The following is a 72,089-nucleotide window of genomic DNA, read 5'->3' as shown; positions in this document are numbered from 1 at the left end:
GATTTCAGACTTGATGAGAAAATAAAAAGTTTGATCTTAAATGGGATCTTTAAAAATAAGCCTACAAGTATTACAAATCAATGAAGAGATGTGTGTACACATAAATGCCTTACACATGACCTCAAATCTACATATTGACTTTTTGGAGAATATAAGTATCATATATGGAAATAAAGATGTATCACCATTTTGCCCCACTTTTCATTCTCTAACCAATTAGCAAAAGTGAGTACTTCTATTTAAATGAAAAGAGAAAAGTCTTGGTTTTTTTTTAATTCTAGGTCTAAGTCCTTTTTATGATAGGTGTGTCTCTATCAGACTTTCCCTTTTCTCCCTCTCCTCATTCCTAGCCAAGTGGTTTTCATTTTGTCGAGTTTCTTATGTGTAGGTTAGTGCCTAGTCTGATGGAGATTCATTATACTCATTCAAAGATCAAATAAAAGCTATATCCATTTATGGCTTATCACTATTTGAAAAACTAATGCTAGTAGAGATTTAGAAATTGTCTTCTCCTCGGCGGGTTCCCCACCCATGATGATGATTTCCCACAAAGAGCTCTAAATAATGTGTGCACATCAAAAAAATTCAAGTAAAAAGGAATCTTATAGTGAATTAATGTTTCATCTGTGATTATGACTTTGAAAAATTGTTCAAATTCGTTGTGGCCCTCAAAATTGTCCTTAGTGGAAAATTGAAAACTGACTTCTCCTTAGTAGGTCTTCAACCCATGAAGTCAATTTTTTGAAAGGGTAGTTTGGAATGAAAAGGAATGTTAAGTTGTCCTCAAAAATGTCTTCACATCTCATTTAGACATTTCTAATTTCAAGAGGGTTGATTGTCCAAAAGCCTGACTAGGGAAGGAAACATTAACAGAGAAGTGGAAACTATGAGGACAATTTCCCAAATTCCAAAGAAAATCAAGTTAATGATCAAATTGGATTTGCAAGTCATGTTTAGAATTCCTCAAAATGATAATAAAGTGAACCTAACATTATGGAAATAAAATAATAATTAGGATCTAATTTGGCAGACATAGAAAGTTACTTTTGAGCTCAACAGAACAATGAAAAGACCTCTAGTTTTTTCTAAACTCTCACATTTACTATTCAATGGGTATCTCCTTAAATTCATTCGTGTGGAACAATTTTTTAAGATCAATGGATGAATTGAAGCTCTCATATATAGAAACATAAATAGTTGATCAAACTACCGCTCTTTCTTTGAACTGCTATTCTATTAACATGCATAACTTTTTGAAAAGCTAATAATTATTACAATAGCCATTCCTTTCACTTTCTCATTTCAAATCTTATTCTCAAAGTTATGGTAACTAGGTTTGTGGGTTTTGATGGATTGACTAGGATCAAATCCTAATTCTACAATTTTACGAACACCTCTCGTCATTTCTACAACATGAAGGATTTTTAAAAGAGGATAAAGTCTAGCCAGATTCACCCCATCACTAAGAAACTTTGAGGATGTGGGTTGGTCAAAGCTACTAGTTTTTTGGTTGTAGTTTAGGCCAAGGAGCTAATCTATGAGTGTATACATCATTACAACCCATAGACAAGGTAGATTGTGTTGCTTGATGACATAGTGTTGATTTCAATTGACATGCAAGTTGTGGTCAATTACCTCCATGTGCCAGAATTGGAAGAATTCTTAGACTTGACCTTTGGGGAACTTGAGTTGTCTCTGAGTTCTCCACAAAGAAGATGATCTAGAGGAAAGAAATCATGCAAACATGGTTCTCAAAACCATGGAGTGCTAAGAGTAGAGTCCCTAAAACTTTGTTTGGGACCAATCTCAAACTGGAGATTATTGATATTTTGGTTCTCCTACATAGGTTGAAAGGTGAGGTAGAAGCTTTGAATTTTGTTGAGTAGTATTTCTTTTTAGTACAAGTCATTTGCTTTGACACTCAATACATTAATTGGGCTCATGAGGTAAGAAAAATTCTATCCAATGCTCTCCATGCAGCCAAATTTTATAATACATTCGATATGGCCTCTTTCCTCATGTATATGTTTGCTTCATTACAATTATGGCTAGGCCTCTCAAGAATAAAGAATTTTCTTGATGATGCAAAATATTATGAGTTTTATCCACGCTTATAGTTATAGAATAGTTATGTAGAATATGTGAAAGTAAATGATGCATTCAATATGAGGGTTTGCACGAAGCTATAGTGATGTCCAGATAGGAGATTCAATCCTAAAGCCATGCCCACCATCAATGAGTTTGGGAGTTATTTCATTCAATTATCATCTTTTTTTTAATTTTCATCTTGCAACTTTCTATGGATTCCCCTTGAAGCTACCAAGATATTTGAGTGACATGCTTGTGCTGATTGAGATTGTGTTGCAAGCCATTCAAGTGAACATATTGACTGGGAGCTTGAAATAGAAGGAATATGAATTCCTCTTCATGGTGGGGGCTTTTAGCTATGATACTTGCTCTGATGCCAAGAACATGTTGAAAGTGATGCAGGAGCATCCAGAGGTATAAGGGCAATCCTGTGTCACCCAAAAAAATGTACTTAGACTTAGTTTCTATTTTATGTCTTTGCATTTTTGGATACCCATTTGGCTCAAATAAAGGTTCCAACTCTCATAGTTCAACTATCAGTGCATTTAAAAATCCCAAAAAAATAGGAGCATGCAATTTGACCATCATTTTGGTGACCTAGAAGGTGTGACTTGGCCAGATGAATGTAATCAAGATTTAGAGCATTCTAGAAAAAGAATCAGGTCAAAAGGCCCCACGGTTTGAAAGTTATTGCAGTTTTTCAGGTTTTGGAGACCCCCTAAGAATGCTTCAAAGTCAGGTTTGGGGCATTAAATGACCTTGAAAAGGGTCGAAAAATGGGGGACGAGCAAAGCTGTCCATAGGGCTATAGAGCGCTTCGAGAGCTTTCTGAAAATGTAAACGGTTCGTCAATCGGAGTTACGGTTCAAAAGTTATGCCTCCCGAAAGTTCGACTACCGTTTCTGGATTCTTCTAGAATTGCACCGACTTCTAACGCAGCTTCCGGAACCTTCTATTTTGTCGGTGGATGCCTACTAGCACTTTCTAGAATGTACTCCTAGTCCTTAGCCCTTCGGGGTCTATTTAAGGAGATTTTTGGCATTGTAAAAGGCAGTTCGGATTAGAGCTTGAGAGGAGGTGCTAAAAGGAGAAATATTCTCCAGATTTATGCTATTGTAAGCCCGCAGGGCATGTTTTTGAGTTTATTTTCTCTGCACTATTTGTACCAGCTTATTTTCTCAGTTAATACAATTTCCCCTTTCTATTGTGTCTATTTTGGTTGTTGGGTTGTGTCCCCATCAAGTGGTATCAGAGCGGGTTTTCCTGAGTGTGTAGACAGAGCGCCGACTGTGAGGCAGTTTGCACCAGGACTGTGTGGTTGTGGGTTCGAGTTAGAAGATGCCTCCACGAAGAGAGCATGGTGGAAGGGCCAGAGCTGTTGATCCTAAGGAGGTTAGAGCCCTCCAGAGACAAGTACAAGCATTGCAAGAGGAGCTAATATTGCCGCAGATGACAATAGTGAGGATGACAATGAAGAGGAAGTAATGGAAGTTGATGGGGAAGTTCTGAATCCTGTAGAGGAAAGGCTTTTTAGGGCCATTTCTAGGTTTGGGAAAAGACCTACAATTGAAGTGGGTATATTTTCGGGAAATTTGAAACCAGATGAGTTGATCGATTGGATCAATGAACTGGACGAATACTTTGAGTATGAGGATATAAGGGACCCAGATAGGGTTAAGTTTGCAAAGGCCAAACTAAAAGGCCATGCCAAAATCTAGTGGCAAGAGGTTCAACTAGAAAGACTTAGAAGAGGAAAGGAGAAGATCACAAGATGGGATCGCATGGTGGACAAATTGAAGAAGCAGTTCATTCCTGTGGACTACGAGCTTGATCTATTTAAGAAGATGCATGGATTAAAGCAAGCAGGAAGATCAGTCCAAGAATATACAGAGGAGTTTTACCGACTCCTGATTAGAGCAGGGCATGCAGAAGCAAATAAGGAGAAGGTTGCTCGTTATATCAGTGGGTTACGACCTAGCATCCAGGAGGAACTAAGTCTGGTAAGAATGACTAGTGTTGAAGAAGCATACCAGTTTGCCCTACGAGTTGAAGAGAAGCTGAGTAAAAGGTTTGAAGGAAGACAAAGAGGGCGCGATCAAGGAGGAAGGGGAAGCGGTAGATCATCTGGAGGCCGCAATGAAACTCAAAAGAAAAATGAAGATGAGGGTACTAGCAGGAACTAGAGGAATGAGGGTTTCAACCGCTCCCGTGATCAAGATTTTGGAAATCAAAGAGGAAGAGGTAGAGGACGTGGACAAGGAAGAGGAGGCTTCTGTGGTACCTGTTTTCATTGCAATGAAGAAGGTCATCGTGCCTTTGAATGCCCTCAACGACAAGGAAGGACAGATAGGAGAGCTGAGGGCCAAGCTAGGGTTGCTCATGTGGATGAGGATGCACAATCATCACATTCAGAGGATGCAGAAAGAGGAGAGACCTTGGTAAATGAAAGATTCCTACTAAGTGGTGAAAATGAACCAGGACAACGGAGGAGCTTGTTCCGTACCAGATGCAAGTGTGAGGATAAATGTTGTGATGTGATCATTGATGGTGGTAGCACTGATAACTTGGTATCCGAAGAGATGGTCTCTAAGCTGAAGCTCAAGAGGGAGAAACATCCCCAGCCCTATCAGATTTCTTGGGTAAAAGATGATCATAAGGTCCTGGTAAGTGAACAATGTTTAGTAAAATTCAAAATTGGGAGTTACCATGATGAAGTTCTTTGTGATGTTATTTCGATGGATGTTTGCCATCTATTGTTGGGTAGACCATGGCAGTTTGATAGACATGCAATACATGATGGACATGCAAACACATACTCTCTGACAAAGGATGGAGTTCGCCACAAATTGAAGCCCATGAAAAAGGAAGGTGAAAAGGTATGTAGCAGTGCTAGGATTTGTCTTGTTGATGGAAGGAAGTTTTTAGATGGCATGAAACATCAGCGCATGTGCTATGCTTTGATTCCTAGAAAAGACAAAGAAGGTAGTAGTGAAATACCATTTGAAGTTTCAGATTTACTAGGAGAATTTGGAGATATTATCTCTGATAATGTTCCAGATGGATTGCCACCAGTAAGGAAAATCAGTCATCAAATAGATCTGATTCCAGGAGCTAGTTTGCCTAACAAGGCTGCTCACAGGATGACTCCTACTGAAACAGAGGAGCTAAATAGACAGGTTCAGGAGCTGTTAAGGAAGGGCTTGATTCGGGAGAGCCTGAGTCCATGTGCAGTACCTGCAGTACTTGCACCAAAGAAGGATGGAGAGTGGAGGATGTGTACAGATTCCCGAGCTATAAATAGGATAACCATCAAGTACCAATTTCCTTTGCCAAGGATGGATGATCTTATGGACTGCTTGAGTGGAGCTCAGTACTTCACAAAGATAGATCTGAAGAGTGGCTATCATCAGATACGGATTCGAGAAGGAGATGAGTGGAAAATAGCCTTCAAGACCAAGGAGGGTCTTTATGAGTGGTTAGTCATGCCCTTTGGATTGACGAATGCCCCAAGCACCTTCATGCGGCTCATGAATGAGGTACTCAAGAAGTTCTTGGGAAAATTTGTTATTGTCTATTTGGATGATATTTTAATTTTCAGCAAGACTTTGGAAGAACATTTGCTGCATATTCGTAGTGTCTTTGAAAGGCTGAGGGAAGAGAAACTGTTAATTAATCTAAAGAAGTGTGTCTTTGCAAAAAGGGATTTAGTCTATTTGGGATTTGTTATATCACCTGAAGGACTCAAAATGGATCCAGAGAAGGTTAAAGCTATCTTGGAATGGCCTACTCCAAGGTCTTCTACTGAGGTAAGATCATTTCATGGTCTGGTTAGTTTTTACAGGAAGTTTATTAAGAATTTCAGTGGCATATGTGCACCTCTAACTGATACAATAAGAGGGGATAGAAAAGAGTTCAAATGGACTACAGCAGCTGTGAGAAGTTTTGAATTGCTGAAGAAGAAGGTGACTGAACAGCTTGTGTTGGCACTTCCAGATTTCAGAAAAGTATTCCAGGTGGATTGTGATGCTAGTGGTAGCGCTATTGGGGCTGTATTAAGCCAAGAAGGTAAGCCTATTGCATATTTTAGTGAAAAATTGAATGATGCAAAGAAGAAGTATTCTGTTTATGATCAAGAGTTCTATGCGATAGTTCAGGCCTTAAAGAAATGGAGGCATTATTTGTTGCCAAAGGAATTTGTTTTGTATACTGATCATCAGGCATTACAGTACCTAAATAGCCAAGGTAAATTGAATCAGAGGCATATGAAGTGGGTAGAATTCTTACAGAGTTATACATTTGTGTTAAAGCATAGAAGTGGAAAATCTAACAGGGTTGCAGATGCATTAAGTAGGAGACAATTGTTGCTTACAACAATGCAGGTTGAAGTAGTTGGGTTTGATGAACTCAAGAATTTGTACCCTGAGGATCCTGATTTTGCTGAAGCATGGAGAGCTTGTAAAGAACCTGTTGCTGTAGATAGAACCAAGTGGTTAGCCTATTTGATACAGGATGGCATGTTGTTCAAAGGTAGTCAATTGTGCATTCCAAGGAGTTCCATGAGGGAAAATTTGATTAAGGAGAAACACAATGGAGGGATGGCAAGACATTTTGGTCGGGATAAGACCATTGCCATTCTTAGAGAACATTATTTTTGGCCTCAAATTACACAGGATGTGAAGAAGTTTGTACAGAGTTGCCAAGTTTGTCAAGTTGCCAAGGGGTTTAGTCAAAATACTAGCCTATATCAGCCATTGCCTGTTCCATCAAGGCCATGGGAGGACATAAGTATGGATTTTGTTCTTGGATTGCCAAGGACACAAAGGGGTAATGACTCAGTATTCATGGTGGTTGATAGGTTCTCCAAAATGGCACATTTCATTCCATGTCACAAAACTCATGATGCTGTCCATATTGCAGACTTGTTTTTCAAAGAGGTGGTAAGACTACATGGTCTTCCAAGGAGTATAGTTTCTGACCAAGATACTAAATTTGTGGGGTATTTCTGGAGGACATTGTGGAAGAAGTTGAGAACAGACTTGAAATTCAGTTCCACGCATCACCCACAAACTGATGGCCAAACAGAAGTGGTAAATAGAAGTTTGGGCAATTTGCTGAGATGTTTAGTTGGGGATAAGCCCAAGGGATGGGATTTGATTCTACCACAGGCAGAATTTGCTTATAATAACTCTATAAATAGGAGTACTGGAAAATCACCATTTCAAATTGTATATGGGAATAGCCCAAGGACTGTACTAGAATTGAGGAAGATAGAACAAGGGGAGAGAACAAGTGCTGAAGCTGAGGAATTTGCTGAACACATCAAGCGTCTACATGAGGAGGTTCAAGCACACATTATCAAGATGAATCAAGAGTATAAAGCTAGGGCTGATGCAAGGAGAAGACATAAGGAATTCCAAGTAGGGGATCTTGTCATGGTGCACTTATGAAAAGAAAGATTTCCAGTTGGTACCTACAACAAGCTGAAAATGAAGAAATTTGGCCCTTGCAAAATTTTGAAGAAACATAACTCAGGAAATGCATATGAGGTGGAGCTGCCAGATGGTATTCACATTTCTCCCATTTTCAACATTGCAGATTTAACAGAGTATCATGATGATGGTGCAGATGAGGAGCTGGTTTTAGAGCCATGTCCAATTCCTGCTTCTAAGAAGGAGGAGATAGAAGACATTCTAGATCATCGTGTGGGTAGGAGTACCAGAAACAGGCAGTATGAAGAGTATTTGGTCAAATGGAAAGGACGACCGATCGAAGACTCAACTTGGATTTCAGCAGCTGAGGTTTCCCATTTGGGATTTCCTCTACCATTCATAAAGTGACAGGGTCACTTTTCAATCTACCCCGGGTGTCTGATGCAGGAGCATCCAGAGGTATAAGGGCAATCCTGTGTCACCCAAAAAAATGTACTTAGACTTAGTTTCTATTTTATGTCTTTGCATTTTTGGATACCCATTTGGCTCAAATAAAGGTTCCAACTCTCATAGTTCAACTATCAGTGCATTTAAAAATCCCGAAAAAATAGGAGCATGCAATTTGACCATCATTTTGGTGACCTAGAAGGTGTGACTTGGCCAGATGAATGTAATCGAGATTTAGAGCATTCTAGAAAAAGAATCAGGTCAAAAGGCCCCACGGTTTGAAAGTTATTGCAGTTTTTCGGGTTTTGGAGACCCCCTAAGAATGCTTCAAAGTCAGGTTTGGGGCATTAAATGACCTTGAAAAGGGTCGAAAAATGGGGGACGAGTGAAGCTGTCCATAGGGCTATAGAGCGCTTCGAGAGCTTTCTGAAAATGTAAACGGTTCGTCAATCGGAGTTACGATTCAAAAGTTATGCCTCCCGGAAGTTCGACTACCGTTTCTGGATTCTTCTAGAATTGCACCGACTTCTAACGCAGCTTCCGGAACCTTCTATTTTGTCGGTGGATGCCTACTAGCACTTTCTAGAATGTACTCCTAGTCCTTAGCCCTCTGGGGTCTATTTAAGGAGATTTTTGGCATTGTAAAAGGCAGTTCGGATTAGAGCTTGAGAGGAGGTGCTAAAAGGAGAAATATTCTCCAGATTTATGCTATTGTAAGCCCGCAGGGCATGTTTTTGAGTTTATTTTCTCTGCACTATTTGTACCAGCTTATTTTCTCAGTTAATATAATTTCCCCTTTCTATTGTGTCTATTTTGGTTGTTGGGTTGTGTCCCCATCAGAAAGTATTTGAGATGAAGTACAAGCTAGACATGTACAAAGTCCTGAGGCCCATGTTCAACCTGAATGGGCATGTTAGAGATGACCTGCAAATAGGAAGTGTAATTAAGAATATTAGCACCATTGAGGACTATTGGTCTAACTATAAGGATGAGTTTGAGAGCCATGATCGAGCCTTTGCCAGATTAAAAATTGATTAGGTGAAGACATATAAAGTTAACATTGATGTAGAAGGGGTGGAGGATGATGTCCAAAACATGTATAGAAACACTTACTTGAGCAATCTTAGAGGCACTCCAATCAACTGATAGTCTTATGAAGACATTAGGGAAGAGCTGGATATAATGATTACTCGAATCTACAAGAGGACTAGAAAATGGGTCAAATGGACCATATCTTACAGAAGTCAAAGCAAAGGCACATTCGCTTTTGATCTTCCCCAAAAGTTAGAGTAGCTTCCTCTTCCCAAGGTGGTACATTAGGTGCAACCTTGTCTATTACTCAAGGTCCAACATAACCATCAGGTGGAAGTGATTAGCCTCCCAACAAGAGCATTTCTCTTGCCAAAAATTGTCAAGATGGTTCTCTACTAGTAATTACAACAATAACAAAAGCTAAGAAGAAGGCAGAGGAACTGAAAGATGGTATAGTCACACTTGCCCTCTCACCCCATAAAAATATGATCCCATATGTAAGTGTTGCACTACTCCTACCAAGTAATCCCCAAGTACAATTGGTGGATCTTAGAGATGGTGAAAGTAGTGAAAGTAAGTCTATTGAGTCTATGAAGCAACAAAGAAGACCATAGAAGTAGAGAAAGGTCGTGAATCTTCAAAGCTCATTTCATAGGTCCCAAAGAATCCTTTCTCTTCATCTATAAAGACATTGACCCCTATCAAAAGAAATATGTTTAGTATAGTCACACTCGAGACAACATCCAAGGTGATTGGCACAGAACCATGGCTAGATGCACTAGTACATTTTGGCAAATATGTGACTACGTGACTAATACTTATAGTCACACCACTAAAATTTTTAGTCAAGTGACTAAAAATGATCAAATTCTTCTATTTCTTTGTAATTTACAACTATAGGTGACTAAATGAGTGTTAATTTAGTCATTGGATAAAGTTATAAGATCAACCAAACAAAATACCAAGTAAATGACTAGATAGATGACTGAAAAATTAGTCACCTAATTAAAAACTACTAAATAGTTAAATCACTAATAATTACTCACATTTGATAAAATAATCATAGTCTAATATTCAAATCATAAATTCTATTTTACTAAAACTGCTTTTTTGCTAATACAAAATCTTATTGTACGAAACATCCATCTATTCTTGACCCATGACAAAAATCTAGATTTTATGTAATTTTAAAATCAATATTGATAAATAAAATTTTTATATACTATATTAAGAATAAAAAGGAATTAGAAAATGAGAACAAAAAAATATTGAGAACTACTTCTTCATATTTCTTTTTTTATCTTTAATATATGTGTTTTACTATGTAGTAGTTCCAACATCATTTTGATTATAAGTACCCCATACCAGCCCATGATCTATTGAAGCTTGCAAACAAGGTAGAAGCAAAGAAATAATTACCATCCTTATTTCTCTTCCCTGCACTTACACCATCTGACTACATAGGCATACAAATAGTGCCCAATAAAAATAAATTGAGTCAAACCTGACTAAGTTTCAAAAGAACTATCACATTAAAAAAACCAATACCTCATTCACATGAACCATCCCTTCATTTCATCTTTTGATGATCAGTTGAGGATGATTGTGTTAGTCCATGTATCCATATTTTTTGTCTTCTTTCTTTGTCTTCCATGTTGTCTATTGATCATCCCTATGATGTGGAACTGCCTCTAAACTCCTTATACAACACTCCTCTTGAATGAATGTAATGCATTACTTTAGAAGAGACATCTACCACAATATTTTAATATATTATTTATAAGATATACAAGTTTTAATAATCAAAAGACATTATTATAATCTTTAACATTAATTAGACCTATAATTTTTTACTCAAAAATCATCATGTACAATTGAAATTATTTATTTCTTAATTCTCTTAAGTAACAATTACGAAAAAAATATAATTACATTTCTACTCTCAACCAATTTATAAATAAAACTAATAAATGCAATTTATATATACATTGATGGAAAATTTTAAACTTTCAAGAAAGAACTTTAGTAAATCTTAAATTCTTAGATTCCAAACATAATTTGTTGCTCATTTAGAATATATAATTGGAGGGAATTTTTGCATCACAGGAAATTTTCCTCACCAAATTTCCCTCTAATTATTGGGTAGAGATAGAAAAAATAAAGCATCAAAGTTGAGAGGGAATTTTCATCATATCATTTCATTCTAGCCCACCAAATTTTCCTCCAATTTTTAGGCAGGTCAAAAAAAACCTTTGAAATCATAGATGAAATTTGCATTTTGAATGATAGAGCTACAGGGAGAGAGTGAATAGTTTGATTTTGGCGTAAGAGACTCTCTAGACTTAGAGGTTTCTTTTCTACAAGTTTGTGAACACTCTCTTTTTCCATAGAAATTTAATTTGATGCTTGAGAATTCACCTTAGGCTTAGCTACACAACCCATGTTTATTTTGTGCATGTGCAGACTCAAAATTTGAAGTTAGAGATGAAGGGTGAAACATAAATATGAATTTTGAGCTATTTACAACCATCATCCTTTAAAATTGTATGGCTACAAGAGAATTTTCATACAGTCATGATATGTTAAAAAGTGCATCATTGTAAAATCTATTGGATATATTCTATAATTATTATTTTTCATTCGTTAAGATGATGTCTCTTTGAGTTGTTTTGTCAAACAACTCCACTATGTTTCCCATGATTCTACATTTCACATTGTGTTTCAACCAGCATCATTATACCTATACTATCTAACAAAATCCTACTTTCTATATGCTTTGATGGATGTTCATAGCCTATTTAAATCTATTTTTTTCGGTATGACATTAAGGATGCTGGTTTCTATTCCTGTGAATCACATTTATTTGATACATTTCAAAATATGTGAATAGACTTGGATGAATGCCTTTTTCCTTCATTCTCACAAACCACTTGAGGGTACCAGATGTATTTTTATCCTCAAAAGGATTCTCATAACACTATTTTACCTAAACATAGTGGAAGTGCATCCAAGACTTTCCATCTTACCAAAGATCTTTAAAACACTATCAAGTTCCCTTGCATTTCCCAAAATTTCAATTAGCTTATCATACAAAATTAGATCAAGAGTACAATGATCCTTTTGCATATCTTGAAACATTTCGAGAGCCTCTTGAACCCTGCTACCCTTTCCAAGGCCATTGTTAACCTCAATGTATGTAAACACATTTAGAGGAAAATGTTTCTCCCTCATCTATTGAAACAACTTCAAGGCCTCCCCATATTGACTTGATTTAAAAAAAGTATTCATCAGAGTAGTATATATTTTTGCACTTGGGTGTAGGCTATTCTCCCTTATTTCTTTGAGAATACTAATTGTAGATTCTACATGACTGAGTCTCCCAAAGTAGGAAATACACATCATATAAGTCATTGTAATAGGAAGACATTTCCCTTCACTACAAATCTCGTTATAAAGTTCTTGTACTTCATCATGAAAATTATCCTTATAAACATGCTCGGAAGGAAATTAATCATAAACATCAAGTTTGTACATGGGTTCCTCTATTTGATAAAATAAGATGCATTCCTTCTCCACCATCTTAACCTTTCCTAGAATTCCAACAAGTTTAGTCCAAACATTGGAAATTAATCCTATAGTCACTTTTCCCCATCTGTGGTATTGTCTACCACATTCACCCACCAATATTGCTTCTATCTAGCAATAATAAGTGTTAGAAGTATTCAAATCCATGTCATTCATCAGTTACAATTGAACTTTTAGTCTAATACTAGTCTGTAATGTTTTCCCAATCAATAAGTAAATAAACTATCAGTGCTATAACAATTATCCTTGATTTGCAATTTGAAAGACAGAGAGAAGCTTTGTTGATAGTTGAAGGACAAGCTTCACATTTTTAAACATTCCATTATTTACTTGAACATTTCCACTTCCTTGAACTTCTAGAGAACTATTATCTCCTAGATATGTATTTTCTCCCTTTCTTTCATTTAATAACTCAAACTACTCCTTATTTTGTGACATGTGTTGTGTGCAACTAGAATCAATTATCCATTCATCCTTAAACAAAGAATTTTCTTTGAGTGCTACACATAAGGAATTCCTCTTAGAATCAAATGATCTTGTAGACTTGTTCTTTTTTGAATCATTAATCCTTTTGTAACATTCACTAGCTTTGTGTCCTTGCTTACCACAGTAATGACATTTCCACTTACTTCTATTTGGATTCCTGTATGAATTATTTTTGTCTCCATACTTCCAATTCTTTCCATTAGATCTATTATCTTGTGTCCTTTGATGATATTGTTTGCCTTTCATTACAAATTCTTGAGATTCACAATCAACAATAGAGGATTCTCTTTCTTTTATGATGGAAATTTGAGATGTAAAACAAAAAAAAATGAATAAAACTAAGAAAACAAGACAAGTTTTATTGTTTTATAAACTCTTTACACAATCGATTCATTGTGGTTAAGTCTCTATTTATAGAGCACATTCACCAGTCAAATATAGAGCAAAAGTTTCTAGAGTTATCTCCTATGTGGGCAAAGTCAAGAGGTGGAAGGATAATTGTTATAGGACTGATAGTTTATTTACTTATTGACTGGAAAATGTTACATACTAGTGTTAGACTGAAAGTTCTGTTGTAACTGATGAATGACATGGATTTCACTACTTCTAACAATAAGGGACATAAAAGTGCAATAGTCATGCACCAAATTCTTTTTCTTGGTAACTCACTTGAAAAACTACAATTTGACACCAATCTCTACATCAAAGTTCAAGACCTCCCAAACCAAGCTATGATCTAGTTATCCCCTCCAACTGATAGCATGCCTGGGGTCTCACCTATTGTTGAGAGAAACATAAGAACCTACTTATCATTAAAATCAATAGGTTCACTAAGTAAATTGCATAAAGATAGATTTAACGTACATTTTCTAGTCTCAATCTCTAATGGATATTTCTCTAAATAGGGATACTGGGAATTATAACCCAAAAAACTTTTATTACACTAGTCAACAATAGAAATATGAGTCAAGATAGGCAAGTTGTGCAACTAACTAGGTATTGGTTTGATAGAATATAGCCAAATCAATGAAGAAGCTCACCTTGGAGTAGTTATCACAGAATTCCTCACTTGTAACATTCAAGGCCCATAAAAGTATCACAATGTTCTATGATTTCTTAGGATCAAGAAGGGATTGATCCTTTGTAGGTGGATGAACAACCAAGGACTTATTTGCCTCATTTTTCCCAGTATTTTTGATATTGCAGAAAAATAAAGACTCAATCATTTCTTCATCTGGCCTATTCATTAGATTTTAGATTTTTGTGCAAATGAAAACCATTCATAAGTATATTTTTTAGGTATTCCCATTTTTTCATTCTCATGTTTGCATTTGTGGGCTTCAGTTGATATTCTGGAGTCATTTGGTAAAAAATTATAGTTTTTAGCTATTATTCATCACTATTTCAATAGTTGGACAATGATTGGACACAAAAAAAAATGGTATGGAAATATTGTCCACTAGTTGGAAGAGTGTTAGATAAAATGAATTTTCAATATAAATCTCAAAGAAAGGAATCATAGAGCAAAGAACAAAATCTCAATTGGCAAAGAGAATTTGTTGCAGTCACAATTTAGGTGGTTTTGATAGTAACAGTGGCTTGGAACAGTGTGGAGAATTCATGAAATGTTTTAGAAGGCTTATAAGAACATCTAAAACCTCTAATTAATTAGGAGATCCAACATTAACTTCAAAAGATATTGGAAATAAGAAAAATTTCTAACTGTGATTATTCCCAAATCTAGATAGTTTTGCGGAGACTATACAATTAGAAGTTATTTGTAGTTTGAGATGCTTATCCAAGGATAAAAATATAGTCCTTAACTATATTAAAACCTTATTCACTCATATTTTCTATTGGAATACATTATAGACATTTGTAACTAACAAACATTAGGGTTCACTGTCAATAATAGTGAATGCCAAGATGAGCCTACTAGTGCATAAGGTTTTATTTAATGACTTCATCATTTAATCTGAAATAGTTTGTAATACAAAAGTCCTTGAAAATAATATTAGACTCTAGAGATTTAGATTTTTTCAACAATTTCTTTAAGAGTTATGGGCCAATCTTTACTCATAACCATGAAAATAAGGGTTTAACAATTGTTTTCAAAGGGCTCATTCATATAATCCACATTTATTCATTTCTAGTCTATAAACCAATTCCAAGAGGAATCCAACTCACCCTTCCTAAAATCTCAATAGCCTTCAAGGATTTCCAAATAAATGTGTCCATTCTACTAGATTGGGATCAATAATAAAACTATGAAAACTGGTATTAAAAGTCATTTTAAAAAAAAATCTTTCTTTCAAGCTTCTCCAATACCCATCCCTCAACCCAAATAGGAATTTAATAAATAGTTGAATAGGCACATAATAGGAATGTATATAGGAATTTAATAAATATTTGAATAGGCACAAAATAGGAATGTACACAAGAATTTACAAGTATTATAAAATACAAGTACCGATCTAAGTTTTGTGTCTCCAAACATTTCCAGTGAGATCTAATGTAGTTCAAAGTTGAGCCTTGGGAAATATATAATGCCTCCTTTTAATGCAAAAAAATGAATAAGTTTTTTGTGATATTGTTGTCAGTATTCAACCAATTTTTTTTTGATTCAAATATGTTGACCCATGTTTCATGAGAAATAGTTCACAAGAAACCATCTTTCATGAGACTGCTTGGTACACAACACTCATTCCATCTAGGTGATAATCATAAAGAAGAAGTAATACCCATTATGGTACCATTCCAATTCAAACACATTTAACAATGGTGTTTCCATCCATTTATTCTCATGAGAGATAGGTTCTTGTGAGCCTCTACTCATGTAACATAGGTTAATGAGATTTAATCAATAACTACACTATTGAACCTTGATAGTGTTATCATAATTTGACATTTTTTGGAGAATATCTCCTATTTATTAATATATTTCATCTTTCTTCATAAGATTTAGTCATTGTGAATTTAATCTGAAATGTCTCGGTCTCAAAGATTATTCTTGTCTACACTTGACACAGGCAAGTATATAAATGCACCATTATCAAGCTTTTATTGGTCATATTTCTCTCTATTTCTCACTAGCTAAACTACACTTGTGTTTTGTGTATGATTTAGAAGGAACCCCTATTGGAGTGTAATATGATCCAAGAGACAACCACTTGTTATCTCCTAATAAGTTGGCACAAATCCTCAAGGAATATGACATATATCAAGTTAGTCTTATGGAAGCCAATCCCATTATTTTGGATAGTTTATCCAAGACAAGTATTTTAGGTGACTATGGATTTGAGCCACAAAGAAATATAGGATATATTAAGTTATTCTTATAATTTCTATTGAATTTGGTCATGAATCAATGACAAAAGAGGCAATAGTATCACCAATGTCCACCATGAAAGCCATTTATTCTACTCTTTCTAATTTAAGTCTGGATGAGCACATCAAGATTACAACCCTCTCATCTTCTTTTCTTTAAGATGTATTTTTGGGGCATGCATCTACTTTGACCAAGGATTTGAACACGGTTCTAATTCATTCACTTTTGGATTTTATCTCTAAAACTTGATCCTTTCTAGTAGCAAACAAAATCATCAACAAAAAATCTTTCCATGGTGAAGACCTTAGTAACTTGATAGTTACTGTTGCTACCAATTTGATAAATTTTCTCCAATATACAGATATTCATATAGTCATATTGTTTTTTATTTCACCTCTTCTAGATAAGATATAATAGTTCAAGTTCCTATTCAAGGTTTAAATATCGCAAACATGCTTGCGGTGCTTTTAAAAATGAGGTCTTTGAACTTTTCTGCATAGTAAAAGTTAGGTAGACTAGAATAGTTTCCTCCAGATTGAGAGAACCTTTGGATGCAAAATAAACACTACAAGGAATGATGTACAACTAAATTCTTCTCTTATTGGGGAGACTACTCAAACTACACCTGTCACTACTCTCATCACTATGCTCAAAACTCCCATATTTACACCCATGACACTTCTCCTATTACTATGCCAACAAGAATTGTAAGCACTCTTACAACTCATGTGGTAACACTAGTCACAACTCCCACCACTCCAATGACACCCACCACTTTAACAACACCTGCAATTGTCTTAACTTGGTGCATAGCAAAGCCTAGTGTGGCATACAAGCCTTGAGTGGTATACAAGCATGTCAGTTACCCTAGATTATGTTTGTGGAGAGGTATAGATTGTTCAATAATACATCAAGGAGGTGCTTTCCATAATCTAGATGTTGTTACAGCTTAGGCCTCCTATTCTTTTGATAACTACTACAAGAAGAATGGTGTGACTCCTACTAGTTGTGAGTTTGACAATAATTCAAAGGTAACTGCTCAAGATCCAAGTAAGTTTCTCATATCCTACATATGTTATGTTAACTTTTCTTACAAGATCAAGGACATTGCAGAATTAGATAGAGATTTATTATCTATAAGCACAGAAAAAATCCATAAACCAATTATATTCTCATTCTATGTCTAAAGGGGGCCAAGTAACCAACAAAAAAGAAAAAAAAAACCAAAAATTGGAATAAAAATAATAATAGACCAGAAATAGACTCTAGTTCACTAATTCAACCATGAGGTTTACTATCAACATTAAATAGTTACAACACCTTCAATCAAATCACCAAATTTTCATTCCTTTTCCTTCAATGTGCATTTCAAGGATATAATACATTCCATTAATTGTATTTAATCATTACATGCCTAATGTAGTTCGCTCAAACAGTCAAAAGAATCCAAATATCAGTTTGTTCTACCAAGTCTTATGAAATTCACTATTTAGACCCTTTAGGGCATCAATTTACACACAAGAGACACTAAATTTTGGTATGACACCAACACACTTGAGATACCTATCAACATCCTACAAAATACCAAAATATCTTAAATTTTGGATGGTTCAAGTACAAGATATTTGCAAACCAACCCAACTACTTATGTTACTGAGGGTTTTTAAGAAATTTTAAAAAAAAATCCATTTAATAATCCATTATATTCTATGGCTGATGTTTAAATTTATTTTGCAACAAAGTACACATCCTCAAATCTATTCTATGGCTCATTCAATCCATCTTCATGCAAAAAATTGCTTGGAAATAGAGGAAAAGGTGACAAGTATAGGAAAAAAATTGAAATCTTAATATGACAGTCAATTTTAATCCCTTTTCTTGCAATAGTAATTAAATACATTGGTTTTGGCACCTTTTTTGACCTCTTACAGGTAGGAGATTTGGAAACAACTAAAAATATTCTCTGAAATGTCAATGGATGGTTCATCTATTAGTAAATTGAATGGTTCTAATAAGCCCACCAAGGACCAAATTGTTTACATTATAAGTGATGCATATGAAATACCTAAAATCACTTTGTCGTTATGAAATCATTAAAAATCAAATGTATTCCTCCTAAACAATATGATTCCTAACCTCATTTCTTCTAAATCTATCACAACAAATACACACATTAAGAGCATCGATAATTTTTTCTTGTTTAAATAATGTGCTTGTGTAACCTAGTTTTTTTTAGAAACAAAAATAGAAATTAATTTTCAACATTTAAAATTAAAAGATAAATCAAAATATTTATAATATTGTTTTTGATAAAGGTGTGAGGGAGAAGATCTTAAATCTGATCACATTACATCTCTAACTATCCCCTTCTTCATACTTGCCTTAATGACTTTCAAATGTGTTTCAAGGTGTTATAATACCCTTTTCTGCACATGTATGTTGTACACAACATAGACTATTATAATATCCCTTTTTTCACTATGAATGTTCTATACAACATGTAACTTTCCTTTCCATGAGACTACCCTCTATTACCTTGGCAGTATCCTTTCTCCACATTGATGCTATTTTGGATAGTCATAGCATATAATTTTATACCCCTCAATGTGGTTCCTAGGGACAAACTATGGTGGCTAGAATGGAAGAACTTGGTATTCCTATGCATCTTTGAGTGGCTGTTGATAGATTCTATGAAGATTTTAAAGTTAAAATGAGAACTTCTACATGCAATTTAGAAAGCTTTACGAGTGATATTGGGGTGTAAAAATGGTTCACTCTTTCAATATGTTAACAAACTTGAAGAATGTTTGAAGATATGAGTTGGACATGGTGTTTGTTTGGTTGAGTTTGTGAAAAAGCCTTTTTTAGATGTTTGATATTATTTAATTTTCTAAATCAGTTCATGGGTTGAAATAGCAATATATGCCCTTGAGTATTTTTATAGAGACGTAGGTAGAAAGTCAATATTAGCAAGATCAAAATCATGATTTTCTCCTATAGTAGAAATAAAATTGGGATACTTTCTACTTTGAAGGCATCAATGTTGATATAGTAACTAAATACTAGTATCCAAGGATTGACTTCACCAACAAGCTTAGTTGGTAAGGCTACAAAAAGAAGAGAACTTTGGGAGGCTAGAAAAAATTATTTGATCTAAAAAATAGGTTTAAAGGAACAATTATGGGATTAGAAACCATTCAAATTATTTTTGAGCTTTTACTGCTTCTAGTGTTTCTTTGATGTGAATTGTGGGCTAGTAGTACCTCAAAAGTGAAGTCGAGACAATTAGAGAATTTTTTTTAAAAAAATTGATCACAAGAAGTTCAAATAAAAGGTTTAATTTCATGTGTGAGATTATCCTATGTAAAATTGGGGATGATCCTATTGAGGCAATTGATATGCTGCATCTAATAAGATATCTAAAAGACATTGAACAAATGGAAGTTAGTAACTAGAATTTTAAGACTTTGGTGACATTTTTTAGGCTCACAAATGTGCTAGCCAACTTCCAATTGACAATGAATGGAAATTAAAACCTTATTTGAGAATATTTGTGTTGGTTACTAACAAGCATCACAGGAACACATAGTTTACCTAGGCATAGTGTTATGCCCCAAATTAAAACAATGCTAAGAATTATGGAATCAGTTTAAAAATTTGACAGAGTATGCAATCAATTTGAAACTTCGATAGAGTATTGATTAACAAAACTCTCTATCACTATTCAAGTCAGAAGTTTATCATTTGCAATGTGTCATTGTTATATGATTTATGATATTTTTGTTCATCTTTAAATTCTACCTTCTCTATTATGCCTCTAAACATTTACCATGATATTATTATTAAAAACATATTGCAAAACTAAAATTAAAAACAATACTTTACATTTACAAACTTTAACATTGTTCTTGGTTTGAAAAACCAATTTCATGATTCATAATTTCAGATTTTCTATAAATATCAAATTATATTTAAAAAAAAAAGTTTTACGTACCCAAGTACCCTCATTCCTCATTTTGAGAAATATTCTTACTCATACCTAAAGTACCCAAGTACCCTATCCCCATGGAACCTTGCTATCAAGTCATTTAAATATATAGGTCATGAAATGGATAGTTTGAACTCTATGTGAAAGATCTTGAAATGGACTGTTTGATCTCTGTGTGTATCAAATAGCTTACACCATGAGTTAAGAAATAAGAAAATTGCAATTCATGGGTTAATTGATGTCAGTTTTGTGGGATTCATTGGTAGATTATTCTATAGACCAAGGTCTAGGACATCGATACTGCAACAAAATATAGGTGTCCCAAGTCTAAGAATTAATGCCTCTGGAATGGACGACCAAACATATTTATCACAAAATAACTTTTTTGTTTGTTCTACAACACAATGGTTTATATGTTTTTGTGTTATTGTGGGGTTCTCATCTTTATATATTGCTAAATATATAGGGTTTCTAAATCAATATTTATTTGATTATATTGATTGTTTAAAAATTTTGCTAATTTTTTTTTTTTGTTCCATATGGGTTTCCAAAGTTGGAGTCACAATAAAAATGGGTAGCTTGGCCTTGGAAGCACCAAAGACTCACTTGTGCCTCAAAAGATTCAAGCTTATAAGGTACTTTATGGAACATAATGCAAATGCAACAAAAACTATTGTGCGTGTCTATCAGCTTTTGCAGTTTTGGAACTAGTTCTATGTATTTGTATATTTATCCATGATTTTTTGACTATTTAAATTTTTTGATATCTACAATGTTAACTACATTGGCAAAATTTATGACATAAATTTTTTTCCTTACCTTCACTATCATGATTATTGAAACCTTTTTCTTCCCTACTATTTGAAGTTAGAACTAGCTATAGCTAAACTTGAAAAATTTTGTGTGGCAAGGTTTAATTTTTTGTGTATGTATATATGTGCATGTGAGTGTGCAAATCAAACATTACACAAAATACATAAGAAAATTCAACTTGTTTGAAATGCATGGATGCATAATGAGAAATCATTAGACTATTTTTTGTTGCATGTTCATATGAAGTCTAAGAGAAATGTTTCTACAATATCAATAATTTGAAAGAAATGTACATAAGATAATTTCCATGATGAATTATACCATATAAAGTGTATGAAAATGGTACTTCCCTAGTTGTGTATGATAGCATCGGTTGAGATTATTTCCACCAACTGTTGAAAAACTTATGTGCAAAAATTGGCTGAAATCTCACAAATGTCTCATTGTTATTTATCGTAGTCCTCAATGCCTAGAAATTAAATCCATTGAATTAGGACTTGCTTCGAAAAAGAATGAATAATTAGTTTATAATTTTTTACCTTGTTCATAGCGTATGAAGGAAAATCACCATGCCAAAAAAAAAATCTCTATATAAAATATAGATCTAATCTTCTTGTGTATTTTCTCCTCTCAAGTAGGACTTGGATAACTTATTTAAAGATTCTAGATGTGTCACATATTGCACAAAATAGAAATGGAGTAACAATACTAATGAATTGGTATTATTTGGAAGAGATTAAATAAAGAAAATTAATATTAGTCATTTTGTTGTGGAATGGCTATTCATCACCTACTAAGAGTAGTATCATGAATGATCTCAACCTAACCATTTCTGAGGCATGTTGCATACTATTGCGAAATTATATGCTCCTCTCTCAGCTAGACTTGGGAATGTCAAGCATTCCATTATTTGATGAATCAATTGCTAAATTTTACAGTTTTCTTTATTAAATTATTTGGATCACTTTCCAATGTTGGGGCAATGATTGCGGCTATGATCAGTGAGCTACTTGCTGATCATATTGGAAGAAAAGGGGTATGTTTTTAGGAATTCATGATTTTTGAAGGAAAATATAGCTTAATACATCAATGAACTTATTCCTTTCAATATTAACTAAAGTAAGATGCCCCTTGCATGGATTCTGATATTTTTTTTCTAAGTTTTCTCTTTATATACACAGGCATGGGTTGTAGCCTCAATACCAAACATTTTAGGGTGGATAGTCATTTGTTCGGAAAAGGCAAGTTATACTTTTATATCAATAAAATTACATGTCATATAGGCATGATCCGCAAAAAAATGTCCTAGAATTATGAATCCATGTATTAAACTTAAATTTTAGTTTGAGAAATTATGTAGCTTGTATAGGAAATTAATATGCTTCTATGTTAATTATATTATTGGTATCTGGGTGCGGGATTCCTCAATTTTGTATCTAGGCAGGACATTGACAGGCTTGGGAGTAGGAATTATATCATTCATTATAAGTTCATTGATTTACCATTCATTTATAGGGAATACAATTTTAAGTTTTCTGTCATTACTTATTAGGTGTTTTTTCTCCTCCATAGTGAGATTTATAATATTTTCTTTCCTATTTTAATTCTTATTAATTATTTCTGACAATAAATGGCAAATTTTTGTACCCTCATTTTGCTTGTGAATAATATAAAATCAAATGGAAAATCATTGTTAGCCACAATAGTATTCGAATATACACCTAAAGTAAATTACATTTCCTGCATAGAAAACATATTAAGAGATGGCTTTTACTTTTTCAAAGTTGCAAAATTGCAATTTTGCAACTTTTGTAATTTTGGGCAATTATTGCCATAACTTAAAATTCTTAATTAGACGAGTTCACCAAACTTGGTAAGGGGTCCTATTAGGTTGATTTAGACATTCTAAGATGATTTTTGACCCTTGGTCAACTTTTCTACCACTTTGGTCAACCTAACCCATATTGAGCAACTTATAGGCATAACAACAACCTAGGAGCAAACACCCTCTTAGCAACTAAGTTAAGCTTACCTAAGGACCTAATAGTTCTTATTAAACCACCATTGATGTGGCTAGCATAACAACAAGCCAAAATGACAAGAAAGAAGCACTAGGTACAAACTAGACTACCTAAGTGCTCTTGCACTAAGGTGGTCATGGATGATGGAGGCTCTCTGTAGCCAAAATAAGGGTGTTAGTATGGTTCACCTACCTATTTAGAGCTAATGGTATTGATGATTCAATCTCAAGATCAGTGGTTTAAAAGTTACGTTGTGATGCACCTATGAACTGAAGCACACTACAAGTTTTGGCATCGAGCGAGATCATTGTGTCAAATCCAAATGAAATGTGATATCTCAAAAATGAGATATGTTATTTTAGGCTTTGGCATGACCGTCATGTAGAATTTGAAATTTCATTAATAGCCCTCATCAGCTCTGAGTTATGACACTCAAAAGATTGACCTCAATACACACTTAGAGCACCTTGGAGACTCTTTAGTATGGGGTGATTGCAAACAACAGAGGCTCTCTATAGCTAGAAAAATGGTGTCACTAGGGTTCACCCACCTATCCAGAGCTAATGGTCTTAACAATTTGATGCAAAGATCAGCAGTTTCATAGTTACATTGTGATGTACCTATGAACTGAGGCACACTACGAGTTTTGGCATCAAGCAAGATCGCTATGCCGAATCCAAACAGAATGTGATCTCTCAAAAATGAGATAGGTTATTTTAGGTCTTAGCATGACTATCATGTTGCATTCAATGTTTCATTGATAGCCCTCATGAGGTCTAAGTTATGACCCTTGAAAGATCGACCTTGATACACACTTAGAGCACCTTGGAGACTCTTCGGTATAGGATGGCCGTGAACGATGGATGCTCTCTGCAGCCAGAACAAGGATGCCACTAGGGTTCACATGCCCATCTAGAGATAATGGAACTAATAGTTTGATGCCAAGATTAGTGGTTTCAAAGTTACATTGTGATGCACCTATGAACTGAGGCATACTGCAAGTTTTGGCATTGAGAAAGATCGATGTGCTGAATCCAAATGGAATGTGATATCTCAAAAATGAGATAGGTTATTTTAGGCCTTGACATGATTTTCATATAGAATTTGACATCTCATTGATAGCCCTCATGATCTCCAAGTGATGACCCTCAGAAGATGAACCTCAATATGCACTTAAGCACCTTAAAGACTCTTCGGTATGGGGTGGCCATGGATGATGGAAGCTCTCTGTGGCCAAAACAAGGGTGTCATTAGGGTTCACCCACCCATCTAAAGCTAATGGTGGTGAGGATTTGATGCCAAAATCAACAGTTTCAAAGTTATGCTATGATGCACCAATGAACTAAGGCTAGGGATTTTTTTAGTGGTGATTAGTCGCTAGTTGGCAAATATGTCCCAATCGAGCTATAGAAATTGGCTAAAAAAAACATCGTATACTAGTTGACTAGTTTGCCCAGATTTTATAAAATACTCATATAGGGGTCAGAATGTTTGCCACTATTATTACATAATTTTAGTTTGGTAGTCAGGTTCTTCACCCATATTTCTCTTTAATGTTTACTCTTATTCGCCATGTAATTAATTGAGTGTTTCTTTCGACGATCATCATTCTCCAAATTCTCATTTTCTGATGTGAAATTTTTTATTTGTCCTAGGACCCAATTCGCCACGCATCACACACAATGGGATCCCAAATTCCCACCCTATTCACCCACTCAATTACTTGAAATTATGCGAGCTTCGCCAAATATTAGTTCTTATCATATGTAATGGTCGGCCCATTCGCCAAAATGAAAATGGTTTATTTGTAGTTGTCTATTTAATACATATGAGTTTCATTATTGAAACATGCCAAAAGAAGGATCCTTCTTCATAGTATTGCAATCAGTAGAGAACCAGAATGACTACGACTACGAGTCCATAGTATTTTATTGCAGCCTTAATTTGATGGAGATGTCACAATCAAATTTAAATAGGAACAGGAGTAGGACTAATGAAGGTGGAGATGTCCAAGAGAGACCAAAAAAATGTAGAAATATATCTTCATACTTTGGCAGGGGTAGATGCAATAGTGTTGGTCAAAGTAAGGAAGGTACATCATCAGAGGAGCCTGTACAATCTCAACCTACGCAAGAGTCCATTCAACAAATTAGGGAGCCTAATAAATTTGGTGACGGAGTTGTAGAACCTGATATCTCTAATGAAGATGACCTTGAAGAAGAATATCCAGTAAATAACTAGTACCAAGATGAATCAATTGACTTTGGTGATGATGATGGTACAATTAACAATAACACTAAAGGGAGAGGAAAATTGAAAGAAACAACTGATCATCACTGGGAGATGGCCAGGAGATTTAAATTTGATTAGGCAGCAAAGTATCCATTCATTGAGCTCTGGACAATCTAATTATAGGTGAGCCACCAGTAGAATGCAGATGTGCAATTTGTAGTTGGAAGTATAAAAAGGAAAAGTGGTTGCAGCTTAAACTAGACACCATAGAGAAACATGTTGGTAAGATTTACAAAACCTCAACTGTAGATGGTAAGGAAATAAAAGTGGCAAGATATAAAACAAAGGAGCAATGCCAACATAAAAGGAATGCTGAAGAATATTATATGTTTCAGAAATTTCAGATGGAGCTTGGTGAAGTTCAAGGTTCTATTAATGTTATTTTTGCAAAAGCAAGTGAAGTAGAAGAATGTGGAAAAGATGTTCAATTAAGTAATATTTTCTATATTTTGAGCAGAGGGCGTCCAATGACAGACTATCTAGAAATGAGTGGTTTTTTACACTTTCTAAAAGTTCCTAACTATCCTATCAGTCATTGGTCGATAAATAGTGGATGAGAATGGGCAAGTTGTATTGCACAGCTTGAAATAGAGGATGCACAAAGAAAAATAAAAGGGATGAGAATGGGCAAGTTGTATTGCACAAGTTGAAATAGAGGATGTACAAAGAAAAATAAAAGGGTCAACCTTTATTGCATTATCCTTAGACGAAGTTACGGCAATAGATAATACGTTGTGGGTATGCATGCATGTTTATACTCTATAGAATAATGTCTGCCAACCACATCTACTATCTATTGCTAAGTTGAGAGAAAATGCGACAACAAAAACTTTATTTCAGTTAGTAAAGAGAAATTTAATTGAATATGGAGCTATGGATGAATTGACAATAGCAAAAAAGTTGGTCTATGTTGGAGCAGATGGGGCTTCAGTAATGCAAGGTCAAAGGAATGGTCTTTGCACAAAGATGCAAGCTTCTTGTTCACCATATGTTGTTGCCATTCACTGTATGGCCCATAGGATGAATCTTGCTTTTAGAGTTGTGAAGAAGTTTCCTTCAGTAAACGAGGTTGAAGATTTAGTAAGAAAGTTGTATGCATATTTTTGTCAAAGTCCCAAGCATTTTAGGGAATTTTAGCACTTTGCTAATGGAATTACCAATGGAAACAAGCTTCTAAAAGATGTTGATACCTGATAGATCTCTTTGGATGGACTGACACATTGAGTATTTTTTGAATATCAATCTTTGATTGGACTGATGTACGAAAATTGGGACAATGCAGGAAATCAAAGATGTGGCGACCTGCTTTAGAGTTTAAGCAATATAGACACACTTTTGACTTTGGCATCTCTTCTTCCCATGCTAGAAGAAATGAGGTTAATTATGAAAAAAGCCCAACAAAGAGCCATGTATAATGCAAAATATGCTCAGTTGCATAAAATGTCATGCTGAGCCCTCGATAGTCTCTATCATACTGACCTAAATTTATCTGATGATAGATTTAATCACCGGTGGAAACTAACAAATTTGGATGATCCTGATAATTATTTAGAGATCATTGAAAATGGAGATTTATGTGTTTGTGTAAGGGGATTTCAGATACCAATGTACTACAGTGCCCCAAAGAAGCGAGCTACAAGAGTTACAAGGGAAGAGTTTACCAAGGTTTTCAAGTCTATAGCATCTACTACAAGGGACATAGCCTATAGAGTTTCCTCTGAAATAATATCATGATTCCCATATGATCAATTGCTTGAGGCCATGGCAATTGTGTTTCCTCAATATTGGTCCTTCAACAATAAGGAAGATTATCGTAGAAGGTTGTTGATTTTCATAAAGGAATTTTACAAATCTATAGAATTCAATGGAGTGACTATCAATGGAATATTAGATGAGGGTCTTCTTAGATAGCAATCAAGCACCTTTGCAAGGACCATGAAGCATCAATATCAATTAATGCGTAACCCACATGAAGAGGGCTTGACAACAAAGCTTTGGACAGAACTAAAATAGAGCACATTATTGCATGAAGAAATTTCAAAGTACTTCAAGCTTGCTGATCTATGTCAAACCATGATATTGGGTTTAGTGGAGGATGAGAGAGTTTTCAGTGCTTTGGGCTTCCTAAAATCAAAGCTAAGAAACAAACTAGACAAGAATTTGAAATTATGCTTGAGGGTATACACATCTAGGTATAATGTCAATACTTTTCCTTTTCAAAAAGCAATGGAAATCTGGAAGAAAAGATGCAAAAGAAGAGGGGTGGGACTGGGAAACACCATTAACCAATCTCCTACAGCAAGTCCAAGTGGGATAAGTACAGTTGGTAGTGGCACTGGCCATGGGATTGGGAGTCATAGAAGTGGAGGTCAGAGTGAACTTGAAGTTGAAGAAGACACAAATGAAAATGAAGAGAACAATGAAGCAACTGGACTACCAGAATTGGATGATGATGATGACATAGAGAAGAATTGGAAAATTTAGGAAATTTTTGCTAAATTAGCAGTGGCAACCAATAGGTATTTTTTGAACTTATTAACTACTATATGATATCCTATCATTCAATGTTCATTTTAGAAAAGCAAGAAATTAGAATGTATTATGTTTCATCATTAAAATTTGAGAACAAAGAGTATTATTACTGTAGACTGTAGTTTATATCATGTCATCAATGATCATTCATATTTGAATTTGAAATTCCTGAATGAAATTTTTTTTCTATTTTATTCATTTATTCAACATACATTAAATTGGAAAACATGAAAATTAGATAGAATCATAGATTCAATTCCACAATTAATAATTATTAATAGTTTTCATTTGCAATATTTAGTTAATATGGTACAATTCTTGTAAGCCAATGACCTTGAATTCCCTTTTATAGAAACAAGGGAGCAACAACAGCTTCAGGTCAATTTGCCTAATGTGAAGTCTCAAAATCTAAATCAGTAAGACATCTACAAGTCTACAACATCTCTACAACTTTAGTTGTACATTTCTACATTTAATAGGCTAGTTTAGTAAATTAGCAATTTTAGAATAGGAAATAGCATCTGCAAGACTGCAACATTGATCCTATTCAAAAAACAAAGTTCAAACTTGTTACTTTAAACTCAATTCTAGAGTCTAGACTGTAGTATGTAGGATAATATGAAAGATATTCATATATAGTAAAGATATAGAGATGATTGAAACTGAAAGTACTTTCACATACAAACTATAAGTTTCTGTAGTATGCTCCATTCTTCTTTGATTGGAAGGGAAAAATTTTTGATGTTATGGTAAATGACTTGCATTCTTGTCAGCATTCCATACTTGGAAGAGCGAGTTTCAAGCAATGGTCCTTCCAGTAGTGCATGCAAATTTGTGAATGTTTTGATGCACTTTGCAATGTCTTCATGAGTTCTGTCCTGAGGAAGGTTGCCTAAATCAGAGGTTATTTGGTCCTCCAACTTTTTTTTGTAAACTTCTCTTCCAATGAAACCCTTGTTGAGAAATCAGGTCCACGACTCGGTAAACCAACAGATCAATTTTGTTGTTTTATTGTTCATCTTGGTGAGCTTTGGCCCAAATAAAACAAGAACTTCTTCTACTTCTGTCAGTTTTTGACATTTATGAAATATAGAGGTCGCCTTTATTATTGAACCAATGTGGTCTTGAATTCCCTTGCTTTCCAAATGCCTATCAACAGTGCTATTGATTTCTTCCATAATCCACTTTGCAGTTTTCTGTCTTTGACCAAAACTTTTGTTCTCCTCAAGTTGCTCTTTCAGCTTCCCAAAAACATCTGTAAGAGCTTCGTAGAGTTCGAACCAATCACACAACCTATCAATAGAAGTCTTTATTTTCCCCCAAAATTAATTTTTTATTTGCTTTACTATATTATTTACATGGTCATTCAAGCCGTTTTCATAATTTTTAATAGTATCATTTGCCTTCTTTAGGTCTTCTTTCATTTCTGAGTATTGGTGTTCACTACATTTTCTTATTTGCTCTGCTTTATTTTCCCACCCTTTTGCTTTCTCTTCCCACTCTTTTGTTTTTACCCTCTCATTTTCCAATTCTTTATTTAACTGATTGTTTACATTTGCAACATTCTCCAAGTTTCTATATAACTTTGTTGAAGAGTTTTTTTCATCCTGAAGTTTTTTTTTCTATTTTTTCCAAATTTTTCCTCAGATTTTTTAGTTCTGTGTCCATTTGTTCTTGCTGTTCAATTGCTTCTTTAGAGCCAGAGGATGAACTTTTTATCCTTTTCTCTAATTCTTTACACTTGTTTACTGCTGCTTTCTCACTTACCTTTACATTTGGAAGGTCTTCCTTTAACTTATCTATTGTGCCCTAAAGCTTTCCTTTCTCTCTCTCTCTCCAACTTCATCACTAAACTATAGACCACTTGGTTGGTCATTTTGGACACATTTATCTTGTCCACATTTTTAATTTTGGATAAATCCATTTGGAGGGTGCTAACTTGAAATTTAGATGGATCTAACTAACTCTCTAGTGGATTGTTATCTCTAACTAGGGGCATAACAACCATGAATTTCATCATATCTTTATCTAGGTCATATGTGGGAAATGACCTGTTGGTTGCAGGTTCTACATCACGATCTGCAACAATTGCTTCCATCTTCATTGTCTTACTATTTTTTCGATTCTTGTTTTTTGATTTTTCATAGTTAGTTACAAATTTATTGTAATGAAAATCAAGATTTTGTGAGACAATTGAATTTTTGAATGGTGAAATAGCAATAGCACTTGCTCTAATGTATGAGCTTCCACCAATACCATGAGGATAACCAACACCTAGACCCATTAGTGGGGTTTGTGGACTGTTCTGAGGGTTTTGTCTTGAAGGATGGGCAATTGTTGGACTCGAAGTCACCATTGGCATTGTTGTACTAGTAGTACTACTAATACTTGTCATAACCTTCTGCTTCTTTACACTTTCTTGATCTCTGGGACCAAATTTTTTTGCTTCTATATACAATGTCCTTTTTGGACCACTGCTTGTAGTTGTACCCATGATATCTATAGCTATGGGAGTGACAATTGATTCAGATTGAATCTAAGTGCTTGGAAGTGGAACTGTAAATGAAGCAGGAACAAATTTAATTAACTAAGATGAATCCAATGTGGATGGAATTGACTGAGTTGATGATTGATCTCCATGTCCAAGGCCTAGTTTTTGACCATGTTTCGGTGCTACATCTAGTGGTTGAGGTGGTAACCAAACCCCTTCTCCACTAGGACCTAGACCACTAGAACCTTGGTAGCTCATTTTTTCTACAATTTTTGCCCCTTTGCTATATAGAAGTTTGGTGGATGCATCAACTCCTCTCTAAATTTGTGTATTGGATGAGGGATTCAAAGAATCCTGGTCATCATAATCATCATTAGTATCATTGTGATGTGCTTGAGGTGGATGCTCCTTATTCCACAATTCGTCAAACATTGTATCCTCTTCAACCTCATTATGATCTACGGAGGTCTTTGGCTCACCGAGATTCTTCCTCATTTCCAAAAATTGAGAAATTTTGCTTCGACTCCATCCAGAATCTATACATTCATTCATTAGCTCTTTTGGAATAGGTTTTGTAGCTGGTTTATCAGCTTTCTTGTAGAAATTGGATGATGTCATGCCCTGCACTTTTCCTTTCTATTTGTGCAATGCCATTATTTGTGATGACAATTCCTATATTGACATATTATTTTTATAGCATATTTCTCCATCTATTTTTTTACCTCCTCCTAAGAGTCCATGTTTTTAAATTTTTCAATCAAAGGCATACTTTCATGTTGATATTTGCTTGCAAAAGTCCCAATGCCCTTAAGTCTTGCTCCAATTATGTTCAGTGGATCATATTGCTAGTGACTGTCAACATCAAATTGAAAAATTGAAAAAAAGGCTTCTGCCACTTTGAATCCTCTTCTCTCAAATGTGAACCCTCCAAAGGAGAATGGCAAGGAGGGAAATATCATTTTCTTTTGCTGAACATGAAAGAGTACATCTGTGCTCTCCATTTTTTGTACATATTCCAATGCAAATACCCTCTTTGTTACATGTATTGGAAGTTTGTAGGGTACTACCCATGAACTGAAAAACTTTAACACAGTGTACTCTTCCATTAAGTACCAGTCAGCCAAGTGTAGTTCACTTCCAAGTTGAATGCAATTTCTACAAGTAATAGGCAATCTAAGCATTGGAGTGCCTGTAATTTTAATGTACATTGGTGCCAAAAAGAAGTTTACAAAAAATTTGTAGTTCCTTTTGTTATCAATCATCCTTATCTAAGGTGTCCACTCATATATTGGACTTTGGCCTTGAGTCTGACTGCAAAGCTTGTTTTCCTCAAATAATGCACAATTCTTTGCTAGGAGAAGATAAAACAAGTAGGTTGTGGATCTAAATATCTTCTCTGAACCTCTTTGAATCATTAGTAATTGATCTTGCATGCAACGAACAATGTGCTCAATAAAATGATATCTTACTGGTTCTTTTTAAAAATGAATATGATAAAGCATTTCAAGAATGCTGGCATCCACTTGTTTGTTACTATCCAATCCCAAACAAAATGCTAGCAAGGAAATAGTGTCCTGTGCCCATGGCACAAAAAATTCAAAATCATGAGGCATGTGATTTGGACTCAGCCTACAACCACTTGTTATTCCTTTGATATAAGAATCTCTCTATTTTGCATCTAATTTTTCATAATCATCTGCCAGCTTTCCCAGGTCAATATGTACATTTGACTATTGTTGTTGAAACCCTAGGTTCAACAAACTAGCAAATTCACTCTCAGTTATGGACAAAATTTCCTCGTGAGTAATTTTATTCATAATTTCTTTTCTATTTTCATCATAATTTTCGGCACAGAGCATAACAATTTCTAGGCAAGGGAATACTTGAGGTAATGCCATGTGTGTTGACCTAACTACCCACAGTGCAATTTTATTTGTAGTTGCATTTACACTTGGGTTAAATGAACAAAATTTTGAAGCCTTATTTGGATCGTTCCACTTGTTTTCAAGTGCAAATATTATCTCCATTATACCCTTATTTTCATGAATAATAAGTTCATGTATATCATGGAATAAATCACTGAAACCTAGTGTTTTAAGCATATTGTGGAATTTTGTTATTTTGCCCATGTTATTCTTGGTATTTTTTTTGCCCATCTAAGGCACACTGCGAGTTTTGGCATTGAGCGAGATTGATGTGCCTAATATAAATAGAATGTGATCTCTCAAAAATGGGATAGCTTATTTTAGGCCTTGGCATGACCATCTTGTAGCATTTGATGTTTCATTGATAGCCCTTACGAGCTCTTTGTTATGATACTTGGAAGATTGATCTTCATATGCACTTAGAGCACCTTAGAGACTCTTTGTTATGGGGTGGCTACAAATGATGGAGGCTCTTTGTGGATAGAACAAGGGCATCACTAGGGTTCACCTACCTATCTAGAGCTAATGGCTCTGATGATTTGATGTCAAGATCAGCAGTTTCAAAGTTATGCTGCGATGCACCTATGAACAGAGGTAGACTATGAGTTTTGGCATCGAGCGAGATCCCTGTGCCGAATCCAAAAGGAATGTGATCTCTCAAAAATAAGATAGGTTATTTTAGGCCTTAGCATGATTGTAATGGAACATTCAATGTTTCATTGGTATCCCTTGTGATCTCTGAATTATAACCCTTGAAAGATCAACCTCGATACACACTTAGAGCACCTTGGAGACTCTTTGGTATGGGGTGGCTGTGGAGGATGGAGGCTCTAACAATGGAGGCTCTTTGTAGCATGAACAAGGGTGTCACTAGGGTTCACCCACCCATCCAGAGCTAATGGTGTTGATGATGTGATTCCAAGATCAGCAGTTTCAAAGTTACGTTGTGATGCACCTATGAACTGAGGCACACTGCAAGTTTTGGCATTGAGCAAGATCACTGTGCCGAATCCAAATAGAATGTGATCTCTTGAAATTGAGATAGGTTATTTTAGGCATCACCATGAATATATTGTAGCATTCAACATTTCATCAATAGCCCCCAGGAGCTCCAAGTTAAGACCCTCAAAAGATCAACCTTGACACACACTTACAACACCTTGGAGACTCCTCCGTACGGGGTGGCTACGGATGATGGAGGCACTTTGTGGTAGGAACAAGGGTGTCACTAGGGTTATTATTGAGCAAAAAAATTATTTGTTACCTCTCAAAAGTTTATTGCATTGGGCACAATGCAAGTTTGGTGTTAGTATGTATTAAAATCATTATTTTTTAGATCCCTCCACATATATTGCATTAAGTTAAATCATCTTTTTTTCTTACATTAAATCAACAAGTTTACATTTAGAATATCTCAAGTGTTTCATCATTATTACATCAATACACAACTACCAAAAATCATAGTGTCAAAAATAGTAGTGTCAAAAATCATAGTGTCAATAAAAGTATTGTCAAAAATTGTAGTTTCAAAACTACAATACATTTTTCTTCATTTTGCTCCTTTTTTATTTCTTTATCTTCATGTATGGCTACTCTTCATGATGTAACTGCATTCCAATATCATAAAAAATATTAGTGACTTATTTCATTAAACAAGATAATCATTAGTTCACCGAATCATTATGAACAAAATAACATAATAAGTAAATATACCTAGTTGAGTGTTCCAGTAGGGTCCTCTCTCTTTTTTAGGGTCTCCAATAAGGCTTCATTATCAATATTAGTAATAGTAAAAATTTATTTTACTTTTGGTCTTCCTTGATGCTTCAACAACTTTACATTTGTTGTTATAATAAGATGCAAAATATATGAAAATTATTTTGTGGTTCTGATAGTCTTTGAATGTAGGAACTCCATTCCTTCTAAGCATGTATGTTTGTAGCCATGTTCTAGTGACAACCACTGAACCAGTAGGATATGTAAATCCATCATCATTTGTGATTGGTTGTGTAATATTTTGTTTACCTCTTATACAATGTGTTAACCAATAATTTGATTTCTTATCATTTCCTTGTGGTGCAACCAATGCAAAGACATATCCTAGCTAAATATATGATAGATGGTTATGCTCAAATAAACTTTCCATGTCATAATTTCTGATAGAGGGTATGATAGACAATTGAGTAAAATAATGTGGAGCCTATGTGCCCACCCACTCACTTAATGCACAATGATCCCAATAACACTAAAAACAACTAGGACAAAATAAAGCTAGTTGTCATATCCAAATGGTCCATGCACTAGAATCAAAGCTCTAGAATGAATGCATTTTTTATGGGTCTCTTACTATAGCACAATTTGATCTACCACCTCTAGACCCTTCCTCAACAAACAAAAAGAACTTGTGTACTACTAAATCAAGAGGCTCCCCTATGATATTGTTGAACTACACTAATCAACAATGCTATGAGCATCAAGAAGCTCTGCTCCTAAAATCTTCAATTTCTCCTTAACTATAGCTCTCCTCACACATGCCCTTGCTCCATTGTGTTCCACTTTCCCATGGCCGGACTTAAAAAAACTCCAACTATGAGGCACCCCCTCTCTATGTGCACCCAACACAACCAATAAAACATGCGATAATTCTTGAATTGAGGTGTATAATTATCTGACCAAATGATATGTTTATCCATAGTAATTGCATGCCCCTGTAAGAAATCAAAATAATTCTTAAAACAATGTTTCACAAACTTGTGACAGTGAGATCTATCATCACTCATATAAAAATCGTACTCTCTAATAATCTTCTAATTATCTTCCACACTATTAGGGGCATCTCTATATGTTATGTGGATGAAAATAGCAATCTAAATGGAGTTGTAATATTGATATTTTGTCTCATTTTGAGGCTTCAATGTGCAGTTCTCATAAAAGTCAACAACTGATATAATAGTGCCAATGGGAAAAGTCTCCTTACACATTCTAAATTTTTGATCCAACCACTAAGACCTGTGACTATGTCTTGCATACTTGTAGAAAATATTTATCTTGAAATCTGAAATAAAACTAGCCACACTAATTTCTTTTGTAACCAATTCACATCTAGAGCCCTCACCCCCACTCTTCAATATGCATTTCACCATTTCATATACCATTTTTTTTTTACTACTGTCTTCCCAAGATCTTGTTCACACTTCTCATAGAAACATGTGTTGAACTTGGATAAGCCACCACATTCTGAACACTTCTCATTTAAGCAAGCATTTCTATAAAAGAAACAACCATCAACTCTACAACATACAAATTGATCTAGCAAGTCTCTTGATGATTTTGGAAGACCACTAGCACCACAATTCTCCAACATTTTTTTACTATGTAAAGTAGAAAGGATGGAGCTTTATAGTTCATAGTGCATAGAAATCTTGACATGATATTTGCGACAACATGTATTTCAAATTTTAAGTAGCACACAATAAAATGGCTTCAAAGATTCAAAAGCCCTTTGTGATATATGAAAACTTGGATGACTCTGTCTAAATTGTTTGAACAACATAGTTCGACTTACCTCCAAATAATGTTTAGGATGTGGTGTGCGGTCTCTAATGCCAATTCTCAACTTTAACACATCTTTAGCATTGTGTGATACTCATGAGCTAGAGTGCCAAAATTATGTAATTTCTTCCTTCACATCAATGGATAGCTTCTTATAAAAACATGGAAGTCTCCCACCAAAAGCCCATATTTCATTTTGAAGAGGATTATCAATTCTCTCTCATCTACTAAGTGTTCTTCTCAAAGTAGTATGATTTAGGTTCAAATAAATACAAGTTTGCCTCATATATCTACCCTTTCTCAAATTATGACTTACCAAAGTTGTTGTGATAACCCTTTGAGCAGCTCTCTTATCCTTTTTCCTGCTATTTTTTCCAATGCTATTGAGAGGATTGAAAAGATTATGCACAATAATGGCATTTCTTTCCAATTTTTTATTGACATGAATCTTCAATTTGGAAAGCATATGTCTCATTTTTTGCATTTTTAATAAGTGCATAAAAAGTTGACATTGCTCCACCACTATCTTTTTGTCAACAAACATCTTATATAGTTTTGAAGCCCATGACCGAATGGTTCTTTCTGATTTTGCTCCCTTCCAAATTGGTAATAATCATTTCATAAATTTCAATTATCCACTTTGGTGTTTTATAAACTTCATGTCGATTATAATTAGGAGATATGTAAGATTCCTATGCATTGTCATTTTTGACATGATCAATCATGCAATTTACATTATGACCTAATAGCATTTCATTCTCCAAATTTTCATTCTCTAAATTTTCAATCCTGGAATTATCATTATCAAGTGGTACATTTTAATTCCCCAACTACACATATTCATTATCTAATTCTATGATTTCACTTTCGACCAATACATTGTCAACTTGACTCACATTTAACATACCTTGTCTCTTCCTTCGACGATTTAGCTTGTCCCTTTCCCTATATATTGCAATGTCTTCATTCAATACCTTCCTTTTGCATTTAGCCTTTTGATGAGTACTACTCCCCATTTAGAAAACAATATCAAACACCTAATCATATATTATCTAACCTTTTTCAATCGTCTAAGTCCCAAAAAGTCATTTTTTTGCAAATTTGTGAAAATGGCCTGTAAAAAGCGTGATTATCATGTCTACAATGATAGGAAATATGTTTGGAAAATCATGCTAGCTTATCAAGTACCCAATCTCATATTGGGTATATAAGATACCTAATATCAAATTGGGTACCCGAAATTGATTCCCAAATTTTGGAGGGAAGTGAACAAATTTTATAGGCAATGTAAACAAATTTCATTACTATTTATGATAACTATATATATGATTATTATTATATTATATTATTATGATTTTAACTATTATTATTAAATATAATAACATAATATATGTTATTATTATTATGACCTGTGATCCATTTGGTTGGTTCAAATGTGTCGAAAGGGGCCTTAGGGGTCCTAGGGCCCCTAGGGATGCATTTGGTTGGTTCGAATGTGTCGAGAAGGGTCATACATTAACCTATGATCCCTCTTGATGCATTTCATGACAACATATGTCCCTAGTGGCCCTAGGGCCCCTAGTGACAAATTTGGTTGTTTTGAATGCATCGAGAGGGGTAAAAGGTTTACCTATGACCCCTGTCGATGCATTTCATTACAACATATGTCCCTAGGGGCCCTAGGGCCCCTAGGGATGCATTTGGTTTTTTCAAATGCATTGAGCGGGGTTATACGAATGTTTCAAGACCTATGACCCCTCTTGATACATTTCATGACAATGTATGTCCCTAAAAGTCCTAGGACCCCTAGGGATGCATTTAGTTGGTTTAAATGTGTCAAAAGGGGTTATAGATAAATCGATGACCTCTCTCGACCCATTTCATTACAACATATGTCCCTAAAGGCCCTAGGACCCCTAGAGATGCATTTGGTTGGTTCAAATTCATTGAGAGGGATCATAGATTAACCTATGGCCACTCTTGACACATTTCATGGCAATGTGTGTCCCTAAAGGCCCTAGGGCACCTAGGGACCCATTTGGTTGGTTCAAATGTGTTGAAAGGGGTCATTGGTTAACCTATGACCCCTCTCAATGCATTTCATGACAATATATGTCCCTAAGGGCCCTAGGACCCATAAGGAGCCATTTGGTTGGTTTGAATGCATGAAGAGGGGTCATAGGTTAACTTATTACCCCTCTTGACACATGTCATGACAACATATGTCTCTACGGGCCTTAGGACCCCTAGGGAAAAATTTGATTGGTTCAATGCATTTCATGAAAAAGTATGTCCCTAGGGGCCCTAGGACTCCTAGGGATGCATTTGGTTTGTTCAAATGCATTGAGAGGGATCAAAGAATAACCTATGACCCATCATGACACATTTCATGATAGTGTGTTTGGTTCAAATGTGTCGAGAGGGGTCATAGGTTAACGTATAACCCCTCTCAATGAATTTCATGATAATATATGTCCCTAAGGGTCCTATGACCCCTAGAAAATTGATTTGATTGCTTCTAATGCATTGAAAGGGGTCATAAGTTAACCTATGACCCCTCTTGGCACACTTCATGACAACATATGGCCGTAGCAGCCCTAATACCCCTAGGGACACATTTGGTTGGTTTGAATACATCAAAAGTGATCATAGGCTAACCTATGACCCCTCTTGACACATTTCATGACAACATATGTCCCTAATGGACCTAGGGCCCCTAGGGACCCATTTTGTTGGTTCAAATATGCCGAGAGAAGTCATAGGTTAACCTATGACCCCCATTGATGCATTTCATAACAACATTTGTCCCTAGGGGATCTAGGACCCCTAGGGATGCATTTGGTTAGTTTGAATACATCGAGAGGGGTCATAGGTTAATATATGATCCCTCTCAATGAATTTCATAAAAAAATCTATCCCTAGGGGTGCTAAGGCCCCAAGGGACACATTTGGTTGGTTTGAATGTATCAAAAGGGGTCATAGGTTAACCATATGACCCTTCTCAACACATTTCATGACAACACATGTCTCTAGGGGCCCTAGGGCCCATAGGGATGTATTTTGTCGGTTCAAATGCATCGAAAGGTTCATAGGTTAACCTATCACCCCTCTTAATGCATTTCATCACAACATATGTCCCTAGGGGCCCTAGGACCCCTTGGGAGGTATTTAGTTGGTTTGAATGCATTGCGAAGGGTCATAGATTAATGTAGGATGCCTCTTGATGCATTTCATGATTACATATCTCTATAGGGGACCTAAGGCCCCTAGGGATGCATTTGGTTGGTGCAAATGCATTGAGAGGGGTCATAGGTTAACCTATGACCCCTATTGACAGATTTCATGACAACATATGTCCCTATGGGACCTAGGACCCCTATGGACACATTTGGTTGGTTCAAATCCATTGAGAGTGGTCAGAGATTAACCTATGAACCTTCTCGATGCATTTCATAACAATGTATGTTCCTAGGGTCCCTAGGACCCCTAGGGATCCATTTGGTTGGTTCAAATGTGTTAAGAACATATGACCCCTCTTAATGCATTTCATGACAACATATGTCCCTAGGGGCCCTAGGACCCCTAGGGATACATTTGGTTGATTCAAATGCACCAAAAGGAGTCATAGATTAACTTATGAACTCACTTGACACATTTCATGATAACCTATGTCCCTAGGGGCCCTAAGTTCCTTAGGGATGAATTTGGTTGGTTTGAATGCATAGATAGGGTTCATAGGTTAACCTATGACCCCTCTCAAAGTATTTCATGACAAAATATGTCCCTAGGGGCCCTAGGACCCTTAGGGACACATTTGGTTGGTTCAAATACATCGAGAGGGGTCATTGATTAACTGATGGCCCATTTTTGCACATTTGATGACAACATATGTCCCTAGGGGCCCTAGGGCCCCTAGGAACCCACTTGGTTGGTTTGAATGTGTCGAGTCAACACATTTCATGACAACATATGTCCCTAGGGAACATTTGGTTAGTTTGAATGCATCGAAAGGGGTCATAGGTTAACCTATGAGCCCTCTCGATGGATTTCATGACAACTTATGTCCCTAGGGGCCCTAGGACACCTAGTGACACATTTGGTTGGTTTGAATGCATTGAGAGGAGTCATTGATTAGCTTATGACCACTCTCAATGCATTTGATGACAACGTATGTTCCTAGGAGCCTTAGGACCCCTAGGGATGCATTTGGTTGGTTTGAATGCATTGAGAGGAGTCATTGATTAGCTTATGACCACTCTCAATGCATTTGATGACAACGTATGTTCCTAGGAGCCTTAGGACCCCTAGGGATGCATTTGGTTGGTTTGAATGCATTGAGAGGGGTCATAGATTAACCTATGACCCCTCTTGATGCATTTCATGACAATGTATGTCCCTAGGGGCCCTAGGTACCCTAAGGACACATTAAATTGGTTTGAAGATGTCAAGAGAGGTCATAGATTAACCTATGACCCATCTTGATGCATTTAATGGCAATAATTGTCCCTAGGGGCCCTATGACTCGTAACCTATGATTCCTCTCAATGCATTTCATTACAATGTATGTCCCTAGGTTCCCTAGGACCCCTAGGGACCCATTTGGTTGCTTTAAATGCATTGAGAAGGTTCATGGATTAACTTATGACCCCTCTCAATGCATTTTGTGACAATGTATGTCCCTAGGGACCTGTTTGGTTGGTTGGATTGCGTCAAGAGGGGTCATAGGCTTACCTATCACCCCTCTCAATGCATTTCCTAACAAATATGTCCCTAGGAGCCCTAGGGCCACTAGGGACCAATTTGGGTGGTTTTAATCCATTGAAAGGGGTCATAGGTTAACCTATGTTCCCTCTCGATGCATTTCATAATAACATATATCTATAGGGGCCGTAGGGCCCCTAGGACACATTTTTTTGGTTTGAATGTGTCGAAAAGGGTCATAGGTTTTCCTATGACCCTTTTCAATGCATTAGAACCACCAAAATTGGTCCCTAGCGGCCCTAGGGCTCCTAGGGACATATTTTTCATGAAATGCACGGAGAGGGGTGATAGGTAAATGTATGACCCCTCTTGACGCAATCCAACCAACCAAACGGGTCCCTAGGTACATACATTGTCATGAGATGCATCGAGTGGGGTCATGTGTTAATCCATGAACCTTGTCAATGCATTCAAAGCAACGAAATGCATCCCTAGGGGTCCTAGGGAACCTAGGAACATACATTGTAATGAAATGTGTCGAGAGGATTCATAGGTTACGGGTCCTAGGGCCCCTAGGGGAAAATTTGGTTGGTTTGAATGCATCAAAAGGGGTCATAAGTTAACCTATGACCCCTATCAATGCATTTCATGATCACATATGTCACCAGGGGTCCTAGGGCCCCTCGAGACACATTTGGTTGTTTCAAATGCATGAAAAAGGGTCATAGGTTAACCTATGACCCCTCTCAAAGCATTTCATGACAACATATGTCCCTTGGGTCCCTAGCACCACTACAGATGCATTTGATTGGTTCGAATGCATCGAGAGGGGTCATAGATTAACCAATGGCCAATTTTGATGCATTTGATAACAACATGTCTCCCTAGGGGGCCTAGGGCCCCTACGGACACATTTGGTTGGTTTGAATTTTTTGAGTCAATGCATTTGATGACAAAATATGTCCCTATTGGCCATTTGGTTAATTTGAATGTGTTGATAGGGGTCATAGGTGACCCCTCTCTATACATTTCATCACAACTTATGTCCCTAAGGGCACTATGACAGCTACGAATGCATTTGGTTGGTTTGAATGCATCGAGCAAGATCATTGATTAACCTATGACCCTCTCAATGCATTTCATGACAATGTATGTCTCTAGGGGCCCTAGGGAACCTAGGGATGCATGTTTTTGGTTTGAATGTGTCAAGAGGGGTCATAGATTAAGCTATGACCCCTCTTGACACATTTCATTACAATGTATGTCCCTAGGACCCCTAGGGATGCATTTGGTTGGTTTGAATGTGTTGAGAGGACTTGTAGATTAACCTATGACCCCTCTTGACACATTTCATGATAAAGTATGTCCCTAGGGGCCCTAGGACCCCTAGGGATGCATTTAGTTGGCTCAAATGCATCGAGAGAGGTCATAGGTGACACATTTTATTACAATGTATTTCAGGCCCCCAAGACACATTTGTCTAGTTTGAATGTGTCAAGAGGGGTCATATGTTAACCTATGACCCCTCTCGATGCATTTCATGACAACGTATGTCCCTAGGCACCCTAGGACCCATAGGGACACATTTGGTTGATTTGAATGCATCAAGAAGGGTCATATATTAACCTATGACTTGTCTCGATGCATTTCATGAAAAAATTTGTCTCTAAGGGCCCTAGGTCCCATAAGACCCATTTGGTTGGTTTGGATGCATTGATAGGGATCATAGGCTAGGGTCATAGGCTCTCGACACATTTTATGATGTGATATTTCCCTAGGGGCCCTAACACCCTTACGGAGACATTTGTTTAGTTTGGATGAGTTGAAAGGGGTCATAGGTTAACCTATGACCCCTCTCGAGGAATTTCATGACAACATATGTCCCTAGGGGCCCTAGGACCCCTAGGAATGCATAGAGAGGGGTCATAGGTTATTCTATGATCCCTCTCAATGCATTTCATGACAACATATGTCCCTAGGGCCCCTAGGACCTCGAGGGACACATTTGGTTGGTTTGAATGTGTCATGAGGGGTCATAGATTAACCTATGACCCCTCTCGACACATTTCATGACAACGTATGTCCCTAGAGGGCCAATTCCTTTAGGTTCCCATGTGTTTGGTTAAAATGTGTCGAGAGGGGTCATAAGTTAACCTATAAACCTTTTTGATGCATTTCATGACAACATATGTCCCTTGGGGTCCTAGGGGCCCTAGGGACCAATTTGTTTAGTTCCAATATGTCAAAAGGGTTGACAACATATGCCCCTAGGGATGCATTTGGTTTGTTTGAATGCATCGAAAGGGGTCATAGGTTAACTTATGACCTCTCTGGATGCATTTCATGACAACATATGTCCCTAGGGGCCCTAGTACCCCTAGGGGTGCATTTGGTTGGTTTGAATGTATTGAAAGGGGTCATAGGTTAACCTATGACCCCTCTTGATGCATTTCATGACAATATATATCCCTAGGGCCCCAAGGGACATATTTGGATGGTTGGAATGCATCGTTAACACATTTCATGACATCATATGTCCCTAGGTGCCCTAGGGCCCCTTGTGATGCATTTGGTTGGTTCAAATGCATCAAAAGGGGTCATAGGTTGACTTATGACACCTCTCAACACATTTTATGACAACATATGTCCCTAGGAACCCATTGGGAATGTGTTGAAAGGGGTCACTATAGGCCCTTGGGACATATGTTGTCATGAAATGCAAATAGAGGGGTCATAGGTTAACCTATGACCACTTTCAATGCATTTCATGACAATATTATATTTAAAAATAATAATATACTATTGTATATTTTAATATAATAATAATAATATAATACTATATATTTTGATATAATAATAATATATTACTAGATATTATATTTAACAATAATAACCATATATTATTATATATAATAATAATCATATAATATTACTATGTATATTTAATAATAATAAAATAATATTAATATATATAATAATAATTATAATCATATATAATAATAATAGTTAATAATAATAATCATAATCATATGTTATAATAATAGTAATGCCCACATTTCCCAAATTTTTGTTTCCCTCCAATATGGGTTGTTTCCCTTGAAAATTTTTCAATGTCGGTGGTTTCCCTCCAAATTTTTGGTGATTGGAATATTTGGATTTTTTGGGTACCTGATTTCATATCGGGTATCCAATTAGGCTTTGTACTTGCCAAACCTATTTAGTCAACTCAAAAAGTGTGTTTGAGATGTGTTTCACTTACATTAGGACTTCGACTAGCCATTTGACAATATTATTTTCATCAAAATTTGATGAAACGGAAAGGGTTTTTTATAACACTCTCACAACTCCAATATAATTGTTGTCAAATTCTGAGTTTGATAAGTATTTATTAGTTAATTTTCAATGAAAATGATTGTAAAGTGTTGATTGACATATTGATTGAAAAATAGCTATAACTTTCAAACGGTATAACATTTTTGAAATCCAAAAGTTGTGTCACATTCTATGCTTCACCTAGTATAACAAAAAAAAAATAATAATTAATTTAGTAAAGTTTTCAATTAGTTAAGGTGGTCAAACATAGGATTTTTTATTCTGAAAAAGTGAAACTAGAAAATTCATATTTAATTATTTATTTGGAATAAATATACCCAAAAATATGTATCACATCTGGGCATGAGTCTACTTTTTATATCTATAATTATATTTAAAAATATTATCATTTAGTTTTGATTAAGTTGGTTAGACATATACCTACATTTTATTTTTGCCTTGAAATTTTTGTAGTGCTAAATTAAAACCCAAACTTTTGACCAATCAAATATTTTTTTCTCCAAATAAGGCTTAGTATTTTAGAAACTACATTCAATTTCCTATAGATTATTTGCTTACAACTTTTTGATATAAAGTCCAGAACCACTTTAAAATTATGTGTCAAGTTGACGTAACCCTGACTTGCTAGTTTTTCACTACCACTTAAGGCCATAGTTTGGTTGACCATGATCCTACACATATGTAGTTATCTTGTCAAAAACTCAAACAAATATAAATTCATTGATCACAAATATTTATTTGTATTAGTCAGATATCTTATTCTCCCATATTGCACTGGCTCTTACATTTGGAAACTAGTCAATCAAAGTCTGCCATACCTAATAAAGGTAGTTACTTTTTAGAATTATCAAGAAGGAGAATGTACTATATATTCATGTAATTGTTTAGATTATACTTTGTTATCTTGTCAGGTGCCTATGTATATTGCTGAAATAGCTCCTAAGCACTTGTGTGGAGGTCTTAGCACAATCAACATGGTAAGATCCTTACACATTATCAATATTTTCTGATAAGTGAACACGCATGCCCTTAATGGTAACATATGGTAAATTATTTTCATTTGCAAAGTCTGAGTTTAAAAAAATTAATAGATTACTTTTGAAACAAATTTCCATAACAATTGGTATATTTGTGGTATATCTATTGGGAATTTTCATTTCTTGGAGGCATCTTTCAATTGCAGGTATATTGGTGGCAATTATATGAAAGAGAGGAGAAGGTATGATTGAATTTTTTTAATAAAATTGCATGAAATGTTTGCTAACAAATGCTCATATTCCTAATACTTTGTGTCTATTTAAGTGCAGTTCCCTATAGTTTATTGGTTTTTGGGCTCTTTTTAATCACAAAAGCTCCAAGATGGCTCGTAAAACTCAATAAATTTTGATTCTATCTTATGTAGTGCAAAGATTCAACTATGAAGAGATTCAAACTTTTCCTCATTTAAAATCATCCTTGCTAATCTGTATTCATGGGCATACAAGCTAAGATTGCTAAAGATTTGGATTTTGAAGATTCTTTACAAGTCCTATGTGGGTTGGAATCCAATGTTTCAATTGAGGCAATTGAAAATAGGGTAGTTCTTTGACATAAAGTATTATCTCCTATTTACTTCTTTTATGCCATGTCCTTACTTATCTATGAAAAAATAAATAGAACAAAATAATTCCTACCTCTTTTTTGGCATTGCATTAGGTGGTCCAAATAAAAAGAAATATCTTGTACTAGGTTTTCTTTACTAGACCATCTTTTAAAATACCTTCTAGTCTTTAATCTCCTCAAGTGAGTTATTTATTTACTTGAGAAAAATTTGCAATTGGTAATTGGCAGTTGTTTTCATGAAGGAATCTTTTCTACAATTAACTTGAAACTTTATTGTGTTTTAGAGTGCAATGGAGCTGACATAGGCAAGAACCAAATTTTAAATTTTTTGAGTTATCCCAGAGGTGTATGCATTCCCTCTTACAGTAAGTATTCTTATGTTCCAATTTTAATGCAAGAAAGAACAATGCCACCTTTATGTTTTGCTCATCTCTAATCACACAATAAATTGTAAAGGAAATCACTCTATGCTCCTAGTTAAGAGTTGGAATTAGAATGGCTTTGTTGGAGTTATTTATAATTTTGTGATGTTTAAGGCTGATACTTGTCAGATATCAAAAAAATGTAAGTCAAAGGAACTATACCTTCACTTATCTCTATGCATTTTTTCTAAACCTTGCTTTGAAACTAGCTTTGAACTTGTATTCTTCACAAGAAGTTTATTGTAGTTCATTATTATAATTTAATCTTCCATTGAGTACCTTGAAAGCCATTTCACTTTAAGATTTATATATTTCTTAGATTACAACACCAACAAATCAGTATAATTACTAGGCAACACACTTTAGCAGATCACTTGAGCTTTTAAATCTTAAATTTTGTCATCCCCATCTCCTTTATGTAGATCTTCAATGGGGGCATAGTCCATTGAGTTTATAACTACCCATTTCCTTTCTATTATCTTTTAAGCCTTAAATAAATTATTAGGATGGAACATATAAGCACAAATCCTTTGAACAATTGAAGGAAATTCTATTCCCACCCTACCCCTTGTTGATACCTTTCAAAAAGTTTAGTTATAAGTCACCTTGACTAATATTGGCTTCTGAAGTGTTGCTTTGTGTTTGCTTGTAGTCATGTTCTTCTGCTAGTTTTAATGACGATTGTTAGTCTATATCTTCATTCTTGTTAGTCTTGCTTTGTTCATCTCTTTGGTGGTTTTTCTTTTTGTGGTTCCTTCAATGAGATTTTCTCATTGCTAAAGAATTTGATTTACAAGAACACAATGTAGGGAATTTTAAAAAAAACTTGACAATAGTGTGAGGTGTTACCCCCTCAAGCCTCTATTGCTTTTGCTAATTATGTAGGTTTAAATCTTCTAAAATTCTTCATGGACATGTTACATTTGATTTTTTGAATCCTTGATACAATCAACTAGTAGATGTAAAACACTCACTGACATTTTCTTCTTATATAGATAGGGATGACCCTGTATATCTTAGTTGGCTCATATTACATACTATAAGATTTATATCTTCTCTTACTTGATCCAACACCTATAGGATCCTATATGCTCTAATCATTTTAAGAGACAACTTGGAGAACATCCTCCTCTCGATCTCATACTCATCTATAGAATTTGCCCTAAAATCTTTAAGATGCATCTTGTGTTAGTAATTTATGCCACATACCACTCTAATTCTATTTTATGGATTATAATCCATTCTTTGTACAAAATGTCAAATGGTAGAACTTTAGTTTTTGGGCTAACCTTTGTGCTACCTGTAGGCATGGACACATTTTATCAAAATTTCCCATGATAAATGGGAGTTCAAGTCCTTATTTCTTCTTCTTTTTATGAATTTTGTCATATGCAACTACTAATGACTTCTAGGGACATGATATTATCAGTCAGATACCTTAGAAGTTTATATGGTTCAAAAGAGAATCTTGGAGCATAATGGTTAACCTATGATCCCTCTTCATGCATTTCATCATAACATATGTTCCTAGGGGCCCTAGGACCCCTAGGGACACATTTTGCTGGTTTGAATGCATCCAGGGTGCAACCAAATGCATCCAAAGTGGTCATAGGTTAACCTATGACCCCTATCAATGTATTTTATGAAAACATATGTCCCTAGGGGCCCTAAGACACCAATAGACGCATTTGGTTAACCCTTTCTATGTATTGCAACCAGCCAAATCCATCCCTAGGGCTCATAGGACCCTAGGGACATATGTTGTCATGAAATGCATTAAGAATCTATGACCCCTCTTGATTCATTTCATGACAACATATGTCCCTAGGGCCCCTAGGGACTCATATGGTTGGTTTGAATGCATCAAGAGGGGTCATAGGTTAACCTATTACCCTTCTTGATGCATTTCATGACAACATATGTCCCTAGGGTCCTATGGGCCCTAGGGATGGATTTGGTTGGTTCCAATACATAGAAAGGGTTAAAAACATATGTCCCTAGGGGCCCTAGTGCCCCTAGGGTCGCATTTGGTTGGTTTGAATGCATTGAAAGGGGTCATAGGTTAACCTATGACCCCTTCTCGGTGCACTTCAATACAACGTATGTCCCTAGGAGCTATAGGACCCCTAGGGACCCATTTGATTGGTTTGAATGAATCGAAAGGGGTCATAGGTTAACCTATAACACATCTCGACACATTTCATGACAACATATGTCCCTAGGGGCTATAGGGCCCCTAAGGACACATTTAGTTGATTCAAACTCATTGAGAGGGGTCATAGGTTAACCTCTGACCCCTCTCAATGCATTTCATGACAACATATGTCCCTAGGGGACCTAGAGGCCCTAGGGATGCATTTGGATGGTTTGAATGCATTGAAAGGGGTCATAGGTTAACCTATGACCCCTCTTGATGCATTTCATGACAACATCTGTCCCTAGGGGCCCTAGGGCCCCTAGGGACACATTTGATTGGTTTGAATGCATCAAAAGGTGTCACTATGGGCCCTAGGGACATATGTTGTCATGAAATGCATCAAGAGGGGTGATAGGTTAACCTATGACCCCTTTCAATCATTTCATGAAAATATTATATTTAATAATAATAATATAATATTGTATATTTTAGTATAATAATAATATAATACTGTATATATTAATATAATAGTAATATATTACTAGATTATATAACTATAATAATCATATAATATTACTATATATTTAATAATAATAATCATAATAATCATAAATATTATTATATAATAATAATATAATATTACTCTATATAATAATAATTATAATAAAATGGAAGATGGATCTCGGGTGAACAGTCTGTGTCTTGAGCTAGGACACTTGTGCCCTAGCTTGGTTTGATTTTTTAAGAGCTATGCTAGTGGGCAATAGGTGTTGCAAGGGTTAGCTTTGGGTTGCTCATCTTGGTAGAGCTTAGACTGGGTCGTTCTTTCGGAGGGGGAGATTTGTGCTGAGGTGGGTTACAACATGTGCATCCTTTATATTTGTGTTTCAGTGTGGGAACTATTGTTGTTACTGGTGGCTTTGCTAGCCTACAGCTTTGGTCTACTTGATCTTTAGAGGACAGGGCGATTGAAGGTGTAGATTTGAAGTTAGGAGGGGATTCAATAAAGGGTCATGGAGGTCTCTCTTTCCTTGTCCCTAGTTCATGTAAATGGAGGATGCTAGGGGGAGATGGATGTGAGGAGCCCTCATTTAGATTTCAAGCCTATTGAGATGATTGTTGAGGATGTGGAATATTATTTGCATCACTCCTTATATTGTAATTTTTTGGGGACAAGGGTTTCCTTGCAATTTTTGGAGGCTTGGGCCCAAAAGACTTGGGAGCCAGAGGGGGAAATGGAGATAATGTTGTTGGCAAATAATTATTTCATAGTTACTTTTAATTGCACTACTGATCACAATTGGGTGTTCGAGGGAGGTCCTTATTTCCACAATAAGGTTGGGTTGTTTATCAAGCCATGGCATGTTGGCTTCAACCTGAAAAAGGAGCTACCAAATTGGGTCCCAGTGTGGGTTCATTTATCGAGGTTTCCTATGGAATGCTGTTGAGAGGATGTGTTGCATCTTTTGGCCTTTTTTCTTGGAAAACCTATAGGTACTTCATCGCAGACCCTAGGTAAAAAGGTAATGACTTTTGCACATAGTTGTGTTGAAATTTATCTAAGTATACCTTTACTCGACACAATAGAGATGTGTTTGGGTTCTTATTCTTGGGTGTGGCAATTGGACTATGAAACTCTTCCTTTTCTCTATCATCTTTGTCAAGAATATGGTAATTTTCAGTAGAGATGCCCAAGGAACAAGCCTGAAGAATCCTAGCCTTCCCAGCCTATGAGCAATCCTTCTAGGGCAGATAAAGGGAAGAGCATTTCTCCTGATGAGATAGGTGCTTCTAATGGTTTTTCTTTGGTGAGGGCTCAAAATCAGAACAGGGGTCAAAAGAGGCCTTTTAAAGAAAGGCATGATGATGGTACCTTCAATAGATTTGAGGTTTTGGATGAGCTTAGCCAATAAGAGGTGAATCCAAGTTTGTTCAACTTGGATCATGGGCTTGTAGGCTTAGTTCAAGAGGGTCCTGGTATTGATTCTTCTATGGAGCCACTAGGGTATGAGTCTCGACAATTGGAAGAGTATCAGCAAAATGGGATTTCTAAGTTGCAAGAACCCTTGGCCATTGTTACAACAATGGGAGTGGATTCTCCATCTATTGGACAACATATTGGTTCAAGCTCGGCAGCAAAGATTAAGCCTCCTCCCAAACTGGGCATTCTATAAAAGGATATCAAGAAGGGTAGGGTAGAGAAATTTGTTAAACCTAGCTAATAAAAGGATGTGGATAAGATTAAATTAGCTGGTGAAAATTTGGTGGAGTCAGGGGAATTTAACCCTCTGGATTCTATTTTTTAGGCCCCTTGAAATGATTATTTTGTGATGGAATGTACGGGGCTTGAGCAACGGCCCTAGAAAAAAAGTGATTTATGAGTTAGTCAGAAGGCAACATCTTGATGTTTTTTTATAGGAAACTAAGTTATCTATTGAGAGTATGCAATTTCTAAAGCCCAAGTTGTGGAGAAGTGGGGAGTGCTAATGCATTGGAGCTCATGGTGCTTTAGGGGGTCTAGCTCATTTATGGAATCCTCAAAAAATCCAACCTCTTTGGTGGATTTCCTCTAAATCCTCTATGTCTATGATTGCTACTTGCCTAGACAAAGGGGACATCATATTATTTTCCAATATTTATGCTCCTATTGATTTTTAGGGCAAACAAGCTTTGTGGGCTCATATTAGGTTGATTCATAGCATGTTGTCTTTTCATCCTTGGATCTTGGCTAGAGATTTCAATGCTATTTGTGAGTTAGCTAAGAAGTGGGGTGGTACAAGAAGATTGGAGCCTTCTGCACTATTGGTTCAAGATAATATCAATGCCTTGAATCTTGTGGATATCAAACCTAGCAATGGTTAGTTCACCTGGAAAAACTATTGGAGAGGAGAGTTTTGTATTGCAGAAAGGTTAGATCAGTTTTTGGTTTCTTGTTACTAGGTTGGAGGGATGTGATTATCTTACTTTGGGATATTGGATTAAGGAGCATCAAACCATTGGCCTATTAAACTTTCTATTGAGTCAACTCGAGTGCTTCGAAAGCCCTATTTCAGGTTCCAACTTATGTGGCTATGAGATTCATCTTTGTACAATTTGGTCTTAGTTTGGTGGAGGCAAGGTAGACTAGCCTATGGCACCTCAATGTATATCTTCACTAAGCTTCTTCAATATGTTAAATTTGAGCTCAAATGGTGGAATTGTTTGCACTATGGGAATGTCTCCCATGAAATGGAAATGGCCCAAGCAAATCCAGATGGTATCACAAGAAGGATAAGGGAGGATGGGGTAATAGATGAATTGCTTTAGGATGAGGCTCAAGCTATAAAATTGTTGGAAGAATGGGAATTGCGAGAGGAAATGTTTTGTAAACAAAAGGCACGAATTGAGTGGCTTTAGGAAGGGGACAATAATATAGCTTTTTTCTTTAATTCTATGAAAGCTAGGAGACATGGTAATTCTATCTCAAGGTTGGTGGATGATAGGGGAGAGTATCTTTCTTCCTTCTTGGAAATGTTTAGGGAGGCAATGCAATACTTTGAATCTCTTTTTAGAGAGGACTCGTAAGAGGGGTCTCTTGAGGAAGCACAAATTCTTTAATGTATTCCCTCTCTTGTGACTGAAGTTATGAATCAATAGCTCATGAGGGACATCTCGCTTGAAGAGCTTGAAGGGGTTGTTTTTAATATGAAGAAAGGCAAAGCACTAGGACCTGATGGCTTCCCAATTGAGTTTTTTCAAGAATTCTAGGATATCATCAAACTTGATCTTCTGGCTATGGTTCATGAGTCTCAACACTATAAGCAGATGTTAAGGGCTCTAACTACATTTCTTGCTCTTATTCCCAAGAATGAGGGAGCTAATAGGTTAAGCCAATTTTTGCCTATCTCTTTGTTGGCGCTCAAAATTGCAGCCTTGATTTTGAGCACTGTTGAGAAATTAAGCCCTATGAAAGCTTTTTGGTGCCTATGTACCCAGCTATCCATTTGAGACCTCTAAGGTGTTTAACACTTCTAGCACCTTTCATTCAGCATGTCTAAGTATTTCGTGAACTTAAATTGAGTTTCTGAGTCATTTGACGAATTCCTATTTCAAGCATTTGTCAAATTTGCAATTCTGCCCTAGTGTCAAACAATGACAGGAGGCTGTGTTTTCCATTGAATATTTTGCACCCAGAAATGTGTCATGACTTGCCACTTTGAGATTATCTAGTGTCCATACCCAAGAACCTACTTTTCATATTTTGAGTCATTTTGAGTTCATTTGACTAGGTTTTGAATCCCTTGAAGTTGGTCAGTTACTGTTTTCATGCTTTTGCACTTTGCACCTAATTCTAGGAAGCCCTGTTTGACATACTATAAATTTGACCCAGTTGACCCAAATGTTGAAATTCCTTTTGTGTTATATTGTAGACATCAGATACTTGTTATGTTTCAATTTTTAAGTCTTGATGAATCTGTTTGATATGTTTTTGAATGTGATTCCAAACGCAATTTGTAACCTTTTACTAGTGTCAGCATTTGCAGATTTATCAGGACCCCTATTCGAGACGTTATAACTTGAGATCCATGATTGCCTAGATCAAATGGTTTATTTACCTATGTTCTACTCTAAAAATACTCTAAGTATGTCAGTTTGTAAGTCGTGAAAAATTCGTTTGCACACTTTTCCAAGTCAATTCCATTCACAAAAATGCTTTCTGTCAGCATGTCCAGTTTGTAAAATTCTGAGTAGCTTACTTTGAATGCTCGCCATTTGTACCCTGTTATTCGTCATGAGCCCAAATTGCAAATTCATATTGTCCTCATGACAGAGAATCAATGCCCCAATTTTCATCTTCCCAATTGTTCATCTGTCCAGTTTTCCAAGCCAATTCCAGAGTCAATTTGTTGTTTTATGATGTGTTTGTTTGCAAATAAACCTGAGAAGGCGACTTTGATGCTCAATATTTTTTGACCCCGAATTGGTCATGAGACAAGATCTGACAAGGTGAAATTATGTGGAGCAAAGAATCAGTGGGTCAGGTTTCAAAGCCTGTCTAGTTGTCCAGGTCAGTTTTTAAAGCCAGGCAATAGGCCTCCTGACACAAATTTCACAGTGGTGTGGAATTTATTTAAAAGGAGTTTTAATGATCAATTAGTAGTCAAAGTGGATTCCAATCAGTTTAAGGAGGTTGATGGATCAGTTTGAATTGTCAGTTGTTTAGAAACAAAAAAAAAAATTAGCCGAACCCGCTTTGGGGTCCGACTGGTTCCAGCAGGCTGATGAGGATTGTGTGCAGTTTAAAAGAAAAGTAAATAGAGGAAAATAGAATATCGAGAGTGGAAGCAATGTTTTCATTTCATGTAGATTCTATGTTTCCTGTCCACCTAGACAGAGGCAATAACTCACTTCACACTTGATGAGGATGCAAATGTTGCAATTTCATCATCTCATAAGATTGTGGGTTGTATAGCAATGCTCAAATTAACAAGTTGACAAATTTGGAGAGTTTAAACTTGGATTCATGTAAAATTAGAAACACAAGACTGGAATACTTGAGAGGGCTTACCTTTTTGAAGAACATATGATTTGAACTCAGATTGAGATCATACGGAAATGCAATGAACAAAAATAGGGGAGCAACTTGTGAAGACAAAGGCGTCAAAATGAAGGAGAGCAAGGAATGGCTTAAGCCAAAGAAGCCACTGTTTCAAAGAGCTCCCACTGCTTTGTGAAAGAAGGACACAGTGAATGGAAGATGTCTCAAGCAAAAAAGCAAACCACGACATCTAACAAAGGAAACAACAGATGTAAGCATACCTCCACGCTGAGATAGGAAGTCGACGCCTTGAGAGGATAAACCCACGCCTTTCAAAGAATAGCCACACAAATTAAAAGAAAAGCCCAGTCAACATTTGAAAACCCAATGTAAGACAGGATTAATGAGACTCATCCTCACGCCTAATAAAGGGCGACACACTGCTATACAAAGGAATGGGCAGAAAGAAATCTGATGTCTCACAAATAAATTGCCAAGTAGACCAAGACTAGTAAGAGCAAGCAGAACACGCCAAAATGGCAGATAGAGGGAGCTACAAAACAAGCCACTATGAGCAGGGTGTAAAGCTGTTAGTCCAAGGTTTCTGCCCATGTCTTTTAGAAAGATGCCCCCAGGAAAAATCACGAGTAGACCAATTGTGAAGAACTCACGCAGCAGTAAGGAAGAACCCACAGTTCTTAAAGAATGATCACATCAAGAAAAAGCCATAGTTTTTAAAGGTAATCCATAGTTGAAGAGGAAGACAATGTTTGGATGCAAAAAAGAGAGGCATCGCCAAGTGAAAGAAATCTGCACCATTTCATAGCCGCAGGCATATTAAGAACAAAATTCCACACGCAACGGAGGAGCAGCTTCCATGGAAGTGAAGACGACAGTTAAAACAATAGAAAACATTCAAACATAGTCCAAGCCACAGTAGCCAGGCCACACCAAGAAAATGCCACACAATTTCAAAGTCAAAGCCGTAGGCATAAAAAAAGAACAGGTGTTGCGCAACATAAAGACTAACGCAAGCAACAGGGGAGTGCGGTCAAGGTTAGCTCTGTTAATGGGCTCAATTTAGAGATAGCGTTGTGCAAAAGGCCATTGAATGATATTGATCCCACATTCGCAGGATATGTGTTATTCTTGTGCTTTAAATACAACAACAAACAGAAAAACATATGTCTCAAAGACTCATAGGTTTGAAAGGTACAAAGAATGTGTGGGTCCGACTAGTAATGGATGGCTACAATTGGCGGGTTCATTAAAGAGCTAAATTTTGAAGGAAAATGCAATTAAAGACCAATGACGTCAACAAATTGAAGCGGCCAAAAAAGTCAAAAATCTGGCAGGTCGCTATGGCGCTTGCCAGAAAATCCCAAATAATCCAGCTAGCGACTTAGCGAGTCACCAGAAAAAATTTAGAAATCCGATGAGGAGATAATGAGCGGCATGGGTCCCATTGTAGTGCCATCAGCGAATCAAGTGATGACAAGTGGCAGCAACAGAATGATTAGATAATGATGTCGCGAGCAAATGTCAGGAGCGCACCAGATTGCGCCACGTGGCAGATCTGACAGTCATCGTAATGTCACCAAGAGGAAGGTGCACGACAATTAATATAGCAAGATAGCGATGATGACTGTACAACGAGTAAGATGATGATGTGGCACCAACAGTGCAAGAAGAGAACCAATCAGGATCTGCCACGTGTCATCAATTTGGTCAACATGGTTTGACCCAGATAGAAAGTAGTGGGGAATTTGTGAGTTTCCAAATTTTAATATTTTATCAATTTCCTCTCAAAATCACATGAATAACGTTTTAAATAAAGTTTGAACTTTAATATAGTTTGAACTATATGCAAAGTTTAGTTTTTGGCAAAACATATGGAGACCATGAATAGAGGGCCAATTTTCAGAAGGCCATAACTAGAATATTTTTTAGGAAAAATGGGCACTCCAATATATGGTCGAAACCGAGAAGAGCTGAATTTTCCAATTGTGGAGTCAGATTTTACACAAGTAGCAATGTGTTCATGCTATACCAGGTTTTCTCCTAGGTTCCCAGATCATAACTGTATTCAAGTAATCAAAGATCAGAACTAATTTCTGACATAGAAATGATCTGAATATGGTTAAAGCGCAGTAAAAATACTATTTGGGTTGAAATTTGAACACATTCATTCAGTAAAATTAAAATTTTACCAAGCATTTAAGTGAAAATCAGATATTTTGGTGGCTCAAAGGATTTCATCATTCAATAGGAGATATTTTGCAAGTTTGTTACAGATTAATGATGAAATCAAATCAGATCAGATGGGAGAAGGAAGGAAGAAGTTTTTAGTTGCCAGAAGATTGAATTTCAAGTGGACACTTGTCAAGTAAAGATCAGATCCGAGAATTCTTTCTCTTCTATATCTTTCTATCTTTCATTCTTTGTAGGGGTTTCAGTTTTTTGTTACTGTAAGACCATTGTTGGTAGGAAAGTTGCAGTCATTCTGTGAGACCACTTTTTTGGATCCAGAACTGTGATTCCACCTCCATTCTTCAGCATTTCTCTGTTGTATTGAGCAGCATGTATGTTTTATGCAGATAGTTATGGTCTATTAGATGATTTATGAGTTGTTTTCTGTACATTTCATGTATTTGGTTTCAAGGAAAGCAAATAAAGAGCAACAAAGGTTTGAAGTTTAGTCTGAATCTTGTCTCCTAATTATGGCTCTGTTATTTCTTCTAATTTTTGATCGAAGAGCATGAATTAGGTTGCATTTCATTTTGTAATGTATGTGGTTAAAATGTCTTGCTTATGGAACAAAGAACCATGTAATTGCTTGATATTTGTCATAAGGGTTTGCAGATTTCATGATAGGATGTTCTGAGTATGAGATTCATTCTATAGCAGATGTCTATTCACAAGGTGAAAGATAGGTCAGAGATCTTGATGTAGAGATACGTCTGAGGTTTCCAGGAGATGTATGGTTATGATTCATTTAATTGCCCAATAGATAAGGCACTGATCAGAGATAGGATCATTAAGTTCTATTGCTCATACTTGGGTCTTGCTGACATCAATCTATTAAATCATTTTCATTTTATGTTGAAAAGTATTCAAAGTATAACCGGTACTTAGCTTTCCAGTTTCATGAGTCATGTCCTTAGCTATTTCATGCTTGTAATCTCTAGGTTAAGCATAGAAGAATTAGGGGTTTCATCTTCTTTTATAGATCCTGAATATGGTTATTGCACTGGTCACATAGTCAGATCTAAAGAGGTTCACCCGCCTAGGTCTTGCAGAGCCTGAAGAAGAAGAAGGGCCATGCCTTATAGTTGGCCTGGTGTTTGAATGGGCATGTTGAAAATGGGAGTTAGCTGCCTCTAGGTATGTTTTGTTCTCATCGAGGTAATTAGAAACGGGTAACATTTTCAAACACCAACACTCTTTATGCAATGTAATCTATAAAATTATTGCTAAAATTATTGCTAATAGGTTGAAGAAGGGGCTTGTTGATTTGATCTCTAAAGAGCAAAGTGGTTTTGTAGTGGGTAGGAAAATTCTAGATGGGATTGTAATTGCAACTGAGGTCATCCATTCTATGGCTAGCTCAAAGGAAAAATTGATGTTTATCAAGTTGGACATGGCTAAGGTTTATGACAGAGTGAGGTGATCCTTCCTTTGGTAGATTCTTAGTGCTTTTTGCTTTGTGGGAGAATGGATCCAATGGGTTTAGAGTTGTGTAACTTCAGTTTCCTTCTTAGAGCTTATTAATAGGAGCCATTCTAAGCTATTTGGGGCTTCTAGGGGGCTTTGTTAGGGAGATCCTCTTTCCCCTTACTTGTTTATTCTTTTAGTTGAAGGCCTGGGGAGATGGGCTAAATAGAATTTGGCGGGTGGCTTTATTTAAGGTTGGTAATGGGGTGGTGCCTTACATCCGCAGACTCATTTAGAATTTGTGGATGATACTGCTTTGATGGGGATGGCTACAATGAGGGAGGCCTCTAATATTAAAAGGTATTGGATGCTTACCTAGTTGCTTCTAGTTAGCAGATTAATGAAGGAAAATCTTCCATCTTTTTTAACACTCTGGGCCCCATTCAGCAAAGCATTGCTCATACTCTGAGATTTCAGAATGGGAATCTCCCATTGATTTATCTTGTCATTCCCATCTTGATGAAGAGACTTCCTAGGGAGTCTTGGCAAAAAAAAAATGGATAAATTTTAGGTGAAGGTTAATCATTGGACACATAGGTGGTTATCCTTTGCTAGTCATGTCTAGTTGATTAAATTTGTTGTACAGGCTTTTCCTATTTATAGATGCATGCTCCAGGTTGCTCCTACAAGCTTTCTAAAGGATCTTGATTTTGTGGTGAGACAATTTTTATGGGTTGGCTACTTGGGTTCCTCCAAATGGAGTTTGGTTAGATGGGAAGTGGTTTGTAGCCTGAAATAGTATGGTGGATTAGGTTTGAGGCAATCAACTATGACATGGAAGGCTTTGGCTACTAAACTATATTGGAGGTGGTGTAATGAGCAAGATAAGAGTTGGGCCAAGGTTCTCTCCTAGAAGTATCTCCTAGGGATTTCTCAATTCAAAGTTTCTAGGTACCCCTTTATTGGTAAGGGATTTGTGGTATGGGATACTCTTAGGAAAGGGGCTTTTCTTATTAAGGATGGATTATTTTGGATCTACAAGAGGGGGATAGAGGCTCAATTCTAGTTTGATTCTTGGGATGTTTTCCTCCAATTATTTCTCAATATGCAAACTTATTGGTTCTTAGTCAAAGATTCCTAGAGGCACGATGATCAAAAGTGAGTGACTTTAAGTCCTTTTTCCCTTGTGCTCAGATGATGATGGGTAGTTGGAAGTCCCCAGATGAGTGGTCAGTTGTAGGTTTGTAGAAGGAATATGTTGTGTTGCAGAGTATCCTCTCCAATAGAATATGTTGCTATCTTTGAGAAGATGACATGCTTGCTTGGTCACTCATTCCTATGGGGATCTATATTGTAACTTCTAGCTATAATAAGTTATTATCTCAGAAGTTGGTTTGGTCTGAAATTCAGTGGTGAAAGAAGGTATAGAACAAGCTTTTTTGGCCAAAGTGTAACTATTTTGTGCGGATGTTAGCTTGGAATAAGTGTTTGACATGGGATAATATTTGAAAGAGAGGTTTCCTTGTTCCTTCTATTTGTGTTATGTGTGGGCCTAATGAGGATGATTCTACCCATCTGTTCTTTCATTGCTTTTTTGCTCTATAGCTTTGGCATTTAGGGTGGGGTGCTTGGACAACTCCTTGTGTCCATGCTTCCTCCTTGATTGAGTTTTGGAAAGGGATAGGTTGGCCCCCTTCTATGGAAACCTTTTTGTAGGAGATGTGGTTTTTGGGGCCTATCTTCTTATTGTGGCAATTCTAGTAGGAATGCAACTGAAGGACTTATTGAGGAGAACAAAGATTAGTGTAGCAAGTTTGGCAGAGGATATTTGGCATGATTCAAGAGACAGTGGAAGCCAGGTGTGAAGTGGAATTCCATTTGGGGAAAATGGATACTGAGTTGGTGGAGAGAATGGGGATTATAGGGTCTCCCTTGGCCCTGACCAGGGCTAAGAGAAGGCGTCATGAGAAGCAAAAGATTGATAGGAATGGAAAATGGAAACCTCCCCCTTATGGTGTTTTAAAGATCAATACTAATGGATCTTCAAATGGAAATCTTGGTCTGGCTAGCACGGGTGGGATAGGTAGGTATTCTTTGGGCTCAATGATATTCCTCTTTTCAATATATGAAGGAATACAAACTATCAACCTGGTGGAAGGGTTGGCTATTTTGGTAGCTCTTGAGAGAGCTCATGCTTTAGGGATGCAAAGGATATTTTTTGAGTCTAATTCTTAGTTTTTTATCAATTTTCTTATTAAACAGAGAGTGGATGATGTTAGCTTGTAGTTGGCTAGGGTTGTGCAACAAATTTTATGGGTTAGTGCTTTCATGGAAACGGTGTCTTTTGTCCATATTCCAAGGGAATGGAATAGGGTAGCTAATTGTTTGGCAAAATGACCTTCATAGCATGCTGAGGGATGGAGAATTGAGGAATGGGAGTTGGTTCCATAGGAGATCCATCTTGACTTAATGAATATTCTTGATGAGGATAGGGTTGAGGATGTTACTGATGATGGTAATGGTTTGATGCTTTTATTTTTTCCTTGGGACCTTAGTTCTTTGTAAAGTTTCTTTCTAATCTTCAATAAAGTTTTTACCCATTTTTTCAAAATAATTATAATCAAATATAATAATAATAATAATTAATAATAATAATCAGAATCATATGTAATAATAATAATGCCCACACTTCCCAAATTTTTGTTTCCCTCTAATATGGGTCGTTTCCCTCCAAAATTTCCAATGTGGGTGGTTTCCCTCCAAATTTTTGGCAATTGGAAAATCTAGATTTTTCAAGTACCTAATTTCATTTTAGATATCTGATCTTTAATCGGATACCCAGTTGGGTATCTAATTAGGCTTCGTATTTACCAAACCTATTTGGTCAAATCAAAAAACGTGTTCGAGAAGGGTTTTACTAACTTTTAGACATCAAGTAGCCATTTGACAATATTATTTTCATTAAAATTCAATGAATTGAAAAGTGTTTTTTATAACACTCAAGATTTCATCAATATAATTTCTATCAAATTCTAAGTTCAATAATTATTTATTAGTTAATTTTCAATGAAGATGCTTGTAAAGTGCTAATTGACATACTAATTGAAAAATACCTATAACTTTCAAATGGTATAACATTTTTGAAATCGAAAAGTTGTGTCACATTCTATGCTTCGCCTAGTATAAGGACAGAAAAAAATTAATTAATTTGGTAACATTTTCAATTAGTTAAGGTGGTCAGACACGAGATATTTTATTCTGAAAAAGTTATAGTAGAAAATTCATATTTAATTATTTATTTGGAATAAAAATACCCAAAAATATGCATCACATCTGGGCATGATTCTACTTTTTTATATCTATAATTATATTAAAAAATATTATCATTTTGATTAAGGTGGTAAGACATACACCTATTTTTTATTTTCACCCTAAAATTTTCGTAGTACTGCATTAAAATCCAAACTTTTCACCAATTAAATATTTTTTTTCTCCAGATAAGGCCTAGTAGTTTAGAAACTACATTCAATTTCCTACATATTATTTTCTTACAACTTTTTGATATAAAGTCCAAAACCACTTCAAAATTATGTGTCAAGTTGACATAACCATAATTTGTTGGTTTTTCACTACCACTTAAGGCCATAGTTTGGTTGACCATGACCCTGCAGATACCCAGTTACCTTGTCAAAAACTCAAACAAATATAAATTCATTGATGGAAGATATTTATTTGTATTGGTTAGATATCTTATTCTCCCATATTGCATTGGTTCTCACATTTGGAAACTAGTCAATCAAATCTATCATACCTAATAAAGGGGATTACTTTCTAGAATTATCAGGAAGGAGAATGTACTATATATTCATGTAATTATTTTCATTTTATTTTATTATCTTTTTAGGTGCCTATGTATATTGTTGAGATAGCTCCTAAACACTTGCATGGAGGTCTTAGCACAATCAACATGGTAAGATCCTTGCACACTATCAATATTTGCTGATAAGTGAACATGTATAATGCCCTTAATGGTAACATATGGTAAATTATTTTCATTTCAAAGTCTGAGTTGTAACAAATGAATAGACTACTTGTGAAACAACTTTCCATAAAAATTGGTATATTTGTGGTATATCTATTGGGAGTGTTCAATTCTTGGAGGCATGTTGCAATTACAGGTATATTGGTGGAAATTATATGAAAGAGAGGAGAAGGTATGATTGAAATTATTTTGATAAAATTACATAAAATGTTTGTCAAAGAACACTCATATTCCCAATAATTTGTGTCTATATAGGTGTAGTTTCCTATAGTTTATTGGTTCTTGGGTTTTCTTTAATCGCAGAAGCTCCAAGATGGCTGGTAAAATTCAATGAATTTTGATTCTATCTTATGTAGTGTTAAGATTCAACTATGTAGAGATTGAAAATTTTCATCATTTAAAATCATCCTTTCTAATTTGTATACATGGGCATATAGGCTAAGATTGGTAAAGATTTAGATTTTGAAGCTTCTTTACAAGTTCTTTGTGGTCTGGACCCCAATGTTTCAATTGAGGCAACTGAAACTAGGATAATTCTTTGAGCTAAAGTCCTATCTCCCATTTACTTCCTTTATTCCATGTCCTTATTGTTCTATGAAAAAATAAATAGAACAAAACAATTCCTTCCTCTTTTTTGGCATTATAGTCAGTGGTGCAAATAAAAAGAAATATCTTGTACTAGTTTTCTTTTGCCAGATCATCTTTTTAAATATCTTCTAGTCTTTAATCTCCTCAAGTGATTTATTTATTTACTTGAGAAAAAACTACAATTGGGAATTGGCAGTTATTTTCATGAAGGAACCTTTGCTACAATTAACTTGAAACTTTACTATGTTTTAGAGTGCAATGGAGCTCAATAGGCAAGAACCAAATGTTAAATTTTTAGAGTTATACCAGAGGTGATATGCATTCCCTCTTACTATAAGTATTCTTATGTTCCAATTTGAATTCAAGAAAGCACAATGTTACCTTTATGTTTTTCTCATCTCTAATCAAACAGGAAATTGTATACGAAATCTCTCTATGCTTCTGGTTAAGAGTTGGAATTAGAATGGCCTTTTTGTAGTTGTTTATAATGTCGTGATGTTTGAGGTTGATACTTTGTTAGATGTCAACAAAATTTAAGTCAGAGGAACTATACCTTTAGTTATCTCTATGTATTTTTTCTAAACCTTGTTTCGAAACTAGCTTTGAACATGTATTCTTCACAAGAAGTTTATTGCAATTCATTATTATAATTTAATCTTCCATCCAGTACCTTGAAAGCCATTTTACTTTAAGATTTATATATTTCTTAGATTATAGCACCAAAAAATCAGTATAATTAGTAGGCAACACAATTAGCAAACCACCTGAGCTTTTAATTCTTAAATTTGGTCATCCCCATCTCCTTTATGTTGATCTTTAATGGGGACATAGTCCATTGAGTTTATAACTCTATATTTCCTTTCTATTATTTTTTAAGCCTTAAAGAAATTATTATGATGGACCATATAAGCCCAAATCCTTTGAAAAATTGAAGGAAATTCTAATCCCACCCTACCCCTTATTGATACCTTTCACAAAGTTTAGTTACAAATCACCTTGACTAATATTGGCTTCTGACCCATTGCTTTATGTCTGGTTGCAGTCATGTTCTTCTACTAGCTTTAATGATAATTTATAGTCCATATCTTAGTTCTTGTGAGTCTTTCTTTGTTCATCTCTTTGGTTGTTTTTTTTTCTTCATTGATATTTTCTCATTGCTCAATAATTTGATCTATAAGAATATTGTTGGATTATCTTATTGGAAAGAATGCTTCTGAGAGGGGGGGGGGGGGGGGGGGTGAATCAGAAGTACTAGCCTTTTGCTGTTTCAAATCCTTAATAACATATTTTTGAAAATGAACATGCATGCATATAAATATTAAGCAATCATAAGAAACAAATATGCATCACCACATAACACTTAAGATTTGGTAACCCAGAAACCCTCTAGAAATAAGAAGGTAAAACTGGGGTGGGGATGATACCCACAAAATCACTGCAGTAATAATGTTTAACCACTTCTCATGGTCTTCCTTGTTAAAGGCCTGCCCTTTCAAAGGCTTTACACTATATCAATAGTGACCTGGTTAAAGGATTTACAAACACTTTACATGAAGTGTCACCGTATCAAAGGATTTAGTCACCTAGTTAAAGGATCTATAAAATAGCTGTTAATCTAACCTATCATCATAGGATTTCCTTTCTAATATAATAGTTAAAGAGTATTAGGTATTTTAAACCTGATGGCTTACAAACCTTCGATTGCTGAATATAGGCACTTGATCTGCTCTCTCTAATCTTGATCCTCTGTGATTTGATTCTCTTCTCTTTGATATTGGACTTCCTTACACACTTTTTCCATGCTCTATATATTCAATCTAATTTCATCTTCCTTATAAAAACACTCAAAGAATTAGGGTTAGGTATGGATCTACGATCCATATTTAATCTCTAATTTTTTCTTATTCCTTGCACATCTCTTATTGGTTGCATGCCTTCTCCATTTTTCTTATTGGTTGCATGAAGATTGCATAGAAAATATAAATGATTTGATCTTATCACTTAAATCTTTAGAGATTTGTCTCATGTCGGCTATGAAAACAGTTTACATTTGTGTTTGTGAAGTTTCAAACTCATATGTTGATTCTGAGTTACTCGACACTTACTACTTCCTGATGCTTGGCACCTACTATAACTCGGCTTCTGTATATGCTCCTAACTTGCTCGACATCCTTTAAGACTCGACACTTGAATAATGCTTGGTACTTAGATCATGCTCGGCACCTAAAGACTGCTCGACACTTGAAGATCACTCGACACTTGTTGAATTTCCTAACTTGGTACATGTTGTGGCTCGGCATACATAGTGTACTCAGCTTCAATGTGAAAGGTGGTTAAGTGTGTTGGCACTCAAATGTCAAAACCATTTTTAGACTAACAAACACAATGTAGGGAATTTTTAAAAAAACTTCAAAAGAATGTGAAGTGTTACCCCCTCAAGCCTCTATTGCTTTTGCTAATTACATAGGCTTACACCTTCTAAAATTATTCATGGACATCTTACATTTGACTTTTTGAATGCTTTATACAATTGACTAGTAGCTACAGAACACTCACTGGCATTGCAGGTTCTTATATAGATAGGGATGGCCCTGTATATCTTAGTTGGCTCATATTACGTTCTATAAGATTTTTATCTTCTCTTACTTGATCCAACACCTACAGGATCCTATATTGTCTAATCATTTTAATAGACAACTTAGAGAACATCCTCCTCTCAATTTCATGTTCATCTATAGAATTTTCCCTAAAATCTTCAAGAAGCATCTTGTGTTTGTACTTTCTACCACATACCACTCTAATTGTAGTTTAAGGATTATAATCCATTCTTCTATATGAAATGTCAAATGGTAGAACTTTAGTTTGTCAGCTGACTTTTGTGCTACCTATAGGCATGGACACATTTTATCAAAATTTCCCATGGTAATTGGGAATTCAAGTCCTTATTTCTTCTTCTTTTTATGAATTTTGTCATATGCAATCAACTACTAATGACTTCTAGGGACATGATATTGTCAGTCAGATACCTTGGAAGTCTATATGGATCAAAAGAGAATCTTGGAGCATAATGTAGAAGAAACTTGGGAATGGGATGAACTATGATCTATATTTTTGAAAAATTTCATTATTTAAGATGATAACCTAGTATAGGAACAACCTTGCAAAGCTTTGATAATGTGCATAGAAAAAGCATCATTGGGTAACAAAGTTGACCTGGGTGTAGAGGTGCAATTGGGGACAACACTCATGAAATTTTATCTAATTTGGACCACTTCCTATTGGTCCCTTGTATCTCAATCCTTTGTATCTGTTCATTCAAGAGAACATCTGTAAACTACAAACTCGTATAAAATGCCCTTGATTGTTCCTAATTTTTGAACTACTTATCCAAGTTGTCGTTGGTATTTACCAACTCATCCATAGATTTGACTCCATCTATCATTTCCTGATGTAGAGCATCTTGGATAACTAACAAAACCCTCAAGGACTTTTTTGATCCAAACTCAATTCCAACTCCTTTAGCTTCTAAATGAAGCATATAACAAGATTAAATCCCAAGATCCACAATTTGTTCATCAAATAAACTCATTAAAATGGAAACATTCTATAAGGAACAAAGAAACCACATCTTTCCATAGCACAACTAACCTTCAAAAAATCTATACATTAGGAAAGAAATATCCTCAAATTCATCATAGTTATCATCATTTGCATCATCAAATCAGTTACTCACCATAGCCAATCTCAAGGATAACATTCATGCTACAAAATTAGCTTCAAATCCTATTGGCCCTTGGTGTCATAGCCACTATTCTATGCCTAATCCTTATTTGGAAATGTACAACAATAGTTCATTGATAGTAAGACTTCTAAATTACTTTTCAAAAGAGTACTTTACTAAGCCACTTCACCATATCACACAAAATATTTTTATCTATTGTCCATAATCAAAGCATTAGCTATCCACATTAGAGTATTAAGTCTCAACAATATTAATCCTAATCATAATCCATTCAAAAGCATCAAGGCTAGTAAATTTTCCATCCTCTTTTCAATTCGTACACAATGTAACAATAAATCACATATTTAATGACAAATAAACTTTACAAGTTGACTGTCACTGCCTTAAACATAAAACATGGTGATTTAGATCATCAGCATTGTGAAGACCATGTCCTTTAGAAGTAAGGCTATTGGACCAAAGAGGATCCTTTCTAAACTTCATTAGGTATTGGATCACCTTAAAAATAAATAGATTTGTTCTGTGTCTATGACTATCATTGCATGATAGTCTCAATTGTATGTGCACAAAATTAGTGCCAATCTTTCATGGATGCATTTTCATACATGTTGCAGGAGATTATTAGTGTTGTCTCAACCTTATTTGATCCTTTTTATGCCTTCCAAAGAACATTTAAACATCAACAATTGGAGATCAATTGAGTTGACTATTAAATGTTAAAACCATGAAAACCTACCATGTAAGCTTGCTAGAACAAATATGTCAACAACCATGTGGTGTTTTGAAATCAAATATTCTACATTAAAAGAAGACTTAGTATAGTGTTAGATCACACAATTGGAGGATTTTTCCAAGGTGAATATAGGAGTTATCAACTCATGATTGATCAAACACCAGTAAATGAGGGTTTCAGAACAATTTTTTTAAAAATAATTTATTCTTACTCTACAATTCATGGTCAGTGCTCAAATTACATCCATAACAAAGTTAATTCATTGTGCTACAAATCCAAATATGTTTTAGAACCCATTCAATCCATTTACTAATAGAAAAGTATCTTAGAAATAGTAAAAATTGTGTTGTTACAGAGGACAGTCAAGAATATTGATCAACACATCAATATTACTCATTTATTATTCAATAAAAATACATTTCAATGACCCTTCTAACCATCACCTTCATAGAGTATGTATTGTCCTGTATAGAAATTTTGAAGGGACTTTTCTAAAAGGAAAATTTAAATTAAGGTATTTTGAGGGATTATAATCAAGTCTATAGCTATTGGGTTTTGAGATAGTTGTTCCTATTTTAGGAACTTGTGAGGGACTAATGAAATAGATTATATGGATGGTGTGAAGTATATTAGGAGAGGCATTAGTATTTAGTCTCTTCAAGAATGTTAATAACTGTTCAATGGTATAGATTACCTTGGGATCTAAGTTAAGGATTCTTTATATAACTACCATAGTAAAAAAAATGTTTTGACCCTATTTACTCATTTATACCACACAATGGGACCATTCACCAAGGAATTCAACTAATGCATCTCCCAAGTCAGTAAGTTGCATGATAAATAGAGAATTGTGTTACCTTGTATCAATAATTCACTTATTTACTGTGTTATCTCTCTCTGTCTCTTAGGTACATGAGCATATACATGGAACTTATACTTAGCTTGAGAATTTGAAAGAGATTCCATGCTTTTTGAAACAAGACATTGTTTGATGTTTGTTAAAGGTGACTAGCTTGATTAATAATAAGGAAGCAGATTGGTCACTATAAATACTCTTCTAAGTTTTCTTGCTGGGACCATATTTAATAAGTAGTTTAAACTTTAATAATAATGTACTTGATATAAACTTATCTTCTAGAAGGATGTAAAAGAAAAGTTGATATTTCTAATGTTTTATATTTTCTTTTAAGGATATTTAAATCCTTAACTCTTAACTGTTACATCTCTAGACACACAGACTCTACAAACCTACGATACTTTTAGTTTCTCCATCACTACTCCTCGTTTATATGACATGCTTAGATAAGGCCTAAATTTATTTAGGATTGTTTGATGAGAAAATTGTAAAAGTGTGTGTAGATTGAAATTTTGTATTAATGTTGATTGAAAGTTACAACAACCTACTTTAATTTCATATCAACTTGATTAGCCACACTTGCTTATGTGGCAAAACCTAAAATCTTTCTAGTTAATGTTTGAGCTTCTTTATAGACATTTGTTGCTACACCATAGAGATGTTTGATGCTCCTCTTTTGACCTTTTATGAATGTGTGATTTGTCATACTATCTTATGGCTACACACATGTTTAGGATAGACAATGTTTTAGGTATTGACATATACACTTTCTATTTGCAAAGGCATCTTGTACCTTGTAATTTGTACTTTATTACTTGAACTATGTGTGATTGCCTGTAAACTAGTGCAATGATACAAATGTGGATGTTATGAATAATAAGAATTCCCTACTAAGGTACCTTATAAATAAAATCATTCATTTCCCTTGGGAGACCATTATTGAGAATATACTATATAAAATTTCCTATTTAAAGGCCTTTTGTTTTGATATCTTTTCTTGATGTGATTTTATGCTAAGTTTGATCTTGTCATATATTATGCATGAGTTTTGAATTTTAGCTTACTGTTAAAGCATGTAAAGTTTCTTGATGTTTTCTTTAATGCTAACCCATCAACAAAAATTTGCATCTCCAACAAGCAACAATAAGATTAGATGGAGATTTCACATTTGGATATGCAAAGGAAGAAGTTGGTGTCCAGAGATTAGTGTGGATCTCTCCATTTGATAGTGAAAACTGGTGGCATACTTCATTTGCTACTGTAGTTGTGATTCCTATCCTAAGTGATGTTGCTTCCATGTTCCAGATCAACAAGTTTGACCTTCGTATTGAAATGTTCTGATTTGGATGCCTAGGTGGTCAGCATGCTAGCACAATAGATAGTGTTATCCACATTGTTCATATTCCAATAGGAACCACAACTACATGTCAAAATAAAAGGTATGTTGTGATTCAAAAAACAAATTTTTATATATGAAAATCTTATTTGGGAATAAGCACTTTAGCATTTTTAGAGCAAGAGAATAATATTAACCTTGTATTTTTGATAAATCTCAAAACCAAGATGCATAGCAGGATTAAGTTGTTGAAAATTCTTCAATTCTCAACATTTCTTATTTTTGCACTCAGATGCATTTGCCAATCAATTGTAGTAGGTAGAAATCTTAAAAATTGATAACAAATTTGTCAGTAGTTGGATGCAATTAACCTTTGACTATATGGTTTGCAGAGTCTAAAAAACCCAAAGCTAGAGATGCAAGGTTCAAAATTCTATTTATCTTGTCACCTAAAACATGTTACATCAATATGTATCTTGAAATAATAGTCTACTCCCAACTTATTTCAAGTGTTAATTTTTTTGTTATATTATCTAGAAATGGCCCTATGTTTAGAGGACTAGGCTTTGGTGTTGAACAGAAGAGGCCATTTGGATCTAGGTAAGCCATCAGTAATTTAATGTGTTTGGATTGGAGGCTTCAAATAATGTATTTAGTAGAATCATTTGTGCTGCTCATGTAGGCCTATTGTGAGTGGTGGAGGTCACAAAGGAGGAAAGAGTGCACCTAGAAATTGGCGGCCCATGGGTGTAGCAAATATGAGAATACCATCCCCACAAGTTGGATAACATCCATATGGTAGGCCATCAACTGCTAGTGGAAGATCATGACTTGTAGGACATTCACCATTGGTAAGGCCATTCCAATATTACTTTGTTGATTATATTATTTATATATATAATATGTTATAAACATTTGGGAGTTTCCATTAATCTTTTTAAGGAGAGTTGTATCATTGTTTAATATAGACATCAAGTGTGATGTACATGTTGGATCTATCGATGGCCGCTAGATTTCAGTAAATGGCCCTATTGAAGGGCCTCTTCATGGGTTTTCTTTAGTAGGAGGCTCTGCAATGGTGACTACCCCTTCTCTGTAACAGGTATTTTTTAGATTTTTCTTTTTTTTTTCTATCGACCAATCAATATTATATATTTTAATTTGATAAGTTTTGACAAGGATTTGCACTTTTTGGTTGCCTATAGAAATGGTTTGGATTGTATTTATTTTATGACATTTAGTGATGTTTTGGATGTTGTCCTTGATAGGGCTATAATTCATCTTCTTTGTAGCATCAGACTCAAGTTCAAGGTTGGTTACCACTAGTATAACAAACACACCAAATGTAGCAGCAATTGCAACCACCATTCCAAAATCAAAATAAATCCATGCAATCTCATTCTCAGTTGCAAAAATCATAGTGATTATTAAATTTGCAACAATATGGTCAACATGTGTAGTCCTCTCAACTACATAAACAATAACCAACACAATCTCAATTACAAATATAGGCCCAACCATATTTATAAAAATATCATCAACATGTGTAACAACACTCACAACCACATTCCCAACAACCCACACAATTTCCTTCACAATTGCAGGCCCAACAATCTTTGCAATAGTGTGGTCAATAGTTGCAATATTCACAAAAACATGTTCAACAAATGCCATTTGGCCATGCACCAGATTCATAACAACCATCTAAATATGGATAGTTTCATGTTTCTCAATCTCTATTCTAGCCAAATGTTGCTTCCTCTCTTTAGCAGATTCTTTCCCAAGCTTAGCAACTATCACAACAATAGCCAGTGTAGCAACTATCACAATAGCAACCCTCTAGTTAGCTATTACAATAGTAGGTGTCTATTGTGTAGAGAAATTTTCAACCCCAACAACATCTTTCATTTCAATAGTAGATCTGATTGCCTCTCGCACTAGCACCTTTAGCGTAGGCTTCAACTCAATCCTAGCAACAACCACTCTTGATACACCATCAGCAAATGAAAGTACACGCTAAACATTGTTAATAAATGTAATGAATCAAACTAGTTCAGTGAATGTGAAATATATTAAGAATAATTGTTCATAATTTTCATTTTCTAGGGTTATTATCAAGTGGCTCCAACACAATAATCTAGAGTGCAACAAGTCAGTAGTGCATTCATAGGTTAGTTGTTGATTTATTTAGGACTATTAATGTGGTATAATATTAATATTTTTATATTTTGATGATAAATCCATTGACATTCTCAACATAGTTGGAAGGAATTGTGACAACTAGCTCTGCCAGTGCACTTTTTATGTCTGCTAAAACCAATACTACAACTGTCACACTAGTTAGTGCCCCTAGTCCTGCACCGCTAACTTGTGTCTGGATAGGGCATACTTCTCTAGAGGGATACAATTATTATTATAATAGCGTGACATGTGAAAGCAAGGTTTTAAGCAACATTCTTTTATTCAATCTCATTAGCTTCACTTGAAACTTTGTGATTGATGTAGATTATGCAACTTAGTATAGGCCACTCTTTAAAGTTAAAATGCTATTATATGAAAAAAAAACATGATATAGTTTCCAATTTATGCTATCTTGCAACTAGTAGTAATGTTGAAAACATTTGAGCAACAAAAGCAACTACAACATCGTTGTCTAGAACTACAATAACCTCATCAACAAAAAAAGCCTCAAATATTGCAACCTCAACAACAACAACCTCAGATGCAGTAGTCAAATGCATAACAACCACCACAACTTCAACAGACCCAACAACAACATCAGCCTCAACTACAACAACCTCAGTAACTTGTTCAACCTTAATTATCAACTATGAGTTTCCTTTTATATGATGTTCTATGTGGACCATAGTAGTAAAATATAACAATAATTTGGTACCTAAAATTTTCATATGAATTTTTACTCGGAAATTTGTGTTAACTAAAAAAATAGAGCAACTAAGTTTTCAATAGTGTATAAAACCCCTTTAGCCTCTCTAACATGGAGTCTTACAAGTTATCACCTCCAAAGAATGTGGGTGGAATTAGTTGTCCAATTTTTAAAGATAATTTATTTTAACAATAGAAATATAATTCATGCATATGAAACACTTTGCATGCTTATTTATGCTCGTTGATGTGGCTTCAAGGGAAATTTTGAATTTTTCTATGTAATTGATTATTGTTTTAGTGTTCTTGATACATTTTCACTTCCTTTTGGTTACTATTACCCTTGAAAATAAACTTTTTTGTGCCTTATCTAGGTGCAATGTCATGTGGGCTTAGTAGCCACCATTTTATTTTGAAATGAAAAATATTTTATAATCAATTTTTTTCATATGTTCTTTCCTTACAAAATAAGCATTTACTCTGTGCAATTGCATGGTCAAACGGTGGATGCAAAATCTACAACTATAATT

At 35.4% G+C, this 72,089-nt stretch overlaps 1 pseudogene; it reads left to right on the top strand.

Moving 5' to 3' along the window:
• The first annotated feature begins 16,053 nt into the window (after positions 1 to 16,053).
• On the top strand, positions 16,054 to 50,378 carry LOC149543217 (glucan endo-1,3-beta-glucosidase 2-like; annotated as a pseudogene).
• Positions 50,379 to 72,089: the final 21,711 nt, after the last annotated feature.

This window comes from Cupressus sempervirens, chromosome 8 (assembly GCF_028749045.1).
Source record: "Cupressus sempervirens isolate cs-2001-9-10 chromosome 8, ASM2874904v1, whole genome shotgun sequence".
Classification (NCBI taxonomy): Eukaryota; Viridiplantae; Streptophyta; class Pinopsida; order Cupressales; family Cupressaceae; genus Cupressus; species Cupressus sempervirens.
The sequence above is the reverse complement of the archived record's forward strand: the minus strand, read 5'-3'. Positions and strand labels throughout refer to the sequence as shown.